General features: G+C 48.4%; 1 protein-coding gene across 2 annotated transcripts; it reads right to left on the bottom strand.

Moving 5' to 3' along the window:
- Window positions 1-20,424: 20,424 nt before the first annotated feature.
- LOC122924030 (pleckstrin homology-like domain family B member 3) lies at window positions 20,425-64,978 on the bottom strand. 2 transcript variants are annotated; one of them, XM_044274945.1, is made up of 16 exons: window positions 64,809-64,978; window positions 60,718-60,968; window positions 53,472-53,603; window positions 47,438-47,575; window positions 46,426-46,554; window positions 45,719-45,874; window positions 43,761-43,871; window positions 39,753-39,836; window positions 37,753-37,815; window positions 36,947-37,037; window positions 34,986-35,172; window positions 34,823-34,901; window positions 25,072-25,200; window positions 24,545-24,728; window positions 23,962-24,047; window positions 20,425-22,792 (listed from the first exon to the last, which is right to left on the bottom strand). In XM_044274945.1, the coding sequence occupies exons 2-16, from the start codon at window positions 60,946-60,948 to the stop codon at window positions 22,658-22,660; spliced, it is 1,935 nt and encodes a 644-aa protein (XP_044130880.1). In that variant the 5' UTR covers window positions 60,949-60,968; window positions 64,809-64,978; the 3' UTR covers window positions 20,425-22,657. The 2 variants fall into 2 exon arrangements, with proteins under 2 accessions (XP_044130880.1, XP_044130882.1); XM_044274947.1 differs by lacking the exon at window positions 37,753-37,815 and having other exon boundaries at window positions 64,809-64,977.
- Between the last annotated feature and the right edge of the window lie 7,111 nt (window positions 64,979-72,089).

The raw sequence follows: 72,089 nt of genomic DNA, 5'->3' as shown, positions 1-72,089 counted from the left end.
CTATAACCAGTGTCATGTAGACAGTGACCCTATAACCAGTGCCATACAGACAGTGACCCTATAACCAGTGCCATGCAGACAGTGACCCTATAACCAGTGCCATGCAGACAGTGACCTATAACCAGTGCCATGTAGACAGTGACCCTATAACCAGTGCCATGTAGACAGTGGCCTATAACCAGTGCCATATAGACAGTGACCTATAACCAGTGCCGTGTAGACACTGACCTATAACCAGTGCCATATAGACAGTGACCTATAACCAGTGCCATGTAGACAGTGACCTATAACCAGTGCCATGTAGACAGTGACCTATAACCAGTGCCATATAGACAGTGACCTGTAACCAGTACCATAACAGTGACCTATAACCAGTGCCATGTAGACAGTGACCTATAACCAGTACCATAACAGTGACCTATAACCAGTGCCATGTAGACAGTGACCTATAACCAGTGCCATGTAGACAGTGACCTATAACCAGTGCCATGTAGACAGTGACCTATAACCAGTGCCATATAGACAGTGACCTGTAACCAGTACCATAACAGTGACCTATAACCAGTGCCATATAGACAGTGACCTATAACCAGTGCCGTGTAGACACTGACCTATAACCAGTGCCATATAGACAGTGACCTATAACCAGTGCCATGTAGACAGTGACCTATAACCAGTGCCATGTAGACAGTGACCTATAACCAGTGCCATATAGACAGTGACCTGTAACCAGTGCCATGTAGACAGTGACCTGTAACCAGTACCATAACAGTGACCTATAACCAGTGCCATGTAGACAGTGACCTATAACCAGTACCATAACAGTGACCCTATAACCAGTGCCATTTAGACAGTGACCTATAACCAGTGCCATGTAGACAGTGACCTATAACCAGTGCCATGTAGACAGTGACCTATAACCAGTGCCATGTAGACAGTGACCCTATAACCAGTGCCATGTAGACAGTGACCTATAACAAGTGCCATGTAGACAGTGACCCTATAACCAGTGCCATGTAGACAGTGACCCTATAACCAGTGCCATGTAGACAGTGACCTATAACCAGTGCCATGTAGACAGTGACCTATAACCAGTACCATAACAGTGACATTCACATGTCACTTTCTTTCCTGACGCTGATCTCCAGAAACAGAGATCAGCGGCAGGGAAGTATTTTGCTGGAAAGATCTGTAAGTGACCGAACGAGACAGAGATCAGGAAAGATCAAGAACAGCACCAAAAACTGCATGACAAGTGTGAATGAGCCTTTATGTTTCAGGCAGCAAACAGTATACACAGCAGATAAAGAGATGCGGACTGTCATCAGAGTGCGGCAGTGCGGGGACCATCACCACTGGCCACAAGAACATCTCCAAAAATACCACCTGCTGCTACAGTACCAACTGTGGGGCTCCAATACCTACCTGTAAGTACTTACCTGTTATACACTGCTTCTATAGTAGTCTAAGATACAGTTTATCAGGGATGCCCAACCCGCAGCCCTCCAGCTGTTGCAAAACTAAAACTCCCAACATGCCCTGATAGCTGTAGGTTGTCTGGGAATGCTGGGAGTTGTAGTTTTGCACCAGCTGGAGGGATGCATGATAGATGATAGATAAATAGATAGATAGATAGATAGATAGATGATAGATAGATAGATAATAGATAGATAGATAATAGATAGATAGATAATAGATAAATAGATAGATAGATAGATAGATAGATAGATAGATAGTAGAGGCAGGTAAATAGGTACATAGATATATAGTGTTATATCGGCAGCCTGTGTCTGTTTCTACTACTACTCCCATTTTTGTCACCACCACTCCCTCCTCTCGATGCTCGCTGGACTGCCCTCTCACTCCTTGCCTGAACTCGGGTTCCTAGTTTACTAGTTTAACCAGTGTAGGTGCTATTCTGTCTGCACGTGCACCAAGCTTCTGCCTGTTTACCGACTGTTACTCCACCACCTGCCCTGACTTTAGCCTGTCTACTACACTGACCCTTTTCTGTGAGCCTTGACCTTGAACTACTTTCACGGATTTCCACGAACTCTGCCTGCCCTGACCTCTGCCTGCTTATTGACTAGGAGTACTGACCCTTTGGTGCTTCATACCGGTGTCTCTGATCCACATGGGTCAGCTATCCCCCACACAAGGACTATTTCAAGAGGTAGCGGCCTGGCGGGTCTCCTGCAGCGAAGGCCAGATCCCTGTATAGGAGTTAAAGGGTGAAAACTAGGGGACCACCAGAATAATTAAGAGTAGCTCAAAGTCAATCCAGTAAGTTGGTACAGTGGGTTCACGCCACTGTCCATTACACATAGATAGCTACTTCATAAATCCAAGGACTAACACTGAACATCATCTCCTGAGTGCCCACCGGATACAGGGAGATCTCTGTCCCCACCCTGAAAAATCACATATTAATCTGTTATAAAGAGGAGCGCCATGAGCAGATCAGACCTGTGAGGAGAGAAGACAGCCACATCTGAGTATGAACAGGCCGCTCCATCCTCACCTCTCGGTCTGAAGTCTACCTCTGTGCAGCATACATGGCTTCACCAGACCAGACTTTTCTGCCTACCTTGATCTTTTGAACGGTCCAAGATGTCAGTTCCAAATTATATAGAGACCATAAACAGACCAGAGATCAAGGAGATGCTCCACAACTTAATATAGATTATGAGCTGAACCTAGAAGGAGCAAACCTTGCGGTAAAAGACTTCAACTATATACTTTACACCATGGCTTAAATGTCCAACCTAAAAAGAGGCAACAATAAGAGGCCAAGAAAACAACATCCCAACTGCTGGTTTGAAGGGAATGTAAAACCATAAGCAAGGTGCTAAGAACGGCCTAAAGTTAAAAAGAATCAAGACCCAAACAACCCCGTTCTGAGGGAAGCCTACTACACCATACAACGGCAATACCATCCTCAGAAAAAAAGCAAGGCGACCTCTCCACCAAACACCTCCAACTCCAAGAAGCTCTCCAGGACAACTCCTTATGGGAACTATGGAACCACATGGGCACATACTGTAACAACCACCTTCACATCCAAAATGGCAACAACTGACTCCAGTACTTCAAAGACCTGTGCAATGACATCCTAAAGGAGAACCAAAGCCCAGAACAAAAAGATATTGCAAAAACATTAAATATTTTTTCCTTCATATCTAAGATTTCCAAAAACCCTCTGGATGCATCATTCACACTCCAAGAGATAACAGAGAGGATATCATTGATCAAGGGTAAAAAATCCAGCAGCTTAGATGGGATCCTCCAAAAAATGATCAAATACAGCCACAGGGTATCCAGGCTGCAAAAGCAAAACTCTTTAATGTCATGCTGAGTGCAGGTCACTTCCACCACAGCTGGAACCATAATGGCCATACACAAGAGCCAGGTACAATTACAGTTACAACCTGGCAAACTACCTACGGATATGTACGAGCAGCAACCAGAGAAACTGCTCAAGAGTTTCCAGTCTGAGGATCCTTAGCTTCTTCATCCAGCACACTGTCCGCAGCAAAAGCCAAGCAGGCTTCACGCCAAACCACCATGCCACAGACCAAATCGTCACCCTGCACACCCTCAAGAAAAGCCACGTCCACACCACACCACTGCGGACCACATTCTACACCCTTCACAGCTTCATCAACAGCCACATTAAGACCACCTCACCACAGACCACATCTACACCCTGCAAATCCTCATCAAGAGTCACATCCAGACCACCTCACCAGTGCCACTGACCACATCTACACCCTGCACAGCCTCATCAAGAGTCACATCCAGACCACCTCACCACAGACCACATCTACACCCTGCACAGCCTCATCAAGAGGCACGTCCACACCACTGTACCATGGACCACATCTATACAGTGTTCATTTTAGGAAATAGTCAGATATCATAGTTAAGTATCAGAATAATGCTAGTGTGACACCTGACCCTGACACCTGACACTGACAGATGACCCCGACACATGACCCCCACACCTGACCCTGACTTTTTGACTCTGACATCTGACTTTGACTTATCATCTTCATAGGTCAGGGTCAAAGTGAGAATGTGCTATAGATATACTATGTACTCGTATGCTAAATCACACAACCAAAGAAAGTCTATGGCTGAGCTTATAGCTCTGTGTCTGAACTGCTATAAGCTGACATATCACAGTATAATATGAGCGCATAGCTCCGTGGTTAGGTTACTCTGGATTTTTTGGGTTCAAGTTCAAACCTTAAAACGACAAGTTAATGTTTTTTAACATTAGATACGATACAAATTCAAGTGATGTGTGACCCTGATGTCTGACTCCCCTGACTAGTCAGCGTCGCAATGACTTTTAGGTTTATTGTACTTTTAATATGCTCAATCACATAGATGAAGAAAATCTTTCAGGTTGCCGTCTGAACCTATAGCTCAGTGGTTTAGACGCTTGCCTGACATGCAGTGTTCTTGGGTTTAAAACCCTTATCAGTCTTTAACAAAAATAACATTTTAATGAACCCTAGAAAAGAGACTTTTAGGTTTTAGATTTACTGTGTATTTGTCTTCTGAATCACATAGCTAGAGAGAATCACTACCTAACAATAGGTGGACCTGTAGCTTAGAGGTGGGTTGTCTGACTCTCGTGCAGTGTCCTAGGGCTTGAAAACCACTAATGGACAAGAAAAGAGCTTAGATTTTTTTTTACAGAAAAAAAAGATGACAAAGAGTACTGTAAGTAGTCCTTTTTTATTTTATGAAAGAGTACATGGGCAGCACTATAGTAAGGGGGGCACTAATTTACTGTATCTTCATCTATTTCCAGGTGACTGAAGGCTATTTTGCTTTCTGTTGTCTTGAAAGAGTCACTGTACAATACAATAATGTATTCTTATTTCTTAGGAAGGGGTCTAATTATCAGATCTGTAAATCACTTTATTGAAATTATTTGTCGGTATCCACCCAAACATAAGCTGCAAAGATATGACCACTCGGGGTCTCACTAGTCCACTGTGGTTAGGCACGGTCCAGATAAAAGGTGTGCCCCTCCAACCACTTCAATCCCAGCCTGGGGGAGCAATGGAGAAGGGTTGGTCACTACTCCTAGCCTCCTCATCCCTCACGTCCTTCCCCCAGTGGTCCAGCTTACAGCAATTTCATCAGAAGCTCCTTCACTGAAAATAGATGCAGCCGGTAAATGGGAGGAGAACAGCTTATTTCCAGCAGAGGAGTCATACAGGGCTGTAGCTTCAGTCCAACACTCTTCAATATCTACATCAATGAGCTGGCAGTGGTTCTGGATTCCGCCTCAGCCCCAGGTCTCAACCTTCATGGCAGTGAGGTGAAATTCCTGCTGTATGTAGATGACCTCCTGTTGCTATCACCAACTGATTAAGGCCTCCAAGAAAATCTGCAAATCCTGGAGAAATTCAGCACCACATGAGCTCTTCCCATCAATCCAAAGAAAATCAACATCATGGTGTTCCAGAAGAGAAACTGGAAACCATCTGGGCATCCTGCCCCTCTGCTAAACAACTACCCACTTACAGAAACTGACAGGTACACCTACCTAGTCCTAGAAATCAGCCAATCAGGGAACTTTAAACAAGCCATAGATATACTGAAAGACAAGACATGCAAAACCTGCCATACCATCAGAAGGTGTCTGTACCACCAGTGCAAGTAAAATTTTGGATAGCATCATCTCCAATCATCTCCCCAATCCTCCTGTATGGCAGCGAAGTCTGGGGTCCAGATACATACACAGACTGGTCAAAGTGGGACTCTGGGCCAGCAGAAATATTCCACCTTGAATTCTGCAAGCACCTTCTCCAAGCATCTCAGAGCTGAGCAAATTCCCACTACACATTGCTGACCTTAAGATGGAGCTGTCATTCAGGGCCAATCCACATAGCAAAAGTCCCAGCTCCTACCATCACAAAGCCTTGCTGCAACAAGAAGAATCAGGGAAATGAAACACCCCGGAACAAGTCAGTCTAACCCAGCCTGATCAAGCCACCAACCTGTACAGCGTGACAAAGGGAGAAATCCAGAGGACTATAAACAAGAACAAAGAGGAATATATCAGCGTCTGGAGGAACGACATAAGAACATCCCAGAAGCTGACAGTATACCAGAGCCTGCAGAGGGAGTACAAACTGGCCCCATATCTGGAGAAACTCCACAACCCCAGAGACCGACAGATCCTGAGCCGGTACAGACTGAGCGCCCACAGCCTGGCCATAGAATCCGGGCGTCATCGACAGAGGTACATGCCCAGGGAGAGCAAACTGTGCCAGCAGTGCGAACAGGAGACCGTGGAAGATGAGGCCCACTGCGGTGCCCCAAATACTCAGCAGTGAGGGAGACTCACTTCAGGAGACTGTCTGATCTCTGCCCAGACTTCACCTCCATGGAGGAGGAAGAGAGACTCTCCATACTGCTGGGGGAAGAGGAGAACACAGCGGCCACAGCAGCACAATATATTACTGCCTGCCATAGACTGAGAGGAGCCTGATATACCATGGACTCCTATACAACCGCCCTGGATGTGTCCCCATCCCAACCCAATTATTTCCTACTTGCTTTGGCAATGCTAATATGTATTTAGTCCTGCTAATAAATCTGTTTGAATTTGAAATTAGATAGATAGATAGATAGATAGATAGATGAGATATATAATAGATAGATAGATAGATAATAGATAGATAGATAATAGATAGATAGATAGATAGATAGATAGATAGATAGATGAGATATATAATAGATAGATAGATAGATAGATAGATAATAGATAGATAGATAATAGATAGATAGATAGATAGATAGATAGATAGATAGATAGATAGATATGAGATAGATATCCTGGGCTGTGAGTTTCCTTCTGAACTCCAAAAATACTGATAAATGAATCAGAATTCAGACTGTGAGCAGTAGTACGGACGGATGTGAGTGATGAGCATCTCTGTAGAGCACTGTGGAGTATACTGGCAGGGACGTAGCTATATGGGAAGCAGATGTTTTGGGGCACAAACTCAGAAGGGGCCCACCCAGGAGGAGGACTAAAATATTTTATTCTCAGGGCCCCCTTAACAGTATTATAAAATGACATTATATACAGAGACACTGTAGGAGTCGGGGTTGCTGTGGGGAGTCGGGGTTGCTGTGGGGAGTCGGGGTTGCTATGGGGAGTCGGGGTTGCTGTGGGGAGTCGGGGTTGCTGTGGGGAGTCGGGGTTGCTATGGGGAGTCGGGGTTGCTGTGGGGAGTCGGGGTTGCTGTGGGGAGTCGGGGTTGCTGTGGGGAGTCGGGGTTGCTGTGGGGAGTCGGGGTTGCTGTGGGGAGTCGGGGTTGCTGTGGGGAGTCGGGGTTGCTGTGGGGAGTCGGGGTTGCTGTGGGGAGTCGAGGTTGCTGTGGGGAGTCGGGGTTGCTGTGGGGAGTCGGGGTTGCTGTGGGGAGTCGGGGTTGCTGTGGGGAGTCGGGGTTGCTGTGGGAGTCGAGGTTGCTGTGGGGAGTCGGGGTTGCTGTGGGGAGTCGGGGTTGCTGTGGGGAGTCGGGGTTGCTATGGGGAGTCGGGGTTGCTGTGGGGAGTCGGGGTTGCTGTGGGGAGTCGGGGTTGCTGTGGGGAGTCGAGGTTGCTGTGGGGAGTCGGGGTTGCTGTGGGGAGTCGGGGTTGCTGTGGGGAGTCGAGGTTGCTGTGGGGAGTCGGGGTTGCTGTGGGGAGTCGGGGTTGCTGTGGGGAGTCGGGGTTGCTATGGGGAGTCGGGGTTGCTGTGGGGAGTCGGGGTTGCTATGGGGAGTCGGGGTTGCTGTGGGGAGTCGGGGTTGCTGTGGGGAGTCGGGGTTGCTGTGGGGAGTCGGGGTTGCTGTGGGGAGTCGAGGTTGCTGTGGGGAGTCGGGGTTGCTGTGGGGAGTCGGGGTTGCTGTGGGGAGTCGGGGTTGCTGTGGGCAGTCGGGGTTGCTGTGGGGAGTCGGGGTTGCTGTGGGGAGTCGGGGTTGCTGTGGGGAGTCGGGGTTTCTGTGGGGAGTCGGGGTTGCTGTGGGGAGTCGGAGTTGCTGTGGGGAGTCGGGGTTGCTGTGGGGAGTCGGGGTTGCTGTGGGGAGTCGGGGTTGCTGTGGGCAGTCGGGGTTGCTGTGGGGAGTCGGGGTTGCTGTGGGGAGTCGGGGTTGCTGTGGGGAGTCGGGGTTGCTGTGGGGAGTCGGGGTTGCTGTGGGGAGTCGGGGTTGCTGTGGGGCCCAGTGAGCTCTAGTTACTAGTGATGTATAAATGAGCATAATAATGATCGATAGGGAATTGATAGATTTACAGAAAACTGTGCCCGCTCCTAGATTAATTATATCTGCATTCAAGCCCATGGAAGCAACACTGCCCCAACTCCAAGACCCTTGACTGGTCTAGAGGGCGTCATTTTCATAAAATTCAGGAAATTAAAATCTCCCTTCCCCCATGAGAGAATCCGAGGACTATCCCGGGTAGTACTGGTGGCAGTCACAGTGATGACGGTTCTTTCTGACTTTCTCTATGTGATATTTCCTCCAGTGCCTTCAGAAAACAACGAGACGAACGGCATCCAATGTGAATCGTGTTATTACAAGACATACGGCTTCTGTACAGGCAGAGACTACATCGCTTGTACTGGGAACGCAACGCAGTGTATTAACTACATGGTGGAACAGAAAGACGGTAAAAACAGCAGGGGCGTTACCAGAGGGGGAGGGCAGAAGCCGCACCTGTTTGCCGCTGTTGTTGTCCCTCCTTTGGGATTTGAAGATCCGGGAGCTATGCCTGCAGTAATAGCGGATACAGGGTGGGGGGCAGCTGCCGCCTCCACCAGGCTCCTCCACATCTCCCATATTTCCTGATGGCTCATTCCACAGCAACAGGGGCATAGCTATAGGGGTGCAGAGGAAGCAGTCGCTACCGGGCCCAGGAGCCTGAGGGGCCCAAAGACCCTTGTGCCATATAAGAAGACACTGGTATTATGGAAAGTGCAAGCTGGTCAAGTTACACCTCTGGGTGCAGGGAAGGGGTTAGGTCAAGAATTTGGCATGAGGGGGGTTGGGGGGGTGCCGTTTAAATTTTTAAATTTTTGCCTCCCTGGTCACAAAGCACTGAGGGAAGGGCCCATGAGCCTTTAGTTATGCTCCAAGATGTTCTATCCCAGAGTCAGGCGCTGTACGGTACATCAGTCCTGTGCTTTAGGAAATGGCGACTGCGTGGAAGTGGGAGGAGCCTTCTGGTGGCGACAGCTGCAGGGGGTTGTCAATCAAAGCTGGAGGGGAGGGTTTTGGCGCCAGACAGCATGACTCTTCCAGGCAGTGTGAACGGCCACTTGACTCCTCCTGGGTCATTCGTTTAAAATATATATTTTATCACTTTTGATGCATTTAAGGGCTCATGCACACAAACATACTATCTTTCTGCATCTGTTCCTTTTTTTTTTTATGGACCGTAAGCGGAAGCATTCATTTTAATGGGTCTGCAAAAAAAGTCGAAGTCACTCCAGACTCCACTATCCCCTCCAGACTCCACTATCCCCTCCAGACTCCTCTGTGCCCTCTAGACTCCTCTGTCCCCTCCAGACTCCTATGTCCCCCTTTTGACTCCTCTGTCCCACCCAGACTCCTCTGTCCCCTCCAGATTCCTCTGTCCTCCTCCAGACCCCTTTGTCCCCTCCAGACTCCTCTGTCCCCTCCAGACTCCTATGTCTCCCTCCAGATTCCCCTGTCTCCCTTCAGATCCCTCTATCCCTTACAGTCTCCTTTTTTCCCTCCAGAATAATCTGTCTCCTCCAGACTCCTCTGTCCTCCTCCAGACTCCTCTGTCCCCTCCAGACTCTTCTGTCCCCTCCAGACTCCACTATCCCCTCCAGGCTCCTCTGTGCCCTCTAGACTCCTCTGACCCCTCCAGACTCCTATGTCCCCCTTTTGACTCCTCTGTCCCCTCCAGACTCCTCTGTCCCCTCCAGACTCCTCTGTCCCCTCCAGACTCCTTTGTTCCCTCCAGACTCCTCTGTCCTCCTCCAGACCCCTCTGTCCTCCTCCAGACCCCTCTGTCCCCTCCAGACTCCTCTGTTCCCTCCAGACTCCTCTGTCCTCCTCCAGACCCCTCTGTCCCCTCCAGACTCCTCTGTCCCCTCCAGACCCCTCTGTCCCCTCCAGACTCCTCTGTCTCCTCCATACCCTTCTGTTCGTACTAGCGCATTTTAGTGTTTGCTGTTCTCTGTATTTATTTATAGTTATGATAATATAGGATTGAAATCTAAAATACATCATCCTTATTCCTCCCCAACATCTGCTGTCGGGACAGAGTCAGGACAACCCCCAAGGTTCATTTAGTGTGTACAGCCAGCTTTAATCTCTATATAAATGGGCAAAGGTTATATTTGGGGATTATGGAGTGTGGCTTATGTTGATGAATGGGGTAGGTAAAGCTCATTGGCAGCCCTCGCCTTAGCTCCTCCTCTGCAGCCCACCAGCTCCTCCTTTGTATCCCCACCTCAGCTCCTCCCCTGTATCCCCACCTCAGCTCCTCCTCTGTATCCCCTACCTCAGCTCCTCCTCTGTATCCCCACCTCAGCTCCTCCTCTGTATCCCCACCTCAGCTCCTCCTCTGCAGCCCACCAGCTCCTCCTTTGTATCCCCACCTCAGCTCCTCCTCTGTATCCCCACCTCAGCTCCTCCTCTGTATCCCCCACCTCAGCTCCTCCTCTGTATCCCCACCTCAGCTCCTCCTCTGTATCCCCACCTCAGCTCCTCCTCTGTATCCCCACCTCAGCTCCTCCTCTGTATCCCCTACCTCAGCTCCTCCTTTGTATCCCCACCTCAGCTCCTCCTCTGTATCCCCACCTCAGCTCCTCCTCTGTAGCCCCCACCTCAGCTCCTTCTCTGTATCCCCTACCTCAGCTCCTCCTCTGTATCCCCCACCTCAGCAACTCCTCTGTATACCGACCTCAGCTCCTCCTCTGCAGCCCACCAGCTCCTCCTTTGTATCCCCACCTCAGCTCCTTCTCTGTATCCCCACCTCAGCTCCTCTTCTGTATCCCCACCTCAGCTCCTCCTCTGTATACCCACCTCAGCTCCTCCTCTGTATCCCCACCTCAGCTCCTCCTCTGTATCCCCCACCTCAGCTCCTCATCTGTATCCCCCACCTCAGCTAATCCTCTGTATCCCCACCTGAGCTCCTCCTCTGTATCCCCACCTCAGCTCCTCCTCTGCAGCCCACCAGCTCCTCCTTTGTATCCCCACCTCAGCTACTCCTCTGTATCTCCACCTCAGCTAATCCTCTGTATCCCCACCTCAGCTAATTCTCTGTATCCCCACCTCAGCTCCTCCTCTGTATCCCCCACCTCAGCTCCTCATCTGTATCCCCCACCTCAGCTAATCCTCTGTATCCCCACCTGAGCTCCTCCTCTGTATCCCCACCTCAGCTCCTCCTCTGCAGCCCACCAGCTCCTCCTTTGTATCCCCACCTCAGCTACTCCTCTGTATCTCCACCTCAGCTAATCCTCTGTATCCCCACCTCAGCTAATTCTCTGTAGCCCCACCTCAGCTCCTCCTCTGTATCCCCACCTCAGCTCCTCCTCTGTATCTCCTACCTCAGCTCCTCCTCTGTATCCCCACCTCAGCTCCTCCTCTGTATCCCCACCTCAGCTAATCCTCTGTATCCCCACCTCAGCTCCTCCTCTGTATCCCCACCTCAGCTCCTCCTCTGTATCCCCAACCTCAGCTCCTCCTCTGTAGCCCCACCTCAGCTCCTCCTCTGTATCCCCACCTCAGCTCCTCCTCTGCAGCCCCACCTCAGCTCCTCCTCTGTATCCCCACCTCAGCTCCTCCTCTGTATCCCCACCTCAGCTCCTCCGCTGTATCCCCCACCTCAGCTCCTCCTTTGCAGCCCCCGCCCCAGTTCCTCCTCTTCTGCTGTATATGTGACCAGTGAGCAAGTCACATAAGAGGATATGTGTGATCTCCCAGCACAGCTACATGGCCCTCTGTCCAGTGACCCACATTAGCAGAGTTCCCCTTTACCGTCTTACACATGTGATGTAGAGGGCCTGGGTGCACAGCATCATGTTTTCTATTAAGGCTATTATTTTTATATATATTTTTATTTTTTTTCTCCAGAATTTTTCACCAGCAGAGAAGTCTTTCATGGCTGTGCCCATCCTAAGTTGTGTAAAAGTGGAAACAGAACTGTGGTCGATGAGTTTTCATCCCTGAAGGAGACTGTAATCTGCGGCGTTCCATCAAAAGTCGGCGATCGCTGTCCTAACGAGCTTTATATTTACTTCCATTTTATGATCTATGCTCTGTACATACAATGGTAGACATTGGAGCCTTTTTTTAATCTGCTGCCCTTTTATTGGACCATGCTCTGGGTTAGGTATAGTCTCATTACATATACGAACGACAATGCTCGCTAGGCTGCTGCTTGCCATGGCTATTCTACTAGATAAAGACTATGTAGCTCCACAGAAATGGGACCCCTGACCAATGGCTCAATATTCAATTTTCAGTGTTTACCTCATGTTCTCCACCCAATGGTCCACCATTTAACTTGATGGATATAGCAATGGACAAGTCATTCAGGGAAGGCCCCAGATCAGCTCAGGATCTGACACCTTGACCATCGTAGTACTCAGATCTCCGGGTGGGACATTGGTTCCATTATTGTGACTGCTAGAATAGAGAGAGAGGGAACTGAACTCAGGGTTGGTGGACAAATCGGGGGGTCTCCTGTACATCTAAATGGTCAACGTACCTAGTACTTCACTACCATTGTTCTTCAGTGATTGCAAATAAAGCTGTGCCCCTTCAACACTCTCAAAAAGTTTTTGTCTATTTCTTTCTATGGTTACGTATAGTTTGGGTAATTTTTCTTAGAAGTGAAGGCCGATATCCGAAGCTCATGTCAGATCGTCAGACTGCGGTTGTGGAGTTGGTCAGACGGGACAGGATTCCTGTGCAGCTTGGAAGACAAAGTACAACGACCCCCAGACAAATAAAAAAAACTTCAAAAAAATGTCTGCCTTCAAAGTGATTGAAATTCATTTAAACAAATGGATGATGAGATCTCAGCACTGCTGGAGGTTTCACCGTACCACCCATGGTGGGCAGCAGGCGGCTGTTGAGGTTTGTAATTCGTCATATTTTATAAAAAGGCTTTCAGTGTTGGAATGAGGGGCACAGGGCCCACCAGAGGGCTTACTGCGAATATGCTGTCGGTTTGTGTCCACATTCCATAGCTGAAGGACCTTTGATGACATCATAGTCATGTGATCAGTGGAAGTGGAGGTAGGACCTGTGATGAGGTCACCGTCATGTGACCAGTGCAGAAAGAGGCAGCGATCAGCAGTGGGGACCTGTGATGCCATGGAATGAAAGTAAGTGTCAGAGAAATGCTGGGAGATGTGGTTCTCCCCATTATACCTCCTCCCAGCTTAGTGGGAGGGAAATATGTTATTTAACTGGGACTGTATGTTAGAGGTGCTGAAGGGAGGTGAGGAGTGTCAGTTACATAGGACTGTATGTTATAGAATACTATAAGAAAGATATGTTTTTTAAATGGGACTGTATGTTATAGAAGATTGGAGGGAGATGACTGATGTTATTTACATGGGACTGGATATTTTAGAAGACTGGAGGGTAAGGAGTGATGTGTTGGAGGGGGGTGAAGGAGGGGATTTAAGTTATTTACATGGGGCTGTATGTTATAGAGAACTGTAAGGAAGAGAAGTTATTTACATGGGACTGGAGGGAGAGGACTGGTGTTATTTACATGGGACTGCGTGGTATAAAAGACTGAAGGGAGAGGAGTGAAGCTATTTACATGGGACTGCATGGTATAGAAGATGTCAGGAAGATAGGTTATTTACATGGGACTGTATCATATAGAAGACTGGTAGGAGCCGACTGGTGTTATTTACATGGGACTGAATGGTATAGAAGACTGGAGGTAGAGGACGGGCATTGTAATTTATGGGGGCACTACAGAGATGATTATAACTCCAGGAGGTACGGCAGGAGGTATTATAATTACAGGGGGCACTGCAGGGAACATTATAAATACTGTGGGCAGTGGTGGAGGGCATTACTACTACTGAGGGCTCTATAAAGTGCCTTATAGACTATAAGAGGCCCCCTATCGGGAGCCCTTATTAGTACTGAGGGCACTGTAGAGCCTTATTACAACTGGGGATACTATTTGGGGGAGGCTTCCGCCTGGCAGTGAGCCCGGTGATGTCGCTGGCACTAATGGACATGCTTTATCCTGTAAAATGGCTAGGGCAGCGCTAAAGCCCCCCATCAGTGCCGGTCTGTGTTGGGCCCATGTTCATATATGCCTGCATTATTGAGAAAAAAAATTAATATATGAATATATGCAAATGATCCTCTGGGAGCAACGGGGGCGTTACCATTACACCTAGAGGCTCTGCTCTCTCTACTTTGACAGGTTCTGGCAGTGAAAATGTCATCCCGCCGGGCCATGTTAAAGTGCAGAGGGCGCGGCAGTTACAGAGAAAGAACATCACTTTTCTCAGCAATGCGGGCACATAAGAACATGGGATTAATACAGATGCCTTCAGCTGCCAAGCGCACACGGAAAAGGTCAATCCTTTAATTGTCCAAGTGTATGAGGGAGTCCTGAGGGATAGGTGAAGGTCTAGGGAGCATTTTAACATCAGCTATGGACTTCATTGGGGGAAGAAAGCTGGCACTAAAGTGCCTCGGGCAGCATCGAATCTAAACATGGCCCTGGCTCCACAGCAGCAGCAGGACCTAGTGTCACCCATCACACTGCCGGTCTGTGTATGAGGAGGAGCAGTGCGGCCGGGAATCTGCTCCTACACAGACCAGCAGAGCAACGTGTGACACTACATCCTGCTACTGCTGTGGATCATCACGAGGAACTAGGTGAGTATATTTTTTTAACTTCCTTTAAAGGGGGCAAGTATCTGGACATAACTACTATGTACTGGCACAAAGGGGGAATCATTTTTATGTGGGGGCATTAAGGGTACTGGGTGTGTATAGTTATGCTTTGGGCAGAGTTAGAGGCATGACCTAGTATGAAAAGAATATATATACATATTGTAAACATATTCACAAGATGTTTTTTATTTGCACAGATATGTTTATATTTGTATGTGTTGTTTGGGGGGGGCAGGTACATCCTTTGCATAGGGGCTCTTTGCTGCCTGTGTCCACCCCTGACCACCAGTGCTGAAAGACAAACGCCATAATAAGCCTACCAGAGCTCCATTGAACAATATTGTCACCACTTATTTCTTTGAGATGATCTCCATCGACTTCCTCCATCTGGAAACGTGCAAAGGAGGTTATGAGTACATACTAGTAGTAATAGACCACTTCACCAGGTTTGCCCAGGCCTATGCGACCAAAAACAAGTCAGCAAAGACTGTTGCCAATAAGATGTTCAGTGACTTTGTCTTGTAGTTTGGATTTCTTACCAGAATCCACCATGACATGGGAAAAGAATTTTAAAGCCAGTTATTCTTGGCATTAGGAAAACACTGCCACATTCAGAACTCCCACAAGACTCCATATCATCCAGAAGGTAATGGACAATGTGAAAGATTTAATCGTACTCTGCTGTCTATGCTTCGGACTCTGTCACCAGATTCCAAGAAAGACTGGAAGAACTCACTTGCCCAGGTAATACATGCCAACAACTGCACCAAAAGTGAAGCTACGGGGTATTCTCCATTTTTTCTACTGTTCGGGAGATCTCCAAGATTACCAAGACAGCATGTTTGACACCCCAGTCATGGAAAAATATAAGAATCACTCTGAGTATGTAAAAACGTATGGACAGATAGGATGATTGACGCCTATCAGGTTGCTTCAAAGGTAGCTGCCCAAGCTGCGCAAAGAGGAAAAGAGCACTATGACAGAAAAACTCATGGAGTAGAACGCTCACCTAGCAGTAGAGTCCTTGTAAGAAACCTTACTGATAGAGGAGGACCAGGAAAACTTAGATCGTTCTGGGAAGACGCTGTAAATGTGGTCCTGAGAAAAAAGTGTGAAGATAGCCCAGTGTATGAGGTAAAGCCAGAAACTGGAAAAGGCCGAACAAGAATTCTGCACCGCAGTTTGTTATTGCCTTGTGATTACTTACCCGTCGACCAAGGTCAGCGGATACCTGACAGACCCAGTACCAGAAGGCGAAGCCAAGTTTCAAAGACTCCTCAACCAGCGACACAGACATCTGAGGGAATATCAGAAGATGAATCGGATCTTGAACAAGAACAATGGAGATCGTTCATACCTGTAACCCAGAGAGATCACACAAGGAAAAACATAGAACTGAATCCTGAAGCAGCGGAGTTCTATCCTTGCCAGTTGGAAACAAGTGAGGAAAGTACAGAGGAAGCTACAGAGGAAAGTACAGAGGAAGTTACAGAGGAAATTACAGAGGAAGCTACAGTGGAAATTACCGAGGACGAACCTGTGATTCAACCTGAACACACTACATGTTCATCAGGAAACACAGAAGAAGAAAACTCTTCACCAGAAAAACCAACAGAGACAGCGACGAAGGCGAGTTCGAGGACGCTTCGGATGCCTTTCCGCTACGCAGGATACAACCCAGCAGGAACAGGAGACAGCCGAAAGTTCTGACTTACAATACTTTGGGTCAACCCAGTAGTGTTGCCAGGAGTGCAGCAGTACAGGTCATAGACTGTGTTGATACACCACCGGTACAGTTCATAGACTGTGTTGATACACCACCGGTACAGTTCATAGACTGTGTTGATACACCACCGGTACAGTTCATAGACTGTGTTGATACACCACCGATATAGGTAATAGACTGTGTTGATACACCACCGATACAGGTCATAGACTGTGTTGATACACCACCGGTATAGGTCATAGACTGTGTTGATACACCACCGATACAGGTCATAGACTGTGTTGATACACCACCGGTATAGGTCATAGACTGTGTTGATACACCACTTGTATAGGTCATAGACTGTGTTGATACACCACTTGTATAGGTCATAGACTGTGTTGATACACCACTTGTATAGGTCATAGACTGTGTTGATACACCACCGGTACAGTTCATAGACTGTGTTGATACACCACCGGTATAGGTCATAGACTGTGTTGATACACCACCGGTATAGGTCATAGACTGTGTTGATACACCACCGGTATAGGTCATAGACTGTGTTGATACACCACCGGTATAGGTCATAGACTGTGTTGATACACCACCGGTATAGGTCATAGACTGTGTTGATACACCACCGGTACAGTTCATAGACTGTGTTGATACACCACCGGTATAGGTCATAGACTGTGTTGATACACCACCGGTATAGGTCATAGACTGTGTTGATACACCACCGGTATAGGTCATAGACTGTGTTGATACACCACCGGTTTGCTCTAGCTGGTACCTAAGTCCAGACTGTTTTGCTGAGGACTCTAAAAGTTTGTAACCGTATCCATGCCTATAATGCTATGGTTTATTAATGGCAGAATAACAGAAGAAAAGGAGCCAAGAAATGCCAAAAAGTAGAAAATAAATAAATATTTATTAGTGGTAATGTAACATGACAATAAGTAAAAATGCAATACAATGCATGTGATGCCAGGAGACAGGGAACAAAAGGGAACAGGGAAGGAAAAAACGGCGCCACCCTGGGAGGGACACACTGGTCAATGATGCATCAGTATAAAAGATCACTAGGAACATATAAGGTATAATAACCTATCCTAGGATCACTACATATACAAAATCATAGTGAAAGGTGAGTCGTAGCTACGCCATCCTGGTTGCTACACTTCTGGTCCTTTTTATATGAGTCCCTCCTGCTTGTCTACTCTGTTGTCCCTCTTCACCTGGATGCTTTCTGATTTCCCAGGCTTGCGTCCAGTGCGGCTATCCACTTTAGCTGTTTGGTGTATCCACTTACGTCCATATCATCATTTTTTTTATATATATTGGTTCTTTGCAGTTGAGCTACGACTCACCTTTCACTATGATTTTGTATATGTAGTGATCCTAGGATAGGTTATTATACCTTATATGTTCCTAGTGATCTTTTATACTGATGCATCATTGACCAGTGTGTCCCTCCCAGGGTGGCGCTGTTTTTTCCTTCCCTGTTCCCTTTTGTTCCCTGTCTCCTGGCATCACATGCACTGTATTGCATTTTTACTTATTGTCATGTTACATTACCACTAATAAATATTTATTTATTTTCTACTTTTTGGCATTTCTTGGCTCCTTTTCTTCTGTTATTCTGCCATTTGTACTCGGGAGCTTGTGTCGAGTTATTCTTCAGGGGTGATATTAGTGGATATACTAGGTGGGCACTGTCCCCCTCCTTTCTTTTTCCCAACCCCTGGGGTCCCTTCTTTTCGTTTTTCTTATGGTTTATTAATGTCTACTTATGTTGAAAATGTTAGATGTTATGTTCTGGGGTTAACAAAAGGAAATGTCTTGCTCTCTTACTGCAGACATTCCAGGTAAAATAGCTTCAAGTGATGGAACTCGGTAGAAGGGAAAGTCGGCCGACAACAACAAAAAGAAGAGAATAATAGGTGGTTATGCTGTACAGTATTGGTACCATACCCTGGGTATGGACAGGACAGAAGTAATAAGGTGTCCCCTAGTTCTCCAACAACTCTTGTCTTCACAATGACGTACACAAACCTGTGTTAAAGGGGTTTCTTAATAGTTATATCTGTAAAGAATAAATCAAGGCAACTGGACGTACTGAAAACGTTTCACTCGTTCTTCCAACGAGCTTTCTCATATACCATGACCTGGATAAATGAGAACCTTCACAGACACTTTCTTAATAGTTGGCTATATGCAACAATATTCCACCAGGCTTCATAGCGCTGTGGACCTGGTGGGAAGCTGTGACATAACCGGGAGTAGATGTCGCAGGGAGGACGGTTCCTCAAGTAATTGTATTACTAGTTAACCTTGGCTCCCGATGGTTGTTGGGAGATGAGTAAGAGAATAGTTCTTATACTAAAGTCTGTGTATGTCAGGGACGACATAACATTTTGTGAGGGAGAGTGTAAGGTATGTCAAAATCAGGTACCCCATAAAAAAATAAACTAATACATAATACATTCTTAGCTTCAGCAATCCAGAAGTAAAGCTGTGGTAATAGAAAAGTCAAACTCAGGGCATTTCTATTAAATCACCAGTAGATGGCAGCAGAGTGTTTAAAGCCTGAATGACGAGCACAGTTCATATAACACTGCTAAATGCAGGGGGAACTAAAAGACAGATCTTTTTTTCCTGGGGGGACAGAATACGCAGTTGCTCTTCTGCCTACCTGACTGAAGGTCATGCTGTCATTGCAGAACATGTTTCAATAAAAGCACTTCGGGTTTCACCCAGCCCGCACATTGGAATTATTGACCATACTTTCAGCATATGTGCAACACATACAAAAGTAACAGTGTATTAAGCAAGCCTGTCAGTACAGCAGAGAGAGAGAAAGCAAGCAGAGTTATTGAAGAAGCCTGCCAGTTTAATGCTAAAGCCTGCTGAGACCAAGACAAAGCTTGAAGACTGTTTCTGATGAACGTTTAATCAAGTAAAGCTGCTGTTCAACTACATACAAGGTCTCGACTCAAGTTATTCTTTAATCCCTCAATTATTCCCCCTATTTATTGCTTTGGAGCTAAAGCCTGGGGTCCAGCCGTATCCAGGTAGGAGCACCGTGACACGCATGAAGAGACATTTTAGGCTTCAACATACCACTCGGCATTCCCTACACCTGGAACGCGTTATAGGAGGCGCCCGTGGCATAAAGAAACTGGAAAATGATGAATGGTTGTACTGGGGAAGGATCTGACCAGAGGAGGGGAGGGATTTTTGCTGCTGCAGTGATAGGTATCTCCCAGTGGAAGTGATAGGACACGGATTGCTTTTACTGGTAGGGAGGGTACAGGTAAGTATCTGGTACTGATCCCAGAGGTTGGTAGGTGACCATGGCTGGTCTCAGGCTGCATGTCTTCCTTTGTCAGATACAGGGGGCTGTGAGCCTGTAGTTCTGCTCTGTGACTAGAAAGATGCAGTAACCCCACTTCGCTGACGCAGGAATGTGGGAACGAGGTTGTCAGACATGAGTCCATCCCTAAAAGAGGGTTTAGCGAAGAAGAAAGGCCAACCAAATCCCCATGTGCCTGTGCGGGCATAGAGGACAACCATTGTACCGGTGTAACGTTACATTTCCCTACCTCGTGAGATTTCCCTACCCTCGTCACTTCCGGTCGCACCGGACATGACATGAGGAGGTGTGCGGTGCGACCGGAAGGGACGAGGGTAGGGAAATCTCACGAGGTAGGTAGATATAACGTTACACCGGCCAAGAACTGTCTCTCCTCCAACACAGTCCACCCCCCTCCACAAGAATGACTCGGGTTTTCGTCACATATTCCGACATCTTTTATTCAGGACTAGTACAATAAATAAATGTAATAATGACCCATAAACCAGAAAAATGTTCCCCAAATATACAAACTTTATACAAGTCTACAATCCTACCAGATGTGTGCCGGAAACTGGAGAAGGAGAAGGGAAGGAGGGCATCTGACTGGTCACAAGAGCTGGTGTGGAGGGCATCACTAATCAGATGCCCACCGTCTATATCACACCGACATGGAGGAGGCGAGTCCTTCACCGTTACATGAGGAATGGAAGTGACCAGAGATCCTGCAATCTCCACCACCCACCTCTAGGAAATTTTAAAATTTTTGTAGTAAAGTTGCAGTGTGGCGTAACCAATTTCCATCCTTCCTATGGAAGATGGACACAACAGTCGCGTGCTACCTTCATCTGTCAGACAAAAAGTTTGTGGATTTCTGAGAATTTTTTAAAGTAATATTTTTAATATATCACAAAAAAAACACAAAAATATATACAACCTTGACATGCTACTAATTTACATCTGTGTTCCATCATAAGAGACCCGTTCTCGCACAAATAGGACAGAATTAATGGGGTTTTCCGAGATTCTTTAACAGATCAGTGGGTGTCCTGCCGAACGGCTGTTTGAGAAAGCACCTGCGCTCAAAGTAGTTAACAAAATCTCAGAAAACCCCTTTAAGAGCTCTTCCCCGAAACATAATGTGCCTATTGCCTTTTTTGAGTGGCAGCCATTTTGTTGTCTTGATTCAGTCCATAAAATGGCTGCCTTTTGTCCCTAGGTTCACACTGCTCATTAGGCGGCCATATTGTCATCTGGGGCACAAAATGGCTGCTGTCACCGTATACAGGCAACAGGTAGACATGAAATAACACGGGGCAGATTTATCACAGCTGACTAAAAGTAGAATTGGCCATTCGCCATTAACGACCAGTCACAGAAGAGCTTTTTTTCCTTACAGAACCGATTAAGAATAAAAGCTGAGCTCTGATTGGTTGCTATGGGCAGCAAGGCCAGCTTGTCTTTTAGACAATTAGTAATAAATCATTAAACCTCAAATATCAAAACTGTTTAAAAACCCTGTATTTGTTGCCTGTAGCAACCAATCACAGCACAGCTTTCATTTTACCACAGCAGTTTAAGGAATGAAAGCTCAGCTCTGATTGGTTGCTATGGGCAACAAGGCCAGTCCTCCCTTATCTGCCCCATTATGTCCCATTTTGGTGTCACACCAAATCAAATGGTGACCAGGTTCAAGCCCACTCACTGGCCCTTCTTGCTGCAGCAACCAATCACAATCTGTGTTTCACTTTTCCAGTGCAGTGTAGAATAAGAAAGCTGAATTCTGATTGGTTGCTATGGGCAACAAGGCCCCTTGAGGCTTTATGTCAACTGTCCAACTTTATTTATAAATGTCTTCTAGCAGCAAAATTGGTTTAAACACATTGCACAATATGGAAATTTCACTGATTCTTGTTTTGGGGGCCCTTTCTACGTGGGCCCCTGCATGCTACATTATATTATTTATTTCCAACAAAGGCAGGCCTTCTAGAAACACGTACATAAACCCTATAACCGGTGACTGCTTCAATAGTATCCAACCACAATTCAGAACCATTGACGAGGCTGCATCGCCCTGAGTTCTGCCATAGTTTCTCCAAAATCTTCCATTCCTTGTGTCTTCGATTGGTTCTTGGCAACCATCAAGGAGATCAGACACCGTCGTATTCCACCGTAATGCCAGGGCAGACATTTTTACCTCAGTTTCTTACAAATCTGCATTGTCACAAGTCTTCAAAATGTCCGTCCTATGTCTTTTAACCCTTCCTGATCTTTGAAGTTAGTCACAGGATTTTCAGAGATCCATAAAATAAAGTAGAAGACAGTGGTATTCGCCATGTTTGATCATGAATGTATGTTCACTGGGTGTATACGGTATTTAACATATATCTTACGTAGATGCCCAGCAGGCCCCGAGAGCCTTTAGTACAATGGACATTACATCCAGAATGGTTCATGGGAAAAAGGAGCAGATGAATGAAAGGACGTATAGACACAGATGCCCCGGAGGACTTCCACAGTCCGGTCATATGTTTCCTAAGAGACATTTCTTTCTCTTCCTTCCGTGGCGTCAGTCATATTTCTCTCACAAGTTCCTTCTTTCTAGAACAAGTCTGAGCTTTATGGTCTTTTCTTGCCCTTCTCCTTTGGTACAAGTCCCAAAAGTTCTCAGTACCGGGAGTTCTCCTCAGCTGCCGTGACCATGACATCCATCCACATCCTCATGGCCTCAGGGGTCGGTGCCACCATACAAAACAGACGCTCGAAGGTCTTCAAACAAAATGTCAGCTTGGGGTGTGGGCTCTGGAAAAGTACAGAAATGAGTTTAGAAAGTCAATAAGATGGCGGCAGTGGGGAAGAATCTGACCGGAGGAGGAGAGCGAATAGTGCTGACGCTGCAGGATTTTACGTAGTACTGTTAGGCTATGTTCAATGGCGGATTTTATCAATGGAAATCTGGTCTGACACTCAGGTTTCTGCATGAACCATCTGCTTCAGCTGCCCGTGACTAATCCACATGCAGATACCCGCTGCAGAACATCGCCATGAAGAGACATGTTCCTCCTTAACGCAGTTAGATGAAAGGCAGCGTGGATTCCCACTGACAACCAATTCCGTACAGTTATTATCCACGCACAAGATATGCTATGTGAACGAGCACTAATGGCAGGGACACATGAACCGTACTATGGGGACACTCTGGCACTCTATGGTGGGGACACTGTGACTCTTGCTCTATGGTAGGGAAACTGTGGCTGTCACTCTGTGGTGGGGGACATTGTGGCTGTCACTCTGTGGTGGGGGACATTGTGGCTGTCACTCTGTGGTGGGGGACATTGTGGCTGTCACTCTGTGGTGGGGGACATTGTGGCTGTCACTCTGTGGTGGGGGACATTGTGGCTGTCACTCTGTGGTGGGGAAACTGTGTCTGTTACTCTGTGGTGGGGGACATTGTGGCTGTCACTCTGTGGTGGGGGACATTGTGGCTGTCACTCTGTGGTGGGGAAACTGTGGCTGTCACTCTGAGGTGGGGGACATTGTGGCTGTCACTCTGTGGTGGGGAAACTGTGGCTGTTACTCTGTGGTGGGGGACATTGTGGCTGTCACTCTGTGGTGGGGGACATTGTGGCTGTCACTCTGTGGTGGGGGACATTGTGGCTGTCACTCTGTGGTGGGGTACATTGTGGCTGTCACTCTGTGGTGGGGGACATTGTGGCTGTCACTCTGTGGTGGGGGACATTGTGGCTGTCACTCTGTGGTGGGGACACTGTGGCTGTCACTCTGTGGTGGGGGACATTGTGGCTGTTACTCTATGGTGGGGACACTGTGGCTGTCACTCTGTGGTGGGGACACTTTGGCTGTCACTCTATGGTGGGGACACTGACTCGTCGTACATATTGTCACTGAACTCTTCTTATAACTTAACAGTCGGGGACGCATCATTTCATGTACATTACATACACATCACTCACCTTGAAAGCGCTGCGTAAGTGATCATAATAAACCTCTTCTATGGCCTGGAAGTAGATGACCCCCTTCAGCTTCTGCTCTTCCTTGTCTGCAGAAACATTCACATGTCATTATATCCACCATACACCCCTTATATATATTATATACACCCCTTATATGTCCACTAGGTACACACATATACATAAATATATACATTATATACACAAGTACATCCCTTATATACCCACTATGTATACATATACACCCTTTTATATATCCACATATGCATCCATAATATCTATATTATATATACCCCTTATATATCCACTAGGTACACACATATACATAATTATATAGCTTATATCCACATATACACCCCTTATATATCCACTAGGTACACACATATACATAATTATATACTTTATATACACAAATACATCCCTTATATACCCACTATGTATACATATACACCTCTTATATATCCACATCTATACCCCTTATACATCCACATATACACCCCTTATAAATCCCTTATATCTACACATATCCACCCCTTATATATCCCCATATACACCCGGTGCACATGGTGGTGCGCCCCTCGCTCACCTGCGTAGTACGCCAGCCTCCTCTTCTGCCTGTCAAACACAAACCACCGCTTCTTCCAGGTCTTTATGCGGCCGCCCATCTTCACCAGGTATCCCCTGCAGCACATGGCGCTGACCCGCACATGCGGGCAGGTCTCCACACTGTGCCCTGATGCCTCCAGGTACGATCTGAGGTCAAAGGGGGCCTGAGAGGAAGGCAGAGATGTGACCTGTGTATGTTCCTGCCTGTCATGTCGTCACCGTGGACCCTTTCAGATCTTCCTCTTCTGACATTCAGTCTTCCAGTTGCTCTGTAGCAGCCAGGTGCAGTTGCTTTACAGCATGTGCTGCTAAGGAGCAACTGAAATCCGTCTGAGTGCCCTGCATCATATACAGTAACCGACTGCAGAGCAACCGCAGGCGGAAAACCTCAGAGTTCTGAACGCAGCTTTGGATGTGAATAGAGTATAAATATAAAGCAACTTCAATAATGACAGTAACATTTTCTGTGGGCTTACAGAGGAGGAGCCCCAGGGTGTGAGGACTTACCGGCTCTGCTGTGGTCTCCGGTATGGCCGCCTGCACTAAGGGGGGGCTGGGGACGGGAGCTTCCTCCTTCACGTGGTTCTGCTCTGCTTCCAGACGTTTTGTCATTTCATTCGCTGTTCTCTTCTCCTCCTGGGATAAAGCAAAGGGGCTATGAGCAGGATTATAAGGCAGGAGTGTAGCGCCCCCTGCTGCCGGAGTAAAATGATGCAACCTGAATCCAAGCAGCGTGCGGGGACAGGACCAGAGCACAGGTGTCTGCACCGCGAGGACGGGCGACGCATTGGGAAACAGTGGAGCGTGTGAAGTCCTTACCCACATCACGTCGGCAGCTCCACCCAACGCAAACAATGGCCCTGAGAGATAATACGCGTCATTGTTCTCCGAAATTCTGACCTCAGCAGCAAGGTTTCCTTGTCTCAGCGCTGAGTCGACCCAGCGTCATGTCACCGCATGCAGATGGAGCAGAGCTGAGCACGCACTTTGCTCCTATTGTGTTTACAGACCACGCAGCGCCCCTTTAGATTCTTGCGAGTGTAGCAGAGCAGAGTTTGTCATTTCACACACTGCACAGTGACGTCACGACATGTCGCCTCCATTTTGGCAGTATGCACGAGCAAAGACATATGACAAATTCAGCTCTGCTGCATCTCTATACAAGTAAGACGTATATTAATGGTGATAGTAATTTAATAATACAGAACGTCGGCACTTGTCGGTCGGATCCGGCAACATCGGCCATTACTGCACATATATATTAACCCCTTCAGGGCTAGGAACGGAAAAACGTGGTGGCTTTGCCTCTGCCCCACTCAGATAATGAAGGGCTGTTGTGTTCTCGTCACTGCCGCCATATTAATTATATACAGCCATATTGTCTATAGTGCCGGCAGAGCTTCTCACCCCCTGATGACTAATATACCCCCCCCATAACTAGGCTGACAACCCCAGCGCTGGCTGCATATGGTTGTCGCGCAGTCCAGATACGGATACGGATAGCACGCACAGCAGCCTGATGGCGACAGCATCTGAGGGATTTGAATTTGCAGATTTTTTTTTTATATATATATTTTACGGGAAAAGCTCCTCGAATTTTCTGCTGCTTATCGGCTGTTTGCAAAGGCTCGGAGCAAACATGAAAAACTTGTTTGTCAGCTCAGGTCGGGACACGGCTGGCGGGGAGCAGCTCTGAGGCCGAGTGGTATAACATGCAGAATAAGCGCTATATAACTAATATCACATGAGGCTCATATCACGCACACACAGAGACCCCACACCACCCAGCAGCAGACTCCATACCCGTGTCCTGTGCAGCCTCTCAGCCCGTCCTACGACTCGCAGAAGAAGGAGCTGGTGCCCAAGGCTCGCCTCCGAAAAGCAGAAGCACTTGTATGACAGTCATGTGACAGCGAGGTCAGTCAGCTGCACGAAAGCTCAGCCCTGCACACAGCCCAATGAATGGGAACCAGCATCAGGGCTGGCGGAGGGTGAAGAGGACAACGGACTGGAAGGGGTTTATTAAAGGGACAGGTTCTCTTTATATATAATCTGCTCAGCTCCTCCTGCTCTATAACACGCTGCCTGCAGATTACACGGTGACAGGTTCTCTCTATATATAATCTGCTCAGCTCCTCCTGCTCTATAACACGCTGCCTGCAGATTACATGGTGACAGGTTCTCTGTATATATACTCTGCTCAGCTCCTCCTGCTCTATAACACGCTGCCTGCAGATTACATGGTGACAGGTTCTCTCTATATATAATCTGCTCAGCTCCTCCTGCTCTATAACACGCTGCCTGCAGATTACATGGTGACAGGTTCTCTCTATATATAATCTGCTCAGCATCTCCTGCTCTATAACACGCTGCCTGCAGATTACATGGTGACAGGTTCTCTGTATATATAATCCCTGCTCAGATCCTCCTGCTCTATAACACGCTGCCTGCAGATTACATGGTGACAGGTTCTCTGTATATATAATCTGCTCAGCTCCTCCTGCTCTATAACACGCTACCTGCAGATTACATGGTGACAGGTTCTCTGTATATATAATCTGCTCAGCTCCTCCTGCTCTATAACACGCTGCCTGTAGATTACATGGTGACAGGTTCTCTCTATATATAATCTGCTCAGCTCCTCCTGCTCTATAACACGCTGCCTGCAGATTACACGGTGACAGGTTCTCTTTATATATAATCTGCTCAGCTCCTCCTGCTCTATAACACGCTGCCTGCAGATTACATGGTGACAGGTTCTCTCTATATATAATCTGCTCAGCTCCTCCTGCTCTATAACACGCTGCCTGCAGATTACATGGTGACAGGTTCTCTGTATATATAATCTGCTCAGCTCCTCCTGCTCTATAACACGCTGCCTGCAGATTACACGGTGACAGGTTCTCTGTATATATAATCTGCTCAGCTCCTCCTGCTCTATAACACGCTGCCTGCAGATTAAATGGTGACAGGTTCTCTTTATATATAATCTGCTCAGCTCCTCCTGCTCTATAACACGCTGCCTGCAGATTACACGGTGACAGGTTCTCTTTATATATAATCTGCTCAGCTCCTCCTGCTCTATAACACGCTGCCTGCAGATTACATGGTGACAGGTTCTCTCTATATATAATCTGCTCAGCTCCTCCTGCTCTATAACACGCTGCCTGCAGATTACATGGTGACAGGTTCTCTGTATATATAATCTGCTCAGCTCCTCCTGCTCTATAACACGCTGCCTGCAGATTACATGGTGATGGGTTCTCTTTATATATAATCTGCTCAGCTCCTCCTGCTCTATAACACACTGCCTGCAGATTACATGGTGACAGGTTCTCTTTATATATAATCTGCTCAGCTCCTCCTGCTCTATAACACGCTGCCTGCAGATTACATGGTGACAGGTTCTCTGTATATATAATCTGCTCAGCTCCTCCTGCTCTATAACACGCTGCCTGCAGATTACATGGTGACAGGTTCTCTCTATATATAATCTGCTCAGCTTCTCCTGCTCTATAACACGCTCCCTGCAGATTACACGGTGACAGGTTCTCTGTATATATAATCTGCTCAGCTCCTCCTGCTCTATAACACGCTGCCTGCAGATTACATGGTGACAGGTTCTCCTTATATATAATCTGCTCAACTCCTCCTGCTCTATAACACGCTGCCTGCAGATTACATGGTGACAGGTTCTCTGTATACAGTCATGTGAAAAAATTAGGACACCCTTTGAAAGCATGTGGTTTTTTGTAACATTTTTAATAAAAGGTTATTTCATCTCCGTTTCAACAATACAGAGAGATTAAAGTAATCCGACTAAACAAAGAAAACTGAAGAAAAGTCTTTTCAAGATCTTCTGTAAATGTCATTCTACAAAAATGCCTATTCTAACTGAGGAAAAAGATAGGACACCCTTGCCCCTAATAGCGAGTGTTACCTCCTTTGGCTGAAATAACTGCAGTGAGACGGTTCTTGTAGCCATCTACCAGTCTTCGACATCGGTCTGAGGAAATTTTACCCCACTCCTCAATGCAGAACTTTTTCAGCTGTGAGATGTTTGAGGGGTTTCTTGCACGTACAGCCCTTTTCAAGTCACCCCACAGCATCTCAATGGGATTCAAATCTGGACTTTGACTTGGCCATTCCAGGACTCTCCATTTCTTCTTTTTCAGCCAATCTTTGGTTGATTTACTAGTATGTTTTGGGTCATTGTCATGTTGCATGGTCCAGTTCCGCTTCAGCTTTAATTTTCTAACTGATGGTCTCACATGTTCTTCAAGCACCTTCTGATACACAGTAGAATTCATCGTGGATTCTATGATGGTGAGCTGACCAGGTCCTGCTGCAGCAAAGCAGCCCCAAACCATGACACTTCCACCTCCATGCTTCACAGTTGGTATGAGGTTCTTTTCTTGGAATGCTGTGTTTGGTTTACGCCAAACATGTCCTCTGCTGTTGTGTCCAAATAATTCAATTTTGGACTCATCTGTCCAAAGAACATTATTCCAGAAGTCCTGGTCTTTGTCAACTTTATCTCTGGCAAATGTCAGTCTGGCCTCGATGTTTCTCTTGGAAAGCAAAGGTTTCCTCCTTGCACACCTCCCATGCAAGTTAAACTTGTACAGTCTCTTTCTGATTGTAGAGGCATGTACTTCTACATCAACAGTAGCCAGAGCCTGCTGTAGTTCTCGAGATGACACTTTAGGGTTTTTGGAGACCTCTTTTAGCATCTTGCGGTCTGCTCTTGGGGTGAACTTGCTGGGGCGACCAGTCCTGGGCATGTTGGCAGTTGTTTTGAAAGCCCTCCACTTGTAGACTATCTTCCGGACAGTGGAATGGCTGATTTCAAAATCTTTTGAGATCTTTTTAAATCCCTTCCCAGACTCATAGGCTGCTACAATCTTTTTTCTGAAGTCCTCTGACAGCTCTTTTGCTCTCACCATGGTGCTCACTCTCACTTCAACAGTCAGGAGCACACCAAACTAAATGTCTGAGGTTTAAATAGGGCAAGCCTCATTCAACATGCAGAGTAACGATCTACTAATTATGTGCACCTGGTGTGATATACCTGTGTGAGATCTGAGCCAATTTAAGAGGGAATACATGTGAGGGTGTCCTATCTTTTTCCTCAGTTAGAATAGGCATTTTTGTAGAATGACATTTACAGAAGATCTTGAAAATACTTTTCTTCAGTTTTCTTTGTTTAGTCGGATTACTTTAATCTCTCTGTATTGTGGAAACGGAGATGAAATAACCTTTTATTAAAAATGTTACAAAAAAACACATGCTTTCAAAGGGTGTCCTAATTTTTTCACATGACTGTATGTAATCTGCTCAGCTCCTCCTGCTCTATAACACGCTGCCTGCAGATTACATGGTGACAAGTTCTCTTTATATATAATCTGCTCAGCTCCTCCTGCTCTATAACACGCTGCCTGCAGATTACATGGTGACAGGTTCTCTGTATATATAATCTGCTCAGCTCCTCCTGCTCTATAACACGCTGCCTGCAGATTACATGGTGACAGGTTCTCTCTATATATAATCTGCTCAGCTCCTCCTGCTCTATAACACGCTGCCTGCAGATTACACGGTGACAGGTTCTCTTTATATATAATCTGCTCAGCTCCTCCTGCTCTATAACACGCTGCCTGCAGATTACATGGTGACAGGTTCTCTTTATATATAATCTGCTCAGCTCCTCCTGCTCTATAACACGCTGCCTGCAGATTACATGGTGACAGGTTCTCTTATATATAATCTGCTCAGCTCCTCCTGCTCTATAACACGCTGCCTGCAGATTACATGGTGACAGGTTCTCTTTATATATAATCTGCTCAGCTCCTCCTGCTCTATAACACGCTGCCTGCAGATTACACGGTGACAGGTTCTCTTTACATATAATCTGCTCAGCTCCATCTGCTCTATAACACGCTGCCTGCAGATTACACAGTGACAGGTTCTCTGTATATATAATCTGCTCAGCTCCTCCTGCTCTATAACACGCTGCCTGCAGATTACACGGTGACAGGTTCTCTTTATATATAATCTGCTCAGCTCCTCCTGCTCTATAACACGCTGCCTGCAGATTACACAGTGACAGGTTCTCTTTATATATAATCTGCTCAGCTCCTCCTGCTCTATAACACGCTGCCTGCAGATTACACAGTGACAGGTTCTCTTTATATATAATCTGCTCAGCTCCTCCTGCTCTATAACACGCTGCCTGCAGATTACACGGTGACAGGTTCTCTTTATTTATAATCTGCTCAGCTCCTCCTGCTCTATAACACACTGCCCGCAGATTACACGGTGACGGGTTATCTCTATATATAATCTGCTCAGCTCCTCCTGCTCTATAACACGCTGCCTGCAGATTACACAGTGACAGGTTCTTTATATATAATCTGCTCAGCTCCTCCTGCTCTATAACACGCTGCCTGCAGATTACATAGTGACAGGTTCTCTGTATATATAATCTGCTCAGCTCCTCCTGCTCTATAACACACTGCCTGCAGATTACACAGTGACAGGTTCTCTGTATATATAATCTGCTCAGCTCCTCCTGCTCTATAACACGCTGCCTGCAGATTACACGGTGACAGGTTCTTTATATATAATCTGCTCAGCTCCTCCTGCTCTATAACACGCTGCCTGCAGATTACACAGTGACAGGTTCTTTATATATAATCTGCTCAGCTCCTCCTGCTCTATAACACGCTGCCTGCAGATTACATAGTGACAGGTTCTCTGTATATATAATCTGCTCAGCTCCTCCTGCTCTATAACACACTGCCTGCAGATTACACAGTGACAGGTTCTCTGTATATATAATCTGCTCAGCTCCTCCTGCTCTATAACACGCTGCCTGCAGATTACACGGTGACAGGTTCTTTATATATAATCTGCTCAGCTCCTCCTGCTCTATAACACGCTGCCTGCAGATTACATGGTGACAGGTTCTCTGTATATATAATCTGCTCAGCTCCTCCTGCTCTATAACACGCTGCCTGCTGATTACATGGTGACATGTTCTCTGTATATATAATCTGCTCAGCTCCTCCTGCTCTATAACACGCTGCCTGCAGATTACATGGTGACAGGTTCTCTGTATATATAATCTGCTCAGCTCCTCCTGCTCTATAACACGCTGCCTGCAGATTACACGGTGACGGGTTCTCTTTATATATAATCTGCTCTAACAGTAAAGAATCTCCTTCTATGCCAAGGATAGGTCATCAATATTGATTCCTGGATAACCCCTTTAATTGCTTTGCACAGTTTAGCGTCATCTGCAAAATTAATATATTACAGTGCAAGATCATTAATAAATATACTGAAGAGAATGGAGCCCAATACTGACCCCCACTCTCTACTACTCCCTCATCACCCTCTAGGACTCCTCCCTCATCACTCTCTACTATTCCCTCATCACCCTCTATGACTCCTCCCTCATCACTCTCTACTACTCCCTCATCACCCTCTATGACTCCTCCCTCATCACTCTCTACTACTCCCTCATCACCCTCTACGACTCCCCTCTCATCACTACTACTCCCTCATCACCCTCTATGACTCCTCTCTCATCACTCTCTACTACTCCCTCATCACCCTCTATGACTCCTCTCTCATTACTCTCTACTACTCCCTCATCACCCTCTACGACTCCTCTCTCATCACTGTCTACTACTCCCTCATCACCCTCTACGACTCCTCCCTCATCACTCTCTACTACTCCCTCATCACCCTCTACGACTCCTTTCTCATCACTCTCTACTACTCCCTCATCACCCTCTACGACTCCTCTTCATCACTCTCTACTACTCCCTCATCACCCTCTACGACTCCTCTTCATCACTATCTACTACTCCCTCATCACCCTCTACGACTCCTCTTCATCACTCTCTACTACTCCCTCATCACCCTCTATGACTCCTCTTCATCACTCTCTACTACTCCCTCATCACCCTCTACGACTCCTCTTCATCACTCTCTACTACTCCCTCATCACCCTCTATGACTCCTCCCCCATCACTCTCTACTACCCCTCTTCATCACTTTCTACTACTCTCTCATCACTCTCTACTACTTCCTCATCACCCTCTATGACTCCTCTCTCATCACTCTCTACTACTCCCTCATCACCCTCTATGACTCCTCTCTCATCACTCTCTACTACTCCCTCATCACCCTCTACGACTCCTCCCTCATCACCCTCTACTACCCCTCTTCATCACTCTCTACTACTCCCTCATCACCCTCTACGACTCCTCCCCCATAACTTTCTACAGCTCCTCCCCCATCACTCTTTAATAGGCCATTTTTTACCATTTACAGTTGTAAACATTCAAGAGCTATGGTCATTAATGGTAAGTATGTATCATGAGGCTTCTGGTCTCAGTGATGTAAGTCCCGGAAGTATTTTGTGACCAGTGATACAAAGTCACCGAGTCTGTTGGTTAGAGCTGGATTTTAGGTCCGGGATTTAGGAGTGACTGAAGAGCTTGGGTGGAAAAGTCACTCCCATACTCCATCCCGGGTGTTTCCTGCCTCAACCTTGTGCCAAACTGATTAGAAAAGGCAAACTTCCACTGAGTAGAGTATACATGCTGGTCTGAGAGTAAGAGCCACTGAGAAGACCACTTTGCCAAGTGGAAGCACCAGGTTAGCCTAAAGTGGATGAGAAACCTGTATCACACCTGGTGGATACCTGAACGTAAGGACATTTATTTTTCATGAACTTTTACTTGTTGCTGATGCAAGCCAGAATAATTCGCTGGTTGTGAACAATAAATCCTGGACAAGGAAATGGATCTCTGCCAATCTGTGCCTGTATTGCCTGACTAAAAGACTATCTGAAAGGCTCCTGGATCACACAGTATATAATTAAAGACCATTTTAGGGTTAGTTTTACTCTCTGGCAGTAACTCTCTCTGTCTCCAGCTTGGCTGCTTTTATCTGTCTTTTACATATTCTATGTTGTCCATGTAGTTTCTCAGTGCTTCCTCGCTACCTTCCTGTTTTAGTGATATCAATGTTTTCTTTATGTCATTTATTGCTTTTTTTGTTCCTCCCTGTAGAAACGCTCTTTTGAATGATAATTGGAAGGTTATTACTTTCTGGTCACTATTTCCCAGGGGTCCCCCGACCTGCACGTCTGTTGTTCTGTCAGGTCTATTGGTTAGTACTAAGTCCAGTATGGCCGTCCCTCTAGTCGGGTCCTGAACCAGTTGGGAGAGGTAATTGTCTTTGGTTATTGCCAAGAACCTGTTTCCTCTATGAGATGTACAGCTTTCAGTTTCCCAGTCTATATCTGCGGAGTTCCCCCATAATAACCACCTCATTATGATTTGCCGCCTCGTCTATCTCGTTTAGTAGCAGATTTTCTGTGGACTCTGGTATATTAGGTGGTTTATAGTAAACTCCTATTAGTAATTTATTGTTGTTTTTGCCTCCATGTATCTCTGCCCACAGAGACTCCACATGTCCATGTCCCTCACTTATATCTTCTCGGACTGTGGGCTTTAGACAGGACTTTACATAAAGGCAGACCCCCCCCCCCCCCCCCCCTCCCCCTCTCCGGTTTTGACGATGCTTTCTAAACAAACAAACAGATCCTGAGTCGCTACAGACTGAGCGCCCACAGCCTGCTCATCGAATCCGGGCGTCACCGACAGAGGTACATGCCCAAGAAGAGCAAACTGTGCCCACAGTGAGACCAGGAGGCCGTGGAGGATGAGGCTCATTTCCTGCTGCGGTGCCCCAAATACTTAGCAGTGAGGGAGACTGACTTCAGGAGACTGTCTGATCTCTGCCCAGACTTCACCTCCATGGAGGAGGAAGAGAGACTCTCCATACTGCTGGGGGAAGAGGAGAACACAGCGGCCACAGCAGCACAATATATTACTGCCTGCCATAGACTGAGAGGAGCCTGATATACCATGGACTCCTATACCCCCACCCTGGACGTGTCCACATCCCGCATTCCAATTATTTCCCACTTGCTTTCACAAAGCTATAATGTACTTAGTCCTGCCAGTGAAGCTGATTTGCACTGGTGCCCAGAAGATTCAGTGAATGCCGATTGTAGCCCACGCTATATACTGGAGATATAGGAGCACTAGAAAGGGCTCTTTACAGTTAGAGTCACGCTGTGGGATGTCTCACGTGGCTTCTCTTGTAGTAAATGGCAGCAAGGGTTACACTTAATCTTAGGATGTATATAGTTGATCTGCCCTGGACCTGTGTTACTCACCCTGGCCTTCAGGAGGCGCTCTTTTTCTGCCATGGCCTCTAGTAGCTGACGTTCCATCTCTGCTATTTTAGGAATGGGTCTGTGGAGAAGAGAATATAGTCAATTACATAACGACACTGATGATGACGATGAGGAGGGACGCCACGGGGGTCGGTACAGCTACCTGTATGTCAGCGGAAGCCTGGGCGCACCGTTCTGCAGTCTCCCCCCACAAGATCTCCTTTCTTCACCCATACGATTGCGGTTCCTTGTGATCTGAAGATTCGGGCTGATGGCTAAGGCAATCTTACCGCCAGAACTGCTGGAGGAAACGGCGAGATGCAGAGCCAGGCCGGCGCCCTCCAGACACGCTGCAAGATAACGGCGGACATCTATCAGAGTCATCCAGTTTTACACAGGGTAACACAAATCCTGCATTTCAGATGGCAGTGCGGTAGTTAAAGGGGTTACCCAATATCAATAACTGCCCCCCCCCCCCCCCCCACGTGCCGGACCCCTCACAGGGAATATACCTACCACGCTCCCCGCACCGCCGCTGCTGCTTCTCCCCGTGCACGGATGAAAACATCTGGTGTCGGGGGGGGGGGGGGGGGCAGCCACTGGCAGGCGGGGGACGAAGACGAGCCTCCCTAGCATTGTGGGTGACGCTAGAGAGGCTCGTCCCCGTCCACGCCTGCCAGTGGCGACACCGGGTGTTTTCATCTGCGAAGCAGCGGCGCAGGGACCAGGTAAGTAGATTCAGTGCGAGGGGCCCCGGGCATATGGGGGACATTTTTTAGTCTCTGCCTCCTTCCCTATTGTCTGAAAAATGGAGTAAGACATTACAGCATCAGACTACACCAGGTTTGTCTGTAGTCTGTAACCATGGAGACACATGAGGCTGGTCTATAATCCCTATAGCTGGATCCGCCGAGGTAATAAAGAGGCGCAGGCGTATACAGCGCCAGTCTAAGTGTACATTTAGACCATTTTCTAAAACAGGCGTAAAAAAACAAACAGTCGCAGATTGCGGCGCAGAGAGCCTTTGCGCTGCAATCCGCGCCAGAAATACGCCTAATATAGGAGTATTTCTGATCCTAAATGACCCCCTTTGGGTTTCAATTCTTGCACATTTACAAAATCTCTTCTTGATGTTGGTAAAATCGGAACAATCTGTATGAAACCCGCACAGGCCTAATACTTCTCACAGTTCAGGGTTTGCTACATCTGTGAGCTGAACAATCCGATACATGATATCTGCACTGATACATTGTAGCAAACAGGAGTGAGGTTTGTGCTGCCTACAGAGGAATTGTCAGGACTGGATACAACTGTAACAAACCCTCAGCTGTAAGAATCATGATGGGCCTGGATTGGTTTTCAACCTCTGGATGTGAACAGGAAAGTGGCTGTTCATTAACAGCAAGCGGGGATCTTGTCAAGGGTGCGGAATTGAAACCCTGTGGAGGTAGTTTATTAAGAATGGCATTTTCGGGGCATCGTGTGCCAGAAAACCTAATCCCCACCAGCTATGAGCCAGTCTGTGGTGTGAACTATGGTGAGGGGGGCTAATGGTGTTTTGTGCACTTTTGGCGTTTTTTTTTTTGCGGTCGAAAATCCAGCTCCAGATGAAACGCAAGATGCACGTTTTTTTATGTTTTTTTCATTAATCAGGTCTCTGGCCTTTTTGAAAAAAAACTACTTGGCGGGTTGACACTTTTGGCGTTTTTGTTTTTTTGCATCTCTGTAGGTTAACGAAACGCGATTCACACCGGAAAAAATGTAAGTAAAAAAAGGCCATAAAACCACATGCGGTAGGAAAAAAAACAAGGGGTTTCTATGGCGGTTTCTTTATTGAACAGAACAAATTTGTATTTGTAAGGGCCCAAAATCAGCAGATTTTTCAGAGGCCCCACCTCTTAATGTGGCAAGAGCGGCGGTATGAAATTTGGAAAAGTCACACGTTTTTATGCGGAACCGCTAAGCACTAAAAATGGAAGTTTCTTTTTTGCGCCACATTTATTAGGGATTTGCAGAACTTTTCACACGGATTAAATTTTATTTTACAAGAAATCAGAAACAATAAAGTAAGTTCTAAAAATAATTGTAAATGAGGAGGACAAATGTAATAATCTCGCCACTTACTGTTGCCGTGAAGCGAAACTGGGCGGTCAGACTGACGGAAAAACGGAGCATTTCCTCTTCTCCTGGGCAGGCTGGAGGTTCTCTGGAGCCCCTAGTGGACAGTTGAAGTAAGTACAAAAATGAACTCTTTCTGGATGGAATTTAAAGGGAATGTCCAGGGTTATAATTAAAAAAAAACAAGGCTGTTTTCTTCCAAAAACAGCAGCACATCTGTCCGTTTTTAGAAAACTTCAGCCCTGTTTATATAATCGTGGACAATGTTTTGTAATCTGCCCAATTCACATAATGCCGATCTGCAAATTAAACAGCAATTCCCCAGCCGGTCCGTACAATGTCCAAGGGATTTGCTGAATGGATTTCAGTTTGAAAATCAATTTTTTGCCAAATGCAATAAAATAACAGATGAATCCGTCCTTCCATAGGATTCTGAAGATTGCCGGATCGGGTGACACTGCCAAATGATTCGCTTATCTCTAATAAAAAATATTCCTAAAATTATGACATCACCATTCAGACCATTGGATATAAGATGATTATTGAGCGCAGAGAAGAAATTTACAGAGAAGGACAGAAGTCAGATAAGTGGAAATGAATCGTGTAATACTGCGCTCGGCCAGCAGGGGGCAGCGCTGCACTGTGATTTTGCTTCCCATAACCAGCAGTAAGAAGAACAATGGCGGATTGTGGAAGAGATTGTTTGTTGTAAATTTCCGTGTCAGTCCAACTCAATGATTGGAGGAGGAGGCGTTTACTGCACATCTATACACAAAACAGAAACTGGAGCGTGCTCCCTGGGGCGTACTCACTTTTATTTTGCGCATGGACATGTGAGGTTCATGCTTTGGAGCGAGCTCCGATATGTTAGAGTCCTACTTAAAACAAGAGAGTGGTCTGAAAAGTGCAGAAGTTTAAAGAGAGGTAGAAGGAGGCAGAGGGATCAGGGACCATGAGGGGGTAGAATGGGGGTGATGGGGCAGAGGGAATCAGGGACCATGAGGGGGAAGAATGGGGGTGATGGGGCAGAGGGAATCAGGGACCATGAGGGGGCAGAGTGGAGGGTGATAGGGCAGAGGGATCGGGGACCATGAGGGGGCAGAGTGGGGGTAATGGGGCAGAGGGATCGGGGATCATTAGGGAGCAGAGTGGGGGGTGATGGGGCAGAGGGATCAGGGACCATGAGGGGGAAGAATGGGGGTGATGGGGCAGAGGGAATCGGGGACCATGAGGGGGCAGAGTGGAGGGTGATAGGGCAGAGGGATCGGGGACCATGAGGGGGCAGAGTGAGGGTAATGGGGCAGAGGGATCGGGGATCATTAGGGGGCAGAGTGGGGGGTGATGGGGCAGAGGGATCAGGGACCATGAGGAGGAAGAATGGGGGGTGATGGGGAAGAGGGATCGGGGAACATGAGGGGCAGAGTGGGGGGTGATGGGGCAGAGGGATCAGGGACCATGAGGGGGCAGAGTGGGGGTGATGGGGCAGAGGGATCGGGGACCATGAGGGGGAAGAATGGGGGATGATGGAGAAGAAGGATCGGGGAACATGAGGGGCAGAGTGGGGGGTGATGGGGCAGAGGGATCAGGGACCATGAGGGGGCAGAGTGGGGGGTGATGGGGCAGAGGGATCAGGGACCATGAGGGGGCAGAGTGGGGGTGATGGGGCAGAGGGATCGGGGACCATGAGGGGGAAGAATGGGGGATGATGGAGAAGAAGGATCGGGGAACATGAGGGGCAGAGTGGGGGGTGATGGGGCAGAGGGATCAGGGACCATGAGGGGGCAGAGTGGGGGTGATGGGGCAGAGGGATCAGGGACCATGAGGGGGCAGAGTGGGGGTAATGGGGAAGAGGGATCGGGGACCATGAGGGGGCAGAGTGGGGGGTGATGGGGCAGAGGGATCAGGGACCATGAGGGGGCAGAGTGGGGGGTGATGGGGCAGAGGGATCGGGGACCATGAGGGGGCAGAGTGGGGGTAATGGGGCAGAGGGATCGGGGACCATGATGGGGCAGAGTGGGGGTGATGGGGCAGAGAGATCGGGGACCATGAGGGGGCAGAGTAGGGGTAATGGGGCAGGGGGATCGGGGAGCATGAGGCCATGAGGGGGCAGAGTGGGGGGTGATGGGACAGAGGGATAGGGGACCATGAGGGGGCAGAGTGGGGGATGATGGGGCAGAGGGATCGGGGACCATGAGGGGGCAGAGTGGGGGTAATGGGGCAGGGGGATCGGGGAGCATGGGGCCATGAGGGGGCAGAGTGGGGGTGATGGGGCAGAGGGATCGGGGACCATGAGGGGGCAGAGTGGGGGTAGTGGGGCGAGGGGGTTTGGGAGGCATGAGGCCATGAGGGGGCAGAGTGGGGGGTGATGGGGCAGAAGGATCGGGGACCATGAGGGGGCAGAGTGGGGGTAATGGGGCAGGGGGATCGGGGACCATGAGGGGGCAGAGTGGGGGTGATGGAGCAGAGGGACCGGGGACCATGAGGGGGCAGAGTGGGGGTAATGGGGCAGGGGGATCGGGGACCATGAGGGGGCAGAGTGGGGGATGATGGGGCAGAGGGATCGGGACCATGAGGGGGCAGAGTGGGGGTAGTGGGGCAGAGGGATCGTGGACCATGAGGGGGCAGAGTATGGGGTGATGGAGCAGAGGGATCGGGGACCATGAGGGGGCAGAGTGCGGGTAGTGGGGCGGGGGGGTCAGAGTGTCCACCTGGTATTCGGAAATAATGGGGGATATGAAGGGAATGAGTGAAGGGGGTGAGAGGGTAGGTAAGTTTGGAAAAGACAGATATATGGATGAGGGCTATTACTCACTTTTTTGAGGGAACCCTCCTTCCCGTCCTGTTGGTCGGACGTCTTCCCACTCAATGCAGTAAGAGCCAACAAGCGATCCTTCTCCTGAAAAATAATCAACTCTATGAGGTCACAGATTGAAGGGGTTGTCAGGTTCAGAAAGATCACTATTAGAGCAATAATATGGGGATGGGTCCCTTGAACACACAGCAGCTACATAGAGCGTTCCCCACTTTGGATGACCCCGAATGTCTGTGCAATATACAGATCATTAAATATTGTGTAAAACTTAATTAACCTGTGGGACGCTGCAGGACACCTCAACACTTGCCGCCAGGTTCCTCCACAAATGACAGCAGCAGGGCACCCTACGTTCCGCTTTTTTTCTGAGGACCCTTCTAGGAGAAGGAGATTGCCGTAGCAGAGATCCCCCTTAAGATACGTCCAGACAGATCTGCCATGATCATTCACACCTGCTCTTCACAGGGCACAAGTTTAGCTCTATATTTAGAGGAGGGTGTGAATGATCCCTTTCTACATACATATAATTACATCCATCCTGTAATGAGGCCCTCGATGCAGAAGCGCAACCTCGGAGAACGGCTGCTGACAGAGGACTCCATGATCTTTTATTATTGGAGGAGTAATGCATTAAAATAATTACTTATTGACATCCAAACTAATGTGAAAATATCTTCATAATATATCATCTGATACATAGCTCCAAACCCCCTGCATAGACATAGAATGAAATTCTACCAGTAGGGGGAACTCCGGAGCTTACAACATACTGATATATACAGCCACCACTAGAGGGAGCTCAGGAGATTACTACATACAGATATATACAGCCACTACTAGAGGGAGCTCAGGAGATTACTACATACAGATATATACAGCCACCTCTAGAGGGAGCTCAGAAGAGTACTACATTCAGATATATACAGCCACCACTAGAGGGAGCTCAGGAGATTACTACATACAGATATATACAGCCACCACTAGAAGGAGCTCAGGAGATTACTATATACTGATATATACAGCCACCACTAGAGGGAGCTCAGGAGATTACTACATACAGATATATACAGCCACCACTAGAGGGAGCTCAGGAGATTACTATATACAGATATATACAGCCTCCACTAGGGGAGCTCAGGAGATTACTACATACAGATATATACAGCCACCACTAGAGGGAGCTCAGGAGATTACTACATACAGATATATACAGCCACCACTAGAGGGAGCTCAGGAGATTACTACATACAGATATATACAGCCACCACTAGAGGGAGCTCAGGAGATTACTACATACAGATATATACAGCCACCACTAGAGGGAGCTCAGGAGATTACTGCATACATATATATACAGCCACCACTAGAGGGAGCTCAGGAGATTACTACATACAGATATATACAGCCACCACTAGAGGGAGCTCGGGAGATTACTACATACAGATATATACAGCCACCACTAGAGGGAGCTCGGGAGATTACTACATACAGATATATACAGCCACCACTAGAGGGAGCTCAGGAGATTACTACATACAGATATATACAGCCACCACTAGGGGCAGCTCAGGAGATTACTACATACAGATATATACAGCCACCACTAGAGGAAGCTCAGGAGATTACTACATACAGATATATACAGCCACCACTAGAGGAAGCTCAGGAGATTACTACATACAGATATATACAGCCACCACTAGAGGGAGCCCAGGAGATTACTGCATACAGATATATACAGTCACCACTAGAGGGAGCTCAGGAGATTACTGCATACAGATATATACAGCCACCACTAGAGGGAGCTCAGGAGATTACTGCATACAGATATATACAGCCACCACTAGAGGGAGCTCAGGAGATTACTACATACAGATATATACAGCCACCACTAGAGGAAGCTCAGGAGATTACTGCATACAGATATATACAGCCACCACTAGAGGAACTCAGGAGATTACTACACACAGATATATACAGCCACCACTAGAGGAAGCTCAGGAGATTACTACATACAGATATATACAGCCACCACTAGAGGGAGCTCAGGAGATTACTACATACAGATATATACAGCCACCACTAGAGGGAGCTCAGGAGATTACTGCATACAGATATATACAGCCACCACTAGAGGAAGCTCAGGAGATTACTACATACAGATATATACAGCCACCACTAGAGGAAGCTCAGGAGATAACTACATACAGATATATACAGCCACCACTAGAGGGAGCTCAGGAGATTACTGCATACAGATATATACAGCCACCACTAGAGGGAGCTCAGGAGATTACTACATACAGATATATACAGCCACCACTAGAGCGAGCTCAGGAGATTACTACATACAGATATATACAGCCACCACTGGAGGGAGCTCAGGAGATTACTACATAGAGATATATACAGCCACAACTAGAGGGAGCTCAGGAGATTACTACATAGAGATATATACAGTCACCACTAGAGGGAGCTCAGGAGATTACTACATACAGATATATACAGCCACCACTAGAGGGAGCTCAGGAGATTACTATATATAGATATATACAGCCACCACTAGAGGGAGCTCAGGAGATGACTACATACAGATATATACAGCCACCACTAGAGGGAGCTCAGGAGATGACTACATACAGATATATACAGCCACCACTAGAGGGAGCTCAGGAGATTACTACATACAGATATATACAGACACCACTAGAGGGAGCTCAGGAGATTACTACATACAGATATATACAGCCACCACTAGAGGGAGCTCAGGAGATTACTACATACAGATATATACAGCCACCACTAGAGGGAGCTGAGGAGATTACTACATACAGATGTATACAGCCACCAGTAGAGGAAGCTCAGGAGATTACTACATACAGATGTATACAGTCACCACTAGGGGGAGCTCAGGAGATTACTATATACAGTTATATATGTGGTGAGCTCTTAAACTCCCCCCAATGGTGACTGAAAAGAATTGTAGCATTTTATTCTTTGTCAGTGGAGAGGACCTGGAGCTTTGTATCAGAAAATATTCTAAAATGAAACCAATAAGTTCTCCTAATATCCAGTAGGTGCTGAGAATCTGTGACTGTCGTTCTCTGTTGTCAGCCATGTAGTTTCCTCTTTCTTTAGATACCTGTCCTCTCAGCTATCACTGCTCTGCTCTCCTGGTGTCCTGAATGGTGAATCCTGGTTATCCAGCAGTAGGTCCTCTACCCCATATCTGCTACATCTGGGTGATGCTGATGGACCCTACAGTCCTCCTGGGCAAATCCACCTGGTCACGCAGGACACCCTCTTCTAACGGCGGTGGTCACCCAGCTTTCCCAGGATACATGACAGAAGGAGGCAGAGTTAAGTCAGATCCTCTGCTGGAGGACAGGGAAGGATTCTAGAGGAGAAGCTTTAAGTTCCTGCAGTTTGTGGCGCTGACAGCTCTGCCTGCCGCTGGGTGTGACGCCAGGCCCTGGGTCATTCACTGCTTGGCGGATTAAGGTGAATCCTCTGCGTCCAGGAAGCCCACCTACAAAGAGGCTCCAACAAGACAGGGACTCTTCAGACTCCTCTGCACTCCTCTAAATCTCTCTGCCCCTTCCAAATTTATTGGGTTGCAGCGCCCTTACGGGTACCCCCCTTGAGGTCTGGGGGGGCATCTTGGTTCCACACACCCCTGCAAAACCCCTTGGGCTCTCAATCAGGCGAGAGTGCAGCCTAGTTGTTGAAGCTCCATGCCGACACCTGGGGTGGCAGCCTAGGTGGAAGGCGGAGCACAGACTTGGCATACCCTCGGCGTCGGCTAGGTTGACATACATCTAATGTGTACGGCTTTACACTGGGGCACCCCACGAGAATCCATGTCTTTGCGCCATCTTGTGGCTGTTGCATTGGTTTAACTCATGGACCTCATCCTGGTGCAAGACGTCAATGTCACGTCCCAAATTCAGATGAAGGTCACCCTTGTGTAAGATCTGGACTCCATTCCTGGTGTCATCGTCTTTATACCTTATTCAGAGACTGGAAGACTCGAGTGTTCTCCTCGCTGATTCTCAGCCTCTCCGCCTGCGCTTGCTCCTCTGCGTTCCGCACTTGCTCCTCCAGGCGAAGGACTTTGTCCTGTAAGACAAGAAGTTGTGGTTGAGGCCACTTTTCATCTACTCTCATTAAAAGACACCTAGGGCAGTTTTTTTTTTTACAGATGTGCGCATACAATGTGGCGTGTGATGTGCGCATACAATGTGGCGCGTGATGTGCGCATACAATGTGGCGCGTGATGTACACATACAATGCGGTGTGTGTAGTGCGCATACAATGTGGCATGTGACGTACGCATACAATGTGGCGTGTGACGTGCGCATACAATGTGGCGTGTGACGTGCGCATACAATGTGGCGTGTGACGTGCGCATACAATGTGGCGTGTGACGTGCGCATACAATGTGGCGCGTGATGTGCGCATACAATGTGGCGCGTGATGTACGCATACAAGGAGGTGGCGTGTGATGTGCACATACAATGTGGTGACGTGTGAAGTACGCATACAATGCGGCGTGTGACGTACACATACAATTCGGCGTGTGACGTACACATACAATGCGGCGTATGACATACACATACAATGCAGTGTGTAACGTGCGCATACAATGTGGCACGTGACGTGCGCATACAATGTGGCGTGTGTTGTGCGCATACAATGTGGTGGCGTGTGACGTGCACATACAATGTGGCGTGTGACGTGCGCATATAATGCGGCGCGTGATGTACGCATACAATGTGGCGTGTGATGTACGCATACAATGTGGTGGCGTGTGACGTGCGCGTACAATGCGGTGTGAAGTACGCATACAATGCGGTGTGTGATGTACGCATACAATGCGGAGTGTGAAGTACACATACAATGCGGAGTGTGAAGTACACATACAATGCGGAGTGTGAAGTACGCATACAATGCGGCGTGTGAAGTACGCATACAATGCGGAGTGTGAAGTACGCATACAATGCGGTGTGTGAAGTACGCATACAATGTGGCATGTGACGTACGCATACAATGTGGCGTGTGACGTGCGCATACAATGTGGCGTGTGATGTACGCATACAATGTGGCACGCGATGTACGCATACAAGGAGGTGGCGTGTGATGTGCACATACAATGTGGTGACGTGTGAAGTACGCATACAATGCGGTGTGTGACGTACACATACAATGCGGCGTATGACATACACATACAATGCAGTGTGTGACGTGCGCATACAATGTGGCGTGTGATGTACGCATACAATGTGGCACGCGATGTACGCATACAAGGAGGTGGCGTGTGATGTGCACATACAATGTGGTGACGTGTGAAGTACGCATACAATGCGGCGTGTGAAGTACACATACAATGCGGCGTATGACATACACATACAATGCAGTGTGTGACGTGCGCATACAATGTGGCGTGTGTTGTGCGCATACAATGTGGTGGCGTGTGACGTGCACATACAATGTGGCGTGTGACGTGCGCATATAATGCGGCGCGTGATGTACGCATACAATGTGGCGTGTGATGTACGCATACAATGTGGTGGCGTGTGACGTGCGCGTACAATGCGGTGTGAAGTACGCATACAATGCGGAGTGTGAAGTACGCATACAATGCGGTGTGTGATGTACACATACAATGCGGTGTGTGACGTACGCATACAATGCGGTGTGTGACGTACACATACAATGCGGTGTGTGACGTACGCATACAATGCGGTGTGTGAAGTACACATACAATGCGGCGTGTGACGTACACATACAATGTGGTGGCACGTGACGTACACATACAATGTGGTGGCACGTGACGTACGCATACAATGTGGCGTGAGGGCCGGCCATCTACGTCTAGCTATGCACGCCTGTTCGCATCCCCAGATCCACTAGGGTCAATATAATCCATGGCGGGGGTGAGAGCGTCACGGGGTCCATGTTCTCACCTTCCTCCTGTTCAGCTCGTTCTGCTTCTGGGATAGGCTCTGTGAGATCTGTCTGTACGAGGCTTCCCTCTCCTCTTCTCGGCTGCTCTCCTTCTCCAGCTGCTGGAACTCCAAGTCTTCAAAGGACTTGACTGCGCTCTCCATCATCTCCGTCATCTGTACACAAAGGTGCATCTATAAACCCGCCCTGCAATAACACGCAGGAAAACCAAACATTGCCACCCCGTCCCACACAGATCCTGCACCCGGCTGACGAGCACAAAGCCGGTTTATGGCCGTGAAGCCCACCCCTGTGTAAAGGCCGATGATCGGGGTGATGGTTGCTGCATGTAAACATGTTCAGCGATCAAATCAGCAAAGATCGGTGGATTACCATTTGTGAGCAATAGTTGGCCAATCCCACTAAAATCGGCAGGTTTGATTAATATTACTTTTAGGTGTATGGGCTCCTTTAATAGAATGTGTTCAATTTCCCTGCACTGCCCCCACAGGTAAAACAAAGTATTACACAGTGCACGAAGAAATCAGCATAATATCTGAGTAATGTCCTCCAGAGACACAGATACTATTTGTAGTCTCTCCACTCTGGCTTATTGATGGGGTCCAGAATAGGGACAGCCTCCCCTTTAACTGACTGAACCAGGCGCCCCTTTAACACATTGCCTACCCCCACCCCTGGCTCTCTGACATCCGGCATTTCAGCTCACCTCTTGGATGTTCTTCCTGAGCTGCTCGCGTAAACTCTCGGGCTGGTTCTCCAGCTGTGCTTGACTCTCCGATATCTTCTGCTCCAGTTCTCTCACTTTCTTCTTCTCGTTCTGTAATTGTAGCTTATCCTGTGGGTGTGAGATAGAAATCTAGGCATGATGGCACTACCAAAGCCCATGGGCACTGGACCACCCGGGGCATTGGACCACCAAGGGCACTGGACCACCACCAGGGGCACTGGAACACAACACCTTGCACTGGACCACCCAGGGCACTGGACCACCCAGGGTCATAAGACTACCTTGGGTACTGGACCACCAAGGGCACTGGACCACTACCCATTGCACTGGACCACCCAGGGCATTGGACCACCAGGGGCACTAGACCCAGGACATTGAACCACCTGGGGCATTGGACCACCACCAGGGGCACTAGACCACGCAAAGCACTGGACCACCAAGGGGACTAGACCAGGTGCACTGGGCCACCAAAGGCACTGGACCACCAGAGCCACTGGACCACCAGGGGGACTGGACCACCGGAGGACTGGACCACCAAGAGCATTGGACTACCAGGGGCACTAGATGACCAGGTACACTAGACCACCCAGGGCACTGGAGATAACGGGGGCACTGGGCCACCATTCTGCAATATTTATAGTGATCCATCTCTATATCATTAGATGGGTTGTACAGTTTTAGGTAGATCTCTGTTTGCTGTCATTGAATGATAACTTTCTTACCATTGCTAAAAACGGATCAAAGCTGTCAATTTTCTATATATTGTATTGGTGCAGACAATGTTCTGTTATCTAAACAGAAACCTCGCAGACTGATACAGTAGCTCTGCCCACACCGATACATTATACCAAACCCTTAGGGTGGGTTACCAATCTCTGAATATAAATATGTTTTCTTCTGGTCACAGCAAGCAGAGATCTTGAAAATAGTGGGAAACCAAAGTATAAAACTTGATATAAAGTTGCACTTCTACCGACTATACGATGAGTACCTTCGCTTTCTCCTCCTGCCACCGCCACTCCGCCTCCCGCAATTGTTCTTGGAAGAGTCGTATGGTCTCCTGGTCCTTCTCCATCTCCTTCCTCTCCGTCCTCAGCTCCCCCTCCAGCAGAGCCACCTCCATCTCCACCTGTAGGGACCACAGTAGGTGATATAATGGGGGCAGTATGGGGGGCATCAGGGCTTAACAGGAAAATCGGGCAATGCCCTGGCAATGTGTGGCAATGGTATTATATGGCAGTGTTTTACTGCCACCATATGACACCATTATTTGAACACTGTATGGTGGAAATAATTTTGTCACTTTACAGGTTTAACAGCTTAAACACTATGTGGTGCCGATATATGGGCACTATATGGCGGTATTATCTAGTCACCAGACAGTTTTCATTTGGCCATACTCTTCCTTATTCAATATATGCATTGTTACCTGGGCGCTTTTTGCCACTGTTATATGCGTACTATATTTATACGCTATATGGCAGTATTATATGCGCATTGTATAGTATTTGTATTAGGATTTTTTCTGAAATATTATATTTCTTTCTTAGACAACATCTTGTCCAGGAGCTTCTTTGATTGCCCCCTTGTTGCATTATTCTAGGCAGCCATATGGACAGCAGGATCGAATGCACAGGTGACAATAGGATAGAAGGCACAGGTGACAATAGGATAGAATGCACAGGTAACAATAGGATAGAATGCACAGGTGACAATAGGATAGAATGCACAGGTGACAATAGGATAGAATGCACAGGTGACAATAGGATAGAATGCACAGGCGACAATAGGATAGAAGGCACAGGTGACAATAGGATAGAATGCACAGGTGACAATAGGATAGAATGCACAGGTGACAATAGGATAGAATGCACAGGCGACAATAGGATAGAAGGCACAGGTGACAATAGGATAGAATGCACAGGTAACAATAGGATAGAATGCACAGGTGACAATAGGATAGAATGCACAGGTGACAATAGGATAGAATGCACAGGTGACAATAGGATAGAATGCACAGGTAACAATAGGATAGAATGCACAGGTGACAATAGGATAGAATGCACAGGTGACAATAGGATAGAATGCACAGGTGACAATAGGATAGAATGCACAGGTGACAATAGGATAGAATGCACAGGTGACAATAGGATAAAATGCACAGGTGACAATAGGATAGAATGCACAGGTGACAATAGGATAGAATGCACAGGTGACAATAGGATAGAATGCACAGGTGACAATAGGATAGAATGCACAGGTGACAATAGGATAGAATGCACAGGCGACAATAGGATAGAATGCACAGGCGACAATAGGATAGAATGCACAAGCGACAATAGTATAGAATGCACAGGTGACAATAGGATAGAATGCACAGGCGATAATAGGATGAAATGCACAGGTGACAATAGGATAGAATGCACAGGCGACAATAGTATAGAATGCACAGGCGACAATAGTATAGAATGCACAGGTGACAATAGGATAGAATGCACAGGCGACAATAGTATAGAATGCACAGGTGACAATAGGATAGAATGCACAGGTGACAATAGGATAGAATGCACAGGTGACAATAGGATAGAATGCACAGGCGACAATAGGATAGAATGCACAGGTAACAATAGGATAGAATGCACAGGCGACAATAGTATAGAATGCACAGGTGACAATAGGATAGAATGCACAGGTGACAATAGGATAGAATGCACAGGTGACAATAGGATAGAATGCACAGGCGACAATAGGATAGAATGCACAGGTAACAATAGGATAGAATGCACAGGTGACAATAGGATAGAATGCACAGGTGACAATAGGATAGAATGCACAGGTGACAATAGGATAGAATGCACAGGCGACAATAGGATAGAATGCACAGGCGACAATAGGATAGAATGCACAGGTGACAATAGGATAGAATGCACAGGTGACAATAGGATAGAATGCACAGGTAACAATAGGATAGAATGCACAGGTGACAATAGGATAGAATGCACAGGTGACAATAGGATAGAATGCACAGGTGACAATAGGATAGAATGCACAGGCGACAATAGGATAGAATGCACAGGCGACAATAGGATAGAATGCACAGGTGACAATAGGATAGAATGCACAGGTGACAATAGGATAGAATGCACAGGTGACAATAGGATAGAATGCACAGGCGACAATAGTATAGAATGCACAGGTGACAATAGGATAGAATGCACAGGTGACAATAGGATAGAATGCACAGGTGACAATAGGATAGAATGTACAGGTGACAATAGGATAGAATGCACAGGTGACAATAGGATAGAATGCACAGGTGGCAATAGGATGAAATGCACAGGTGACAATAGTATAGAATGCACAGGTGACAATAGGATAGAATGCACAGGTGACAATAGGATAGAATGCACAGGTGGCAATAGGATGAAATTCACAGGTGACAATAGGATGAAATTCACAGGTGACAATAGGATAGAATGCACAGGTGACAATAGGATAGAATGCACAGGTGACAATAGGATAGAATGCACAGGCGACAATAGGATAGAATGCACAGGCGACAATAGGATAGAATGCACAGGCGACAATAGGATAGAATGCACAGGTGACAATAGGATAGAATGCACAGGTGACAATAGGATAGAATGCACAGGTAACAATAGGATAGAATGCACAGGTGACAATAGGATAGAATGCACAGGTGACAATAGGATAGAATGCACAGGTGACAATAGGATAGAATGCACAGGTGACAATAGGATAGAATGCACAGGAGACACATAAAGAATACAAATGCAGCACATATCAGCACGTCCTCCAGGATCTATAACACGGCGCTCCATCTCGGCCACGCGTTCAGGTTTCCTGATGCAGCTTTGGAAGACAAGGCCAGGAGTGAACTTGACACAGAGGAGCGGTAGCGCCCCTCCTTAATACCGCCTCTCCTTTTATGATCCACTCCAAACCTGACCATGTGGCCGTACCCTAAATATCGGACAGTTCCCCTTAAACGCCCTCCAGTCACAAAGTGTTTCCTCCGATAACAAGAGACGTTTGTGATTGCCCAACATTGTGTCCTCTGTGATTCATACGTCCTGTAGAAATGGACCCCGCACACCTCCCCAGGCCTGAAGGTAGGTGCTCCGCTGCTGACGGTTTCCTCGTGTGCGGCACTCTACGTGTCCTATTACACACAGTGGTCACTGCATGGAGGTGATGAGCCGCATTGTCCCACCGTGTATGTAACGCCCCAGAGTGGCATTACCACTTCTGCACCCTGCTACTGTCTTTATTGGTTAACCTCATGTCATCATCTGTATTTATGTCAGGTCCTAAACATCGTGCATTGGTAACTAATGTTGGTAACTGTTTTTGTTCATGTAATTTACCTAGTTCACCAGAAGGTGGCAGCAAGCATGGCAGAGCTACATTTATAGAGAGTGGAACCCTTCTTTCCATTCTAACCCCCCCCCCCCCCCCCCTGTGGTGTGGTGGGCGTGTCCCACTTGCTGCCGGGAGGGTGGAGTTCTAGTTAGAGTCAGTTCTAGTTTACCCCCTGCCAAGGGAGGGTGTGCAGCAGGTGCATGTCCCTGCTGGACGTGCCTTGCCCAAGCCAGCTAGAGCACCTTCAGCTCTGCTGGATGTGGAGGCCACAGTTTGAAGCCAGGAGGAGTTTTCCCTGGAGTCAGACTACAGAGAGAAGTTGCAGCAGACAGCTAAAGCAAAGTTATTCAGTCAGCCTGTCAACACAGCAGAGCCAGAGAGCAACAGATGTAGCAGAGTTGAGTTTGTTTGCCTGCCAGAGTTAATGCTAAAGCCTGTTGGGAACCAAGACAAAGCCTGAAACTGTTTATGCAAAGTAAAGCTGTTATTGAACTTCATCACAAGGTCTGGACTCAATTTATTTCATAATCCCCTTCATCAACAACCGCCCTTTCATTGCTATGGGGCCAACGCCTGGGGTACAGCGTATCCAGGTAGGAGCACCGTGACATGTGCACCAACATTAAGGGACATTTAGGCCATTCCTACACCTGGGTACCATCCACGCATTCCTTACATGTTATAAAGGGAAAATAATGCAATCTACACAACACCTAACCCAAACCCGAACTTCTGTGAAGAAGTCCGGGTTCGGGTCTGGGTACCAAACATGCCGATTTTGATCACGCGCGTGCAAAACACGGGAATGCATTTTAATGCGTTTTGCACCCGCGTGAGAAAATCGGCATGTTTGGTACCCAGACCCGAACCCGGACTTCTTCACAGAAGTTCGGGTTTGGGTTAGGTGTTGTGTAGATTGTATTATTTTCCCTTATAAAATTTTCCCTTATAACATGGTTATAAGAGAAAATATTAGCATCCTTAATAATACAGAATGCATAGTACAATAGGGCTGGAGGGGTTAAAAAATAAATAAAAAATTCAACTCACCTCATCCACTTGTTCGCGCAGCCCGGCATCTCTTCTGTCTTCTTCTTTGATGACAGGAGGAAAAGGACCTGTGGTGACGTCACTGCGCTCATCACATGGTCCGTCACATGGTCCATCACCATGGTGATGGACCATGTGATGAGCGCAGTGATGTCACCAAATGTCCTTTTCCTCCCAGGTCCTCAAAGAAGAAGAAAGAAGACGAGTCGGGCTGCGCAAACAAGTGGATGAGTTTAATTGAATTTTTTTTAACCCCTCCAGCGCTATTGTACTATGCATTCTGCATTGAGAATGCTATTATTGTCCCTTATAACCTTGTTATAAGGGAAAATAATAAAGATCGGGTCTCCATCCCGATCGTCTCCTAGTAACCATGTGTGAAAATCGCACCGCATCCGCACTTGATTGCGATTTTCACGCAGCCCCATTCACTTCTATGGGGCCTGCGTTGCGTGAAAAACGCACAATATAGAGCATGCTGCGATTTTCACGCAACGCACAAGTGATGCGTGAAAATCACCGCTCATGTGCACAGCCCCATTGGAGTGAGTGGGTCGGGATTCAGTGCGGGTGCAATGCGTTCAGCTCACGCATCGCACCCGCGCGGAATTCTCGCCCGTGTGAAAGGGGCCTAAGAGTCTGTACTGAGCAGTCACTTGGGGGGAGTAACATTCACAAGACATGGAGAGAGGAGCAAGGAAGTGTCAGTGCATACCGGCAAGTAGGTGGGTGTCCCATCTTAGACATCCCCAGGACCTACCATACATGTCTAATAGGAGAAGGTCCCACCTGGAGGAGCAGCTGCTGGTCACCCTATCCTGAGAAGATGGTGGAATACCCCTTTAAGTCCAGAATATCTGACTATGATTGAAAATGCAGTAGGATGAGAAGCTCTGGAGTACAAACTGCTGCTCTGCCAGGTGAAACACTGTGCAGAATTAGTTGTAAAATACTACTTTTCAGTTGTCAGTGAATGGAAACATTTACCTTCTCAGGCTGTAAAGCCATCCCGCTCACACAGCTGCAGCTTGTTACAATGTATCAGCGCAAATTGCCCAAATATCCGAGGTCTGGGCAAGATTACTGCTGGGGTTTGAACATTTGGATATTAAGAAGAATGTTTCCATTCACTGACAGCATGCTGATTTGTCAAAGGGATTCAGGTACAATTTGTGCTGGAATGTTGTAGAATTAGAGATGGAGCTTTATGGACAATCCCTTTAAGGGTCTTCTGGGAGTGGACTTTTCCACGCTCCGTCTCCCAGCGGGATGACTGCGAGATTCCCACACACCAGTGCCACCCCGTGCCTCCTCTGGTTTCGGTTCCTCCCCCCCTAGGGTACGCGGGCTGGTTATACTGGTTTGTCAGGATGCTGGAGTGACGCAGAAGGACATGACTGGTGGATCAGGAATTACACCGTATAACGCCATCGCTAGATCTGTGCCCGGGAAAGCTGGGTGGCAACCAATATGGCCGCCTGCTTGCCCAGACTCTAGAGGGAGGCAACCCTTCGTGTATCTGGGAAAGCTGGGTGGCTGGGAGCTGTGATGGCGGTCCGCCCTGATATTGGGGTGCACGCTGCTGCAGTTACCTCGATCTTCAGCTCTCGCCTCTGCAGCTGCAGCTCTCGGATCTCCTGCTCCAGCTGCGAGATTCTGCTCATCACCTTCATCTGCTCGGCCTCCAGTCGCCGCTGGACCGGATTTCCAGCTAACTCCTCGCGCTGCGGGGACACAGAGACGACCCAGTTATACATGTTGGGGTGCTGGCGGCCATATTGGTCGACACTCAGCACAGACAGATTCATTGCTGAAATATATTACAGTAACTTCCCGGAATCCGGGTCTCATCACTGTAAACAAGGCGGCACTAAAGGCGACTCACGCTGCGGTGTTTACAGTAGAAGAGCACTGTGTAAACCGCAGACACTTCTACGGACCCCCCCCCCCCTCCGTCCTCCGTCACCGAGACAATGAACGATCCCAGAGCCCAGATGTTCGCAGAGCCGAGTATGTCATATAGCGCCACACGCAGTGGGTTTACATCATGAGCTGTGCCACATGACAAACTCAGCACTGCTACATGTGTCCGCCGCACTGAATACGGCCCCATCCACTTCTATGGGAAAACAGCCGAGCAAGTGTGCATGCTGGGAGTTGTAGTGTCAACACTGACTTATAGTACTGGTAATACTGGTAGATACAGGTGGCCTGTCAGCATCTTATAGGGCAGTACATGATATACAGATGTAGCAGAGCTGAGCTTGTCATTTAACCATTTGCAGCTATATGGATAACAAGTCATGACTTTACATTGGGGAGGGGGCCTTGCTGTAGCTTTGGTCGGGGCAGGGATCTCCAGCCCACCAGCTGGGGGGGGAGGGAGGGGGGGGGGTAATTTCTCTACGAGACCCTCCCTGTGTAGGCCCCTTACTGACAGAAAATATTATGACACTTAAAGGAAATCTCTGCTTTTCCAGAATTACAGTTTCAAGCTGTAAAGAAAGTTTTTTAAATCTTTTTTTCCCCTATTTTGTGCTGAATTTTAACCCTATAATCTTTTATTCTCCGTTCAGACCCAAAGCTAAATTCAACACAGAAAGCAATGCATTGTGGGAGTCACATGACTGACGGAGGGGCGGAGGGAGACCGCGTACAGATTCCACTTGGGATGTGATCGGAGAAGAAAACAGCACGTGCCTCATAAATCAGCCCGGGAAGGATTTACCGAGCGCCTGTGTCTATTTTAAGTGTGAAAAGTTAACAGTGGAGTTGCCCTTTAAATCTCTTGCATGCAGAGACCCTAAATTCTGTACATTTTAAAGAAAATTGAGAAGTTAGATGGAAAATTCCTGTAGTCCGGCATCCAACCGCCCGATGTCATTGGATCGGTACCAGGGGTGACCTCATGGGGGGGTCTCCGATGACCTATTGGGAGGTCATGACCCCTGATAATGGTAAATGTCTTAGTAAATAGCCCCCATTATACGTCCGGAGGGTTATTTGCTGATGTCAGCTCCATGGTGACAGCTGCTCTATTAATGGCAAGCTGTCCAAGATGGCGGCTGATAAGAGATGACTTCATAAACAGCCACAGGCAGGAGGGGCAAATGGAGGTAAGTGGCTGTGGATGCGGGGGACAGTTCCATCATAGAGCGTGGTGGTAGCTGCCTCGCGTCCGCTAACGTTATGGTGTCTACATTTACACATCGCGGATGGTTTGTGACAATAATTGCTTAAAAGTTTAAGAAGCACCTGACAGCAGGATCAACCCCATTCAAGCAAGCCTATCGCCGGGTAGGGCTGATCCTGCTGATTACAATGACACCTGACTTGTGAAAATCGCTTGCGGCGTTCCCAAGAACTTGGGAACGCCGCCACCGCTTTTCACGAGACATTTTAAAATCAGCAGGATCAGCCCTACCAGGTAGTAGGGCTGATCTAATGGGGTTGATCCTGTCGGTAGGTGCTCCTTGAGTCTAAAGTCACCCAAAGAAATAAACATAAAAATAACCAAAAACAGCCCAAAAGGGGGTGAAAAGGTAAAACAAAACAAAAATAGAACAGTCGGCATCATCGGCACCCGGGGGTTTTGCCCATCTTGGGGAAGTGTAAAAGAAAACACAAAATAAAATATAAAAAAAAATAAAGTTTAAATAATAAAAAGTATTAACATAAAAAAAAAGACAAATAAATGTGCCTATAAATAATATTATATAAAACAGATAAATAACAATAAATGACAGCGATATGGTCCATGAGATCACGTGGCTCCCGATATGACGATGTTATGTAAGGTGGCGGGTTAGCCCGTGTCATGCACTCTGCCCGCTGTCACCTGCGGCTGCAGATTGTACGTTGTCACCTCAGCTGGTGACTCACACAACGTGACAGACGATATGGACGCTGTCACCATCAGGGCAGAAGTGAGGATCTGGGCGCAGAGCCGGCAGCATCACCATCCACTACCGCCACCATCTAACAAGGCGGCCGGAGGGTTGACACCCAGCTTCACAGCGGGTATCCTCATACCGACAGTCCGGGAACTAGTCGAGGCCACCCCTTTAAGACAGGCGGGTATCCTCATACCGACAGTCCGGGAACTAGTCGAGGCCACCCCTTTAAGACAGGCAGGTATCCTCATACTGACAGTCCGGGTACTAGTCGAGGCCACCCCTTTAAGACAGGCGGGTATCCTCATACCGACAGTCCGGGTACTAGTCGAGGCCACCCCTTTAAGACAGGCGGGTATCCTCATACTGACAGTCCGGGAACTAGTTGAGGCCACCCCTTTAAGACAGGCGGGTATCCTCATACCGACAGTCCAGGTACTAGTCGAGGCCACCCCTTTAAGACAGGCGGGTAGCCTCATACTGACAGTCCGGGAACTAGTCGAGGCCACCCCTTTAAGACAGGCGGGTATCCTCATACTGACAGTCCGGGAACTAGTCGAGGCCACCCCTTTAAGACAGGCGGGTATCCTCATACCGACAGTCCGGGAACTAGTCGAGGCCACCCCTTTAAGACAGGCGGGTATCCTCACACCGACAGTCCGGGTACTAGTCGAGGCCACCCCTTTAAGACAGGCAGTATCCTCATACTGACAGTCCGGGTACTAGTCGAGGCCACCCCTTTAAGACAGGCGGGTATCCTCATACTGACAGTCCGGGTACTAGTCGAGGCCACCCCTTTAAGACAGGCGGGTATCCTCATAACGACAGTCCGGGTACTAGTCAAGGCCACCCCTTTAAGACAGGCGGGTATCCTCATACTGACAGTCCGGGTACTAGTCGAGGCCACCCCTTTAAGACAGGCAGGTATCCTCATACTGACAGTCCGGGAACTAGTCGAGGCCACCCCTTTAAGACAGGCGGGTATCCTCATACAGACAGTCCGGGTACTAGTCGAGGCCACCCCTTTAAGACAGGCAGATATCCTCATACCGACAGTCCGGGTCAGGGCCGGTGCTGCCATAAGGCAGACCAAGCGGCTGCCTTAGGGCGCACCGTGGGGGAGGGCGGAAAAATGTGACATGGAGGGCTGATGTGACATGGAGGGGGAGAAATGTGACATGGGGGCATGATGGCTGACATGGGGGGCTGATGGCTGACATGGGGGCATGATCTGAGGTCTGATTAACATTGGGGGGCTGATGCCTGGTCTGACCTGAGAGGGGGGGGGCGCCAAAATCTAGCTTCGCTTGTGTTGGCAAAAATCCTTGCACCGGCCCTGGTCCGGGTACTAGTCGAGGCCACCCCTTTAAGACAAGCGGTATCCTCATACCGACAGTCCGGGTACTAGTCAAGGCCACCCCTTTAAGACAGGCGGGTATCCTCATACCGACAGTCCGGGTACTAGTCAAGGACACCCCCTTTAAGACAGGCGGGTATCCTCATACTGACAGTCCGGGTACTAGTCGAGGCCACCCCTTTAAGACTTGCCGGCCAAAATCAGTTCTTGGCCACCCATCACTGTACAGTCTTCTATTCAGAATTCCGGGAAAGCTGGGTGACCGCCCTGTATGAGCTGTACTGGTGACGGGGACGGCTATCTCTGCGCCGGGTGACGTGTCGCCAGTTTTATGCTGACTTGATTGATGCGTTTTGTAACACCTGTAATTATTTTCACAGATAGTGACACCGGGCGCGGTTTTATGGTCGCTGTTTACATTGATCAACAGTACATGGCAGATTATACTGGAGGGGCGGCATGGTACATGGCAGATTATACTGGAGGGCGGCATGGTACACGTCAGATTATACTGGAGGGGGGGCATGGTACATGGCAGATTATACTGGAGGGGCGGCATGGTACATGGCAGATTATACTGGAGGGGCGGCATGGTACATGGCAGATTATACTGGAGGGCGGCATGGTACACGTCAGATTATACTGGAGGGGCGGCATGGTACATGGCAGATTATACTGGAGGGGAGGCATGGTACATGGCAGATTATACTGGAGGGGGGGCATGGTACATGGCAGATTATACTGGAGGGGCGGCATGGTACATGGCAGATTATACTGGAGGGGCGGCATGGTACATGGCAGATTATACTGGAGGGCGGCATGGTACACGTCAGATTATACTGGAGGGGCGGCATGGTACATGGCAGATTATACTGGAGGGGAGGCATGGTACATGGCAGATTATACTGGAGGGGGGGCATGGTACATGGCAGATTATACTGGAGGGGCGGCATAGTACATGTCAGATTATACTGGAGGGGCGGCATGGTACATGGCAGATTATACTGGAGGGCGGAATGGTACATGTCAGATTATACTGGAGGGGCGGCATGGTACATGGCAGATTATACTGGAGGGGCGGCATGGTACACAGCAGATTATACTGGAGGGGCGGCATGGTACATGTCAGATTATACTGGAGGGGCGGCATGGTACATGTCAGATTATACAGGAGGGGCGGCATGGTACATGGCAGATTATACTGGAGGGGCGGCATGGTACATGTCAGATTATACTGGAGGGGCGGCATGGTACATGGCAGATTATACTGGAGGGGCGGCATGGTACATGACAGATTATACTGGAGGGGCGGCATGGTACATGGCAGATTATACTGGAGGGGCGGCATGGTACATGTCAGATTATACTGGAGGGGCAGCATGGTACATGGCAGATTATACTGGAGGGGCGGCATGGTACATGTCAGATTATACTGGAGGGGCGGCATGGTACATGGCAGATTATACTGGAGGGGCGGCATGGTACATGACAGATTATACTGGAGGGGCGGCATGGTACATGGCAGATTATACTGGAGGGGCAGCATGGTACATGGCAGATTATACTGGAGGGGCAGCATGGTACATGGCAGATTATACTGGAGGGGCGGCATGGTACATGGCAGATTATACTGGAGGGGTGGCATGGTACATGTCAGATTATACTGGAGGGGCAGCATGGTACATGGCAGATTATACTGGAGGGGCGGCATGGTACATGGCAGATTATACTGGAGGGGCAGCATGGTACATGGCACATTATACTGGAGGGGCAGCATAGTACATGTCAGATTATACTGGAGGGGCGGCATGGTACATGGCAGATTATACTGGAGGGGCGGCATGGTACATGGCAGATTATACTGGAGGGCGGCATGGTACATGGCAGATTATACTGGAGGGGCGGCATGGTACATGTCAGATTATACTGGAGGGGCGGCATGGTACATGGCAGATTATACTGGAGGGGCGGCATGGTACACAGCAGATTATACTGGAGGGGCGGCATGGTACACAGCAGATTATACTGGAGGGGTGGCATGGTACATGTCAGATTATACTGGAGGGGCGGCATGGTACATGTCAGATTATACAGGAGGGGCGGCATGGTACATGGCAGATTATACTGGAGGGGCGGCATGGTACATGTCAGATTATACTGGAGGGGCGGCATGGTACATGGCAGATTATACTGGAGGGGGGGCATGGTACATGTCAGATTATACTGGAGGGGAGGCATGGTACATGGCAGATTATACTGGAGGGGCGGCATGGTACACAGCAGATTATACTGGAGGGGTGGCATGGTACATGGCAGATTATACTGGAGGGGCGGCATGGTACATGGCAGATTATACTGGAGGGGTGGCATGGTACATGGCAGATTATACTGGAGGGGTGGCATGGTACATGGCAGATTATACTGGAGGGGCGGCATGGTACATGGCAGATTATACTGGAGGGGCAGCATGGTACATGGCAGATTATACTGGAGGGGCGGCATGGTACATGGCAGATTATACTGGAGGGGCGGCATGGTACATGTCAGATTATACTGGAGGGGTGGCATGGTACATGTCAGATTATACTGGAGGGGCGGCATGGTACATGGCAGATTATACTGGAGGGGGGGGGCATGGTACATGGCAGATTATACTGGAGGGGCAGCATGGTACATGGCAGATTATACTGGAGGGGCGGAATGGTACATGTCAGATTATACTGGAGGGGCGGCATGGTACATGTCAGATTATACTGGAGGGGAGGCATGGTACATGGCAGATTATACTGGAGGGGCGGCATGGTACATGTCAGATTATACTGGAGGGGAGGCATGGTACATGGCAGATTATACTGGAGGGGCGGCATGGTACATGGCAGATTATACTGGAGATATGTGGCACACTGTAGCCGCTGGCGATGTTCCTTCCTGACGTGGCTCTGTTCACACTTATAACTCTTTTTGGGGGTTCTAGCGAGGATTCCACCAAGAATAGTGCAGGATGCAACCGTGAAAAATACCAGATCCTGTTAAAGACCCAAGGGAGATGTATGTCAGGTGGTGACTGCCACCATGAGGACCCCGACAAACAGCTCCCTGTATCTCAGCCCCTTATATTTACATACCGTTTATAGATCACACTGACCCGCCCAGGAGGAGACCTTAAATCGCTGACTTCTTCCTCGGCAGCCCCGGACTTTACATAGGATATACAGTATGTGACACCCTACGGTACGACCAGAGCTTTATTACGAGCCGTCAGACACCTATGGACAACATCCTGTCTCAGGCCTTTTGGAAGAACCTACCGTAATTTGCTCTACCTTCATCATTCTTTCTTAAAGGGACAATACATAAAATTTTGAAAGTGTCCTTCAAAAATGTATCTCCTTCAGAATCACCAGATTTATGAATTCCTACCACTTAGCTCCTTCTAGTGATTGCAGAACCTCGTTACAACCCTGCACCTCATGGGTGGCTATGAACCTACAATGTGTGCCTGAGGGGAGCACCTACCTATCCAGCACCGATAGCTCCTCCAGTATATCTACCTCTCTTGGTAGCTGGATGAGATTCTCCAGGCCTCACCTGAGTGTGTGAGCTTTCTGTACTGCTGGTCTCCTCATCATCCGTAGTACTGTCAGCCACCTTTCCTCCCTCCGAGGACATGGAGTCTCCTTCCAGCTCCTCCACGGGGGGCTCCCATCCACAATCCTCCTTCCGTTCAGGGGACATGGACTTGGCTTTGCGACTGGCTGACTCCAGGCAGATTTGAAGCTCTGGCTGCCCCAAGAATGTTCCAGGACATCCGACAACCATGTGTGACCAAGACGTGAACCCTGTGGAGAGGACAAGTGTCAGATGGAACCTGATGATGTATAGAGACACATGTAGAGCTGAGAACCTCAGGACTGTGGATAGGACCTTCAGGCCCCTGCAAGGTCAAGACCACCCTACGACATTGCCCCGCTCATTGCCATCATGCATCTCCAGCTCTCAAAGTGGAATGTAAGACCCGCTCTATAGACGACCTCCATTATCTCAGTGCGGGCAGCCATACAGTGAAATCAGTACGGACCCCCTCCTCCTCCTCCTTCTCAGGACTTAGGCCAAGAAATGTGGCAACCATTGCTTGGGACAGTGTATGGGAGTAATAGAAGGGGCATCTGAAGGCACCAAGACCCTAACCTCTCATTCCAAGGCACTTAAAGGGGTACTCCACTGTCCGGTATGTAGGGTTAACAGGAATACCCCTTCAAGAGTGCCATGTAGGGCCCTAGAGGTCACATCCCAGACCTTGGAGCCTGACAAGGGTCAAAAGGCCCCGTTGTCCCATTTTAGGAGACCAGTTCTATATGCGATAGGTGGAGGAGACCCTTTATTTGACCTCCATTGGCAGAGCCCTGCTGGATCCTCTACACCTGGAAGGGAAGCAATTCCCATAGAAAGGGGATTCCTATTTCTGCAGTTCTCTAATCAAGGAATATTTGTTAATATGAGAAATGATACCTTTAAGGATGGTCACGAGTGTTCCCCCCCCCCCCCCCCCCCCATTACGGGTGACTTCCCACGTTCTCCGTCAGTGTACGTTTCTCATGGTATTGACTGCAGCGGTCCACCACAAGGACTCAGCGCCGTCTCCTGGGACTCCTTGGACATTTCATTCTGAAAGTACGGGTTATAGGAAACACGAGGCGCCGAGGATTAGAGGTCGTGTTGTGCAATGGGCCACAGGCGAGCCGCACTCACCAGCGCAGCCGCACTTCTGCTGTCACAGCAGATGGAATATCCAGGGGCTTTCTATACTTCTAACTGAGGGCGTAGAGGCCGGGCTGATGAGGATCTGCATGGAAACTCCCGGCGTCTGCGGCTATCGGTGACCAAATATCTGAACATCCTACTGGGGAAGCTGGGAAAGTCGGGGACTTCCATAAAAAAAGCCCATAAAAGTGATAGATAATAGATAGATAGATAGAGATAGATAGATAATAGATAGATAGATGATAGATAGATAGATAGATAGATAATAGATAGATAGATAGATAGATAGATAGGAGATAGATAGATGATAGATAGATAGATAGATAGATAGATGGATAGATAGATAATAGATAGATAATTGATAGATAGATAATAGATAATAGATAGATAGATAGATAGATAGATAGGAGATAGATAGATGATAGATAGATAGATAGATAATAGATAGATAATTGATAGATAGATAATAGATAATAGATAGATAATAGATAGATAGATAATAGATAGATAATAGATAGATAGATAGATAATAGATAGATAGATTATAGATAGATAGATAATAGATAGATAATAGATAGATAGATAATAGATAGATAGATAATAGATAGATAGATAATAGATAGATAATAGATAATAGATAGATAGATAATAGATAGATAGATAATAGATAGATAGATAGATAATAGACAGGGGATATGAGATAGAACCAGTAGGGGGCGCTGTCTTGCATGACACACAGCAGACTAGGGTCACTTGCTACATTTCTCTTGTACCTGAGTCTTGCACATTAAATATTTATCCCCCCCCCCCCCCCCCGCCCCCGACACCTCATTGTGCTCACAGCAGGACAATGGTTGCACATGGAAACCACAACCACCTCCTCTAGGAGTGACAAAGGGACAGAATATGGAGCCGCCTCAGGGGTGGAAAATGTTTTCGGAATGTTGCAAATAACAACCCGCACTCTGTAATAATAAGGATATGGTCACATGACCAGCCTGGGGCAGATCAGCAGCTGCCTGACACCTTCAGAGCCGCTTATCTCCCACTTTGTCGCGTCTATGCGCGGGCACACATACCGTGAGGAGAGGGTCACCAGCTTGTCCCCCTTTGCTCTGCGCTTTGTAAACCCACATGGGGGTCCCACTGTCCACGATCACAGCCAATCCACCCAGCACATGAGGGGTGCAGCAGTCATCGCCCTAATCTCCTATAGAGGACCCCTGGACCCAATCCAACAAGTGTTACTCAGATTTTTGGAGGGACTCAGAGGGGACCGCCATGGGGTCTTGTATCACCCAACCATTAACCTCATAAAGATAAGATGAAAGAATAGACGTTTCCATCTCACAATATGCGCTGGTACCTGATGTGCACAGCGCAGAGTCTACCTACCGCCCCCTCCCCCAATGCTTGTGAATAGGCTTCTAATGATGCGTCTGATCCGCGGATCTCTCCGGAAACACCTCTCTTTGTTAGCGGTTAATGAGAGCCCGATGAAGCATCGCCTCCATTCACAACCAGATTCAATGCCTCGTTATTATTGTATTAAGCTAAGAAAGGGGGGCCATGGGGGCTCGCTTCAGCCCTGCTCACTCTGTTAACCTGTGCACTGCCTCTGTTCTCCACTTAAATGCATACATCAGATGCAGCAGAGCTGAGGTTGACATTTCTGGTCCCATCTTGATGCCTACCGCCCCCCTCCCCCACACATGCTACTATATGGCGGCATTTCAATCATTCAGCTCTGCTACATCTGCAGCAGGTGAGACCGTCCCTGGGTTAGCGCTGAGGCTGTCCACAGGACTAGGAGCCGCTCGTCACAACTGTCATGGCTTGTAATAAACTCTGCTGCGCCCCAGCCTGGGAGTGGGAGCCGGGATGTGCTCCTTGGGTGTGACAGCTAGTCATGTTCCAGGTCAGACAATGCTATTATTTCATGTTCTGCCTGCCCCAACACGCGTGTGTGCATGTAGCAGAGCTCAATCTGTCATTTAACCCTTTGGGGCTGCATTGTTAGTGCATCATGATGATTTGAGGCATGACTCCACTCCAATCCTCAGCATTCAGGTGTGAGTGGAGCAGGGGCGCCCCACCAATGAGGCCGGGCGAGGCGATCGCCTCAGGCAGCACCAGGGAGGGGAAGAGGGGGGCCGCAGAAGGGCCATGGGCAAGAGGGGGGCCGCGGAAGGGCTATGGGCAAGAGGGGGGCCGCAGAAGGGCCATGGGCAAGAGGGGGGCCGCGGAAGGGCTATGGGCAAGAGGGGGGCCGCGGAAGGGCTATGGGCAAGAGGGGGGCAGCGGAAGGGCCATGGGCGAGAGGGGGGCCGCGGAAGGGCCATGGGCAAGAGGGGGGCCGCAGAAGGGCCATGGGCAAGAGGGGGGCAGCGGAAGGGCCATGGGCGAGAGGGGGGCCGCGGAAGGGCCATGGGCAAGAGGGGGGCCGCAGAAGGGCCATGGGCAAGAGGGGGGCAGCGGAAGGGCCATGGGCAAGAGGGAGGCAGCGGAAGGGCCATGGGCAAGAGGGGGGCAGCGGAAGGGCCATGGGCAAGAGGGGGGCAGCGGAAGGGCCATGGGCAAGAGGGGGGCAGCGGAAGGGCCATGGGCAAGAGGGGGGCAGCGGAAGGGCCGTGGGCAAGAGGGGGGCAGCGGAAGGGCCATGGGCAAGAGGGGGGCAGCGGAAGGGCCGTGGGCAAGAGGGGGGCCGCGGAAGGGCCGTGGGCAATGGGCGCTTTCATTCTGGCAAAGGGGTTAGATTAAGAAATTTCAGTTTTGGCCTCAAGCAGCAGAAAGGCTAGGTGCACCCCTGGAGTGGAGTTCTCCCCAGTATGATCTATCTCACTCACAGGGCTCCAGGAAGCTGAGATATGTGGAGCTGTATGGCACTAGAGCAGGTAGCCGCCCATGACTTTCTTTACCTGATCAGATCTGCAGGGAATGGAAATCACCGGAGACCACTGGCTCAGCAGTATTAGGAACCCGTCAAACAGCGACCTGTATCTCAGCTTCCTGAGAGACACAGGAGGGTAACACACAGGATGTGAGTGAGGTTGTGTCCTGGAGCTGCACCTGACTGTCCTATGTGAAAAAACAAGTAGCAAGACACATCAAATGACAAACCTAGCTCTGCTACACCTGTATGTACACACCTACGGCTACAGGCACCGAGGACACCCGTCCGCCTCAGAATATTCCCATCGTTCTATGAGTGTCGTAAGAACAGGAACAGTGATCCTCCTCCTGTACCCAGAGAGATTAGCGAAGGCAAAGAGGAGGCAGGACCCGGAGGATGAGAGTTATCTGCATTAAAGGCAAAGGTATCTGAACCGTCATAATAACCATAGAGTAAAGGATGATAGATAGATAGATAGATAGATAGATAGATAGATAGATAGATATGAGATAGATAGATAGATAGATAGATAGATAATAGATAGATAGATAATACAGTCCTGATCCACAGTTTAGGACCACCTGCCTTTAAAAGGCCAAATCTGTGCAAAGATGTGGATTCATTGTCCTTTTCTGTCACACGTTGTGATGGCAAAGGCAAAAAACTCTCCCTTTTTGAACGTGGTCGGGTTGTTGAGCTGCATAAGCAGGGTCTCTCACCGCGCGCCGTCGCTGCTGAGGGGGGACGCAGTAAGACAGTCATTTGGAATTTCTTAAATAATCCTGAGGGTTATGGAACAAAAAAGTCAAGTGGAAGACCCAAAAAATGTCCTCAGCACTGAGCCGGAGGATCCAATTGGCTGTCCATCAAGACACTGGACGATCCTCGACCCAAATTAAGGCCCTCACTGGTGCTGACTGCAGCCCCATAACCATCAGCCGGCATCTGAGACTGAAGGGCTTCAAAAACAAAAAACGTCTTCAAAGACCTCGTCTCCTTGAACGCCACAGAACTGCTCGCTTGGACTTTGCAAGAGAGCACCAAACATGGGACATTCAAGGGTGGAAGAAAGTTTTATTCTCTGATGAGAATTTTTTTTACCTTGATGGTCCTGATGGTTTCCAACGTTCCTGGCATGAGAAGCAGATCCCACCTGAGATGTTTTCTACGCGCCACAGTGGAGGGGGCGCCATAATGGTCTGGGGGGCTTTTTCCTTCAGTGGAACAATGGCGCTTCAGGAAGTGCAGGGGCGTCAAACGGCCGCTGGCTATGTCCAGATGTTGCAGAGAGCATTCCTCATGACTGAGGGCCCTCGTCTGTGGGGTAACAGGACAACGCTACAGGACACAATGCCCGCAGGACAAGGGACTTCTTCCAGGAGAATAACATCACTCTTTTGGCCCATCCTGCGTGTTCCCCTGATCTAAATCCAATTGAGAACCTTTGGGGATGGATGGCAAGGGAAGTTTACAAACATGGACCACAGTTCCAGACAGTAGATGGCCTTCGTGCGGCCGTCTTCACCACTTGGAGAAATGTTCCCACTCACCAAATGGAAACACATTAAGTATGCCGAAACCATAACGGCGGAGCTACTCATTACTGAGGTCATGTTTGGAAGTTGGATTTCTGTTTTGGGGGGTTTAGGTCTTTTTTGGAGGTGTGGGCCTAAACTTTTGATCAGCTGAAAAACACCCTGTTTCAGTTTATTCGTTGTTTTCATTAAATTGAATGCTCAGAAAATCCTTTGTCTCCCTCCCATTTCTCCTTGTTGGATGTTGAAGCTCCACTTGGAACCTTGTGAAGATCCGGCCGTGATAAATAGGATTGTTGGCCATTTTTCAAGTGGTCTTAAACTTTTGATCAGGACTGTAGATAGATATGAGATAGATAGATATTACTATAGATAGTTGGCCCCGGGGCCCCTGCCGTTTCCCCTTTGTCACATACACAGGTCAGGGGTGAGGATCCTCGGTGTCCCTGACATGACGCGTGTTTGCTTTACCTGTTTGCACGGCGCGCTCTTAGCTACGGCGTCAGGCCACAGGTGTTAACCCTATAGATGCCAATAGTGAGGAGCACGGCTGTGCACCAATTACACGAGGCCTGCAGACGTGAGTTATGGGCCCCGGAGCAGCTGAAATCATTGGGCCCCAGTGTAATGCATGGACAAGCCGGGTCACCCAGGGATAGCAGCTCCCAGTCTGGGTAATGGTGGGCTCCTGTGTGGGGGAGGGGGGGGGGGGTCTCTTCTATCACTTTGCAAGAGATGCCCCAAATAGGGCTCGGGCTGCAGAATGATGGCAGATTTTTCAAGGCCAACCGCCATCTTTCTTCCGCGGATTTGCATGCAATAGGGACACAATCCGTGGTTTGAAATGGAATCCATGTAGAAACCGCGCCCAGAAGTGGCGTGACCCAAACCTGCAGGGGAACTATTCTGCCCGTAGATTCCTCTGCATTGTGGGTGGATTCCCTGCAGATTTTGGCGACATTTTTGTCCGTTCACACCGGGTGGATTCGCTATGGACTCTCTCTCCGGAATCCGGGCACATTATTTAATGAGCTGGTACGGGCACCACGTGGTGATGGACTGCGCCCACATTACTCACACTGCTATTAATACACGGTGCCGCCCTCTGGTGACAGTAATAATGTCCCGTAAATGTGTACGGAAACATATTATGTATACGAGTCCTCGCCAAACCCGTCGTCAACCTGCAGCAATCTCCGGAATGTATGGCCTCCTCCCCAGAGAAGATACAGAAAACTGCAATACCAGACACAACCTGCGCACAGGGTGGCGCTGTTATCAAAGGCCATTCTGTTCTAAAACCAATGAGGAGTAGGGAAAAGACAACCCTCGAGGAAACCGCCAGGGCAGCCATTCTGGAAATCACCCAACTTTTCCCCAAAACAGACTACAGCGCCAACAGCTGGTGGAAGAAGGTATTACAGACGGTTCTTTGCAAATCAATAGGGATCATTGCCAGTCCCTCAAGTTTGGCGATCTCGAAATTTTGGCACTCACGGCTCATCATCAGGGGTTGGGGCCCTCTGGGTCATAGGTTTATGGGCCCCTTGCTCTTCTGTTGCACCTGTATGAGGGGCTGTGGGCCCCCAGTTGTCCCACTGGGCACTACCCGGATGCCAGAATGGACAGTCCTGCTTGTTTACAGCTCATAGAAGGCAGGCGGGCAGCACTGACCTCACTGACCCCGAGAAGCTGCCCCCCCCCCCCCCAGGTTATCTGTATGGGGCAGAATGCTGCACTACATCCCCCTCCTCCTGCGCTGACCAAATACTGCAGGTTTCTGCAAATATTATTCCTGGAAGGCTTCCCAGAAAGGGCAGCGACAGCACGACAGGGCAGCCTGGCAGTCAGGTGAGTATGGGGCACCGGCCGTAAATGCTACAGGGCGCCGCACCGACCAGGGAGACCGGTGTAACTGCCCCGGGGGCACATGTGCCACCCTGGGTATTACTAAATGCAGGTGTCAGGTCCTCTAGTGCATCCCTAGAGCCCGGCCCCACACCTAACACAGCTGCCAAGCAAAGGATACTGAAAGAAGCTGGGTCCACAGCGGCACAGAGGATTTCAGGAGAGGGGGTGCACTGCTTTTGAGAGGATGGTGCTGCCTCCAGGTTATTACTTAGGGATGCAGGAGATGTATGGGATGATGTGAGGAGGGGACACGTGAGAGGCTACAGACTGTACATTAGGCAGAGGCAGGTTTGCAGCAGCACAGAGGATTTCAGGAGAGGGTGCACTGATCTTATGGGGATGGTCCTGCCTCCAGGTTATTACTTAGTGATGCAGGAGATGTGTGGGATGATGTGAGGAGGGGACACGTGAGAGGCTACAGACTGTACATTAGGCAGAGGCAGGGACCCCAGCAGCACAGAGGATTTCAGGAGAGGGTGCACTGATCTTATGGGGATGGTCCTGCCTCCAGGTTATTACTTAGGGATGCAGGAGATGTGTGGGATGATGTGAGGAGGGGACACGTGAGAGGCTACAGACTGTACATTAGGCAGAGGCAGGTTCGCAGCAGCACAGAGGATTTCAGGAGAGGGTGCACTGATCCTATGGGGATGGTCCTGCCTCCAGGTTATTATTTAGTGATGCAGGAGATGTGTGGGATGATGTGAGGAGGGGACACGTGAGAGGCTACAGACTGTACATTAGGCAGAGGCAGGGACCCCAGCAGCACAGAGGATTTCTGCAGAGGGACAAGGCTGCATGTGATGGAATAGTCAATATGGAAAAAGGTGAATGGTGAGAAGCAGGAAGCCATGGACTGAGAGGAGCACAGCAGCGCAGAGTATTTCAGGAGATGAATGTGATGATGCTAGTGAGGACAGGGCTGCATGTGACAGGAGGACATGAGCCATGAGGGGAAGAGTTAGAGGGAAGAGAAGGCTTCCCAGCAGCACAGAGTATTTAAGGAGAGCACCATTCCTGTGATACTGTGAGGACAGAGGCAGTGTCGTGAGGTGACCGGACACAAGTGAGAGGCCACAGACTAAGAATCAAGTGTTTCAGGAGAGTCACTTTCGTCCATGCTAATTGCCCTGTACAGAGCACAGTCACCACAAACCACACAGCGCAGAACGCCATCGGAGCGCAGAAGAGACGCAAAAGACGTTCACCCCCCTTACTACCCCCAACTTCCTGCCTCCGTCATCACGTACTCTCATCATCAACTGCGAATGTTCAGCATCCAGTCCACACAATCCACGAGCTAAATACGTCAACAGCTCAGATCTCCCCTGTTCGTTACAATGTATCAGCGCCGCCGATTGCATCGACTGGGAGAAGTCTTAGGACTGTACAGGTTTTCAGCTTACTGACCGCAAGCAGAGATCTTAAAGATGGTGACAAAGAAAGCTGAATTACACAATAAAGACTCTGAGCTTACATAAAGACTGAGCAGTCTGTATAAACCCAGCTGATAGGGGTCCAGACTGTGCTTTGTATGCTTGCTGTCAGTGAATGGAAATGTTGCTTTCCTCTAAAGGCTGAAAAACAACACAGACCTAGAACTGATCGTTTTCTACAATTGCACCCTAAACCTATCAGCTGCTCTCCCTCGCTGCTTTCGTTACAATGTATCGGTGCAGGTAACAGGGATCGTCCTGGGGTGCTGACGTCAGAGCTCAGGATTTTCTAGACGGATGCAGATGTAAAATAACATTGGGGGTCATTTACAAAGACCGGCATTCCCCCTTGTGCTGCCGGGGGATGAGGCGTGTGCCTGTCATAAATTAGGGGACCCTGGCATAGAAACTACTTCGAGGATCGCAGTGAATGACCCCCATTGTGTGCAGCCCAGACAGTCCCCCAGCAGACCCTCCTGTGGTCAGTCTGCTACAATGTATCAGTCTGGAGTCTACAATTAGCTCACTTCTCTAGACTGGAGACAAATGTAGCTAGCTCTAGGTATGTTATGTAAACAACAGTGTTTCCATTCACTGACAGCAAGCACAGATTTCTGCTGATCCCCACGTTATAGCCGAGGTCATACATGAAGCTGTCTAGTACCACGGCACGAACTCCGCTCTAGAACCACTGGCACGTTACCCGCTTCCCCCCACCCTGGTGTATCTTGAAATGACTTCCTGATTCCGCAGCTTATCTCATTTTTAGTTCCTAATCTCATTGTCCAATTTACACTCTGCCATCACATGCAGAGCTCCTGCCATTACTTCCCTGACCTCTCACAGCCCCAGGGATAGATAGCACTGTTCATCCTGAGCCTCCTGGTTCATGAACAGAATGCCAGCACAACAGTGCAGACTGACACGCGGGCGGCCATCCCTGCTGTGCAGACTGGCAGCCACCTGGCAGGCACCTTTGGTCCCCAGGAGTCACCCCGGGGTGTGTCATCACAGCATTTCTCATATCCAGGTGAATTCTGCCCTCTGCTTTATCTCAGACATAAAAGCTACAGAGTTAAATTAAAGGGGAACTCCATCCCAAAAATGAAGACGTAACGGACAGGGGTCTCTTCACTGTCCCAGCTGCTGGGGCACAAGGTCCTGACAGTCTAATCAGACAGCATGGTGTGAACATGGACCAGGCCGTGTCACTGGCATCCTCAGCCCATGCTGTATTAAAGGGGTATCCCAGCACCCCTCCAGTAGCTATATCAGAACCTGATGATAATTTAAGGCTCCTGGAGGAGAACCTTTGCTTTGATGATAAGAATGGTGCAGATTTAGTAATATTCCTGAAGTCTAAATGCCGGAAACTTGCCATTATAAGTCGATGGCGGCCATTGCACAAGGCACCCGGCACAGCAACGCGGTGGAGGGGACCGGAAGCCATGACACCGGGGCGGACAGTCTAATGTGTATGAGGACAACAGAAAGACTGCAGAGAAGTGGATGCTGGAGCCCCTGGGTAGTGGAGGCCCCTAGGAAAGTGCCTTGTTTGCCCTCCCTTGATTCAAAATGAGTGGAGGGAGAATGCCGCCATTGTCCGGCCAACCAGGGCACCAGATATACAGGACAAGGAGAGGACTCCACTAGATTGCAGATGTTGTCAGTTGTCAGGGGGTCACCATGATTAGAAGTGACGGTTGCACTTCTGTGATAAGAGCTCATGTGCCAGGAAGCATGTTTATATCATGAGAAGACGCGTCTCCAAACTGGTTCTGCGTGTATCATGACAGGACAGGGAATGGAGCAGCGTCGCTCAGGGCGCCCTCATTTCCATCATTTTTTTGCATATAGACCATGATGTCTGTCACCTCTGCTGTTATCCTGGAGGACACTGACAAGTCCCTTAAAGGGGCACTCCAGATAAAGCTCACTGACTAGCGCAGGGCCTGCAAGGAACATCAATGAGAGAGCAAATCCCTGTGTCATGCTCCGCCCCCCTCAGGCCGTGTACTGCCCCTATTAAACTGAAAGAAAAAAAAATCTTTCTTTGTTGCCTATAGCAACCAATCACAGCGCAGCTTTCATTTTTCAAGAGCAGAGTGTGAAGTGAAAGCTGCTCTGTGATTGGTTTCTATGGGCAACAGAGACAGTGTCATAAATCCCTTCATCTTGAAGCATTCCTTAAAGGGATTGTCCATGCAGGAATCTCCTGTCCATATGCCCTATTTGTGCATATGGATATCATAGAGAGGGGGGTGTCCTACATGAAGTATGATTTCCGCTCTGGAGGACCCTGTGTGACCATGGCTTCATGTAATAACTACATTTGCGGTACACTCTCAGCCATGTTTTAAGCCCAATCAAGTTTCTGTCACTGACAACAAGCAGAGATCTAGACTAGGGCGAGGAACTGGAAGA

The sequence above is a fragment of the Bufo gargarizans genome, unplaced genomic scaffold (genome assembly GCF_014858855.1).
Source record: "Bufo gargarizans isolate SCDJY-AF-19 unplaced genomic scaffold, ASM1485885v1 original_scaffold_2146_pilon, whole genome shotgun sequence".
Taxonomy (NCBI): Eukaryota; Metazoa; Chordata; class Amphibia; order Anura; family Bufonidae; genus Bufo; species Bufo gargarizans.
The sequence above is the reverse complement of the archived record's forward strand: the minus strand, read 5'-3'. Positions and strand labels throughout refer to the sequence as shown.

Coding starts and splice junctions, on each gene's coding strand:
- LOC122924030 (XM_044274945.1), bottom strand. CDS start 60,948: ATGGTTGTCGGATGTCCTGGAACATTCTTGGGGCAGCCAGAGCTTCAA. Junction 39,837..43,760: donor TCTTCCAGTCTCTGAATAAG/GTATAAAGACGA, acceptor ATTATTTTTCAG/GAGAAGGATCGCTTGTTGGC. Junction 24,048..24,544: donor GAGGCTGGCGTACTACGCAG/GTGAGCGAGGGG, acceptor ATGTTTCTGCAG/ACAAGGAAGAGCAGAAGCTG.